This window comes from Oryzias latipes, chromosome 22 (genome assembly GCF_053564925.1).
Source record: "Oryzias latipes strain Hd-rR chromosome 22, Olatipes_Hd-rR_3.1".
Classification (NCBI taxonomy): Eukaryota; Metazoa; Chordata; class Actinopteri; order Beloniformes; family Adrianichthyidae; genus Oryzias; species Oryzias latipes.
The window spans coordinates 25,860,500-25,930,283 of record NC_136258.1 but is presented as its reverse complement, the minus strand read 5'-3'; the positions used below and the strand labels follow the sequence as shown (position 1 = coordinate 25,930,283).

At 42.0% G+C, this 69,784-nt stretch overlaps 4 protein-coding genes and 1 long non-coding RNA gene across 13 annotated transcripts; 3 read left to right on the top strand and 2 right to left on the bottom strand.

Moving 5' to 3' along the window:
• Positions 1-8,218: 8,218 nt before the first annotated feature.
• Positions 8,219-11,216, top strand: crip1 (cysteine-rich protein 1). The gene is made up of 5 exons (XM_004082157.5): positions 8,219-8,412; positions 10,393-10,487; positions 10,559-10,616; positions 10,714-10,758; positions 10,866-11,216. Exons 1-4 carry the CDS (start codon positions 8,373-8,375, stop codon positions 10,752-10,754), a joined length of 234 nt encoding a protein of 77 aa, XP_004082205.1. The 5' UTR covers positions 8,219-8,372; the 3' UTR covers positions 10,755-10,758; positions 10,866-11,216.
• Positions 11,217-22,611: 11,395 nt separating this feature from the next.
• mideasb (mitotic deacetylase associated SANT domain protein b) lies at positions 22,612-51,707 on the bottom strand. 5 transcript variants are annotated; one of them, XM_078941094.1, is made up of 13 exons: positions 51,571-51,707; positions 46,059-47,686; positions 43,200-43,472; positions 42,405-42,735; positions 42,255-42,321; positions 39,053-39,195; positions 38,843-38,946; positions 33,682-33,757; positions 33,223-33,311; positions 29,099-29,242; positions 28,793-28,915; positions 25,996-26,186; positions 22,612-25,039 (listed from the first exon to the last, which is right to left on the bottom strand). In XM_078941094.1, the coding sequence occupies exons 2-13, from the start codon at positions 47,670-47,672 to the stop codon at positions 24,820-24,822; spliced, it is 3,375 nt and encodes a 1,124-aa protein (XP_078797220.1). In that variant the 5' UTR covers positions 47,673-47,686; positions 51,571-51,707; the 3' UTR covers positions 22,612-24,819. The 5 variants fall into 5 exon arrangements, with proteins under 5 accessions (XP_078797220.1, XP_078797219.1, XP_011488462.1 ...); XM_078941093.1 differs by lacking the exon at positions 51,571-51,707 and adding an exon at positions 51,003-51,199; XM_011490160.4 differs by lacking the exon at positions 51,571-51,707 and adding an exon at positions 51,003-51,199 and having other exon boundaries at positions 28,793-28,912.
• Positions 31,605-32,011, top strand: LOC144989103 (uncharacterized). The gene is made up of 2 exons (XR_013653251.1): positions 31,605-31,715; positions 31,792-32,011. It is a non-coding gene; the product is annotated as an uncharacterized LOC144989103 (long non-coding RNA).
• ptgr2 (prostaglandin reductase 2) lies at positions 49,623-56,460 on the top strand. 2 transcript variants are annotated; one of them, XM_023951974.2, is made up of 8 exons: positions 51,769-51,908; positions 51,998-52,116; positions 52,260-52,451; positions 52,531-52,701; positions 52,839-53,048; positions 54,584-54,793; positions 54,895-54,934; positions 55,022-56,460. In XM_023951974.2, the coding sequence occupies exons 1-8, from the start codon at positions 51,872-51,874 to the stop codon at positions 55,078-55,080; spliced, it is 1,038 nt and encodes a 345-aa protein (XP_023807742.1). In that variant the 5' UTR covers positions 51,769-51,871; the 3' UTR covers positions 55,081-56,460. The 2 variants fall into 2 exon arrangements, with proteins under 2 accessions (XP_078797222.1, XP_023807742.1); XM_078941096.1 differs by lacking the exons at positions 51,769-51,908; positions 51,998-52,116 and adding an exon at positions 49,623-49,810.
• A 59-nt stretch (positions 56,461-56,519) lies between these two features.
• tmem62 (transmembrane protein 62) lies at positions 56,520-67,310 on the bottom strand. 4 transcript variants are annotated; one of them, XM_020713658.3, is made up of 14 exons: positions 67,188-67,310; positions 66,752-66,957; positions 66,415-66,526; positions 66,188-66,325; positions 65,902-65,947; positions 65,611-65,752; positions 64,048-64,172; positions 63,833-63,955; positions 63,607-63,762; positions 62,524-62,683; positions 62,206-62,404; positions 62,029-62,124; positions 61,814-61,932; positions 56,520-58,934 (listed from the first exon to the last, which is right to left on the bottom strand). In XM_020713658.3, exons 2-14 carry the CDS (start codon positions 66,941-66,943, stop codon positions 58,614-58,616), a joined length of 1,929 nt encoding a protein of 642 aa, XP_020569317.1. In that variant the 5' UTR covers positions 66,944-66,957; positions 67,188-67,310; the 3' UTR covers positions 56,520-58,613. The 4 variants fall into 4 exon arrangements, with proteins under 4 accessions (XP_020569317.1, XP_011488464.1, XP_011488463.1 ...); XM_011490162.4 differs by having other exon boundaries at positions 66,752-66,962; positions 67,188-67,307; XM_011490161.4 differs by having other exon boundaries at positions 66,752-66,962; positions 67,088-67,247.
• Between the last annotated feature and the right edge of the window lie 2,474 nt (positions 67,311-69,784).

The window sequence follows — 69,784 nt, the reverse complement described above, 5'->3', positions numbered from 1 at the left end:
CGTTTTCAGGTGGCAGTTGGTCTTTGAAGGAACTTCTTCCACCTCTCGGATTAAGCTTCCCTCCAGCAGCTTTTCTGGAAAAAGGGCAACTGAGATCTCAGATGTCTCCTTTGAGGCTACAGTCAGGCCAGACCTGCATCCTGAGGTCAACCAAAGCCTTCTAGAGGGTCGAGGATGATGAGATCACACCAACGTCTGGAAGTTTCCCCCCTGTCTTCAGCTCAGACTCTTTTTGTTTGTTTGTTTGTTTGTTTGTTTGTTTCATCTCAGACTCTGAGGGCAAGTCCAGGAGATGATATTGAGATTGATCTTGGTGAATTTTGAAGTGATGTAACTTAAGGCCTCAGCTCATCAATCACCATCTGCAGGACAACAGTAGTTCATGACTGATCAAATGTAAGGTGTAAACAATCGCTTAGCAGGGACAAATCCTACAGATTTCTAATTTCTAAATGGATGTGCTGACTTAAAACACTAACATCTTATTGAAATGTTTACATTTCAAAACCCTGCTGTATTTATTGTCAAATAAGCGTTAACATAATAAAAAATAATTCAATTTTATATTTTTTTTACTCCCTCTCCCCACAAACACATACGTATGTCTAAATAAATACATCAAACGCTTATTTAAAAATATTTGGTATGGATTGTACCATTACATGGAAACTATACTTTGACGGGAATCTTTGGGGAAATTTTGCAAAACTGCGCCAAAGACGGACAGAGAAATTCAGAGTTACAGCCGAAGTGAGGCTTATTCAAGATTTATAGGATGAGGAGCAACGTCTGCCTTCTATCTGTGCTTCTAAGACCTTCAGTCTCAACCTTTTCTCAGGAGATAAGCAGCTTCAGGTGACAGAAATCCTTCAGTCAGGAAACCCCAGGAGAAATGTCCATAAATTCCTTTTCTATTAAACCTGCTTGTGTCTTCCTGTCTCTCTGCTCCGTCTGCTGAGGTTTGACCTCCGAGCACAGAGCTTGTTGTGTCTTTAAAAGGAAGTGTCTGAGAAGCGTTCAGCCTCCTCATTTCCTGTTATGGAGGAACTTGCTGTTGCCATGGCAGTGAACACAACTATTCCAGCAAACAGCTCGTTGCTAGGGAAACTCCTCTTTACCACATTGTTTATTTGTTTGACAATTCTATCTTGAAATAGATAGTTGAGCTGATTCCAGATCCCAGTTTCTAATGAAACTTTTATTCCTATAACTCCATCTGCGTCTTTTCATTTGGACAAGTTCCACTTTGGCCTTGTCGCACTGAGAGTTCCCATGCATATCAAAAATGCTCAACCTCGAGTGGCACCGATCACGCGAGTGTGTGCAATTGTGTGTGTGTATGTTTGTGTAGTTTGACCCAAAGCTAAAACGCTCCCAAGATAAACATGGGCTGGGCTTATCTGCCATCGCTGACTCTTTGCAAAGAATGTACAAAATATTTGGGCGACACTGTAAAAAGAAATATTAGAAAGTTTGGGATGTGACTGCAGATTTTAGCGGATCCTAAAATAGATTGGAGGTTTGTTAAACGTGGGAACACTCTATCACATTTGAACATAAAATCATCAAACTGCAGTGGGCTTGATGAGGATCGTTGCAGCTTTCCAGATTTCAGTTATTTTCCTTTTATAACATGGATTTCATTACAATCCGGAGCGATAATCGAAGTTTCTAACAGTCCGGACTGATAAGACTTGAAGAACAAATCGCAGATGTTAAAGAGTTTTTCTCTGTTTGGGTCACAGGAAGAGGGTGAGGTCATGAGAGCATTAAGAGGAACAAAGATTAACTCCAGAAAGCGAGCGAGAAAACGTTTGAGACCAACCAATGAGTTAGAGGAAAAAAGATAAACACATGACTAATTCACTAAAAGTTAACAAGCTTCACAAAATGATGCGTAAGTAAAAGAAAAGAAAAGAAAATACATATTTAAATGTTACAATAAAATATGTAGAAAATTAGTTTAGGAAACTTTTTGGGGAATTCTAAATATTTACATATGAAGTGTTGATTTCAGTGGAGAGATTTCTGCAACTCTGGGTCAATATTTAATGAAGAAGTCGGATAGTAGCATTACGCAACTGGCCAAACATTTACAAAAGGAAAATCAGGTAAAAGGACTAGAAGAAATAAAAGCCATCAAAGGCATAATTGTGTGGTGTGATTAGGGACTCATTAAGTTAATATAAAAACACACGATAATAAAGTTGTAAAACTTTATCTCAGCAGTACACAACTGAAAAGTGCATGAAATCTACTGCTGCAGTGATTGATTGGCTCAAAACTTTCTCTCTTTTTTTGCATTTATCATAATAATTTAGGTAACAACATTTTAATAACCTTCTCTTTGTGTGCCTTTTACTCCCAAAACAATTGATAATTCCTCACACCTGCAGATTGAGGCAAATACCAAAGACGCTTGACAAATTTGGAGCTAAGATGTACGTTAAGTGGTGGTTTTGACATCCCATAGCACAAATTCTTTGATTTTTTTCAAATATGACATTAAATCGACTGATGGAAAAGGAGCGTTTGACAGTATCTAAGCGTGAGAAACTTAAGCTTATCCTTTTGTAACTCAGCTGCTTTGCCAGTCTGTGATTGATGTGGTGGTTTCGCCTCTTCACCATCTCAGACTTCTGCAGCCATTCTCTTCATTCACTGCCTGCCTCTGATCGACCCCATCAATGTTTTCAGTTCACTTAAAGTCAACAGAACTTTTAAAGAACTGTAATCGAGCAGACGTTATTTTGAGTTTGACCGAATTACGACCGAATCTGTGAGAAATTCTGCGTTTCATTCATGAAGCATTCATCTCTTAATCACTCGTTCTCTGGTTTATTTTAGTCATGAATCCAGAGGTAATTCACACAAACAATCCACAAGAGTGCAGGTCTTATAAGCAAAACACACAGCAGCTTAACAAATAGCAGCTGGGAGGTTTTAGCAGGGATCTGTCAGGAACTGGTAGTGGAAGACCCAAAATGCAGGAGACCAGGCTTGGTGACAGAAAATAAAGCATTTAATAAACAAACCGAAGCATGAAAAAACCATGGGGAGCAACAAAAAGGTGGCAAAGCAGAAAAGAGCAGATGACCTGACAAGGATGAACTGAAAATCAGACACCTAAATAGGCCGGGGGCAATTAACTAAAACAGCTGTGGATCATGATGGACGGGGAAACAGTGTGACTGAGGGCTACTGTCAGAACACGACCAAAAACCAAACCACAGAGCCCTTACAGGATCAGGTGGGTTTATTGTTTGAAGCTCAGATCACAGATTGCATGTGTGTTGAAGATGTGATGGAAACATGAAAAAGGACCTCATCCCCGCATCCAAAGAGGGAAAATCCACCTTTTAGCACAAATATCAGAGGGACTGGATCTATTTCTGCTGCACATCAAAACAAGAGAAAACAGAAAATGTAATCATTATTATTATGGATTGATTGATGACAAATGATTTCCTGGATTATGAAACATGAATACCTGTTTTGTTTGTATATATTTACCAAAATAACTATACCATCCCTTATGTTTAGAGGTTTTTGGAGACTAAACATCATAAGGTCTCAGAAATCAATAAGGGACACCAAAATATGATATCACAATGCCAGAAACATCACTATAAAAACGTGTTTGGGTCCAAATCCCAAGCATTTCAGAATGTGGAGGATTTATTGTTTCACATTGGTAAATTTGCTTACACTGTTGTTTTCCCATCATTCATCAACCAGGTCTTTTATAAGCTTCTGCACTGCGTGCACATGGAAATCTTTCACCCTCAGAAGCTCCAACAGTTTACATTTATACTTGTGAATCATGCTTTGCACAATTCAAATGAGACGGACTTCATTCATTTCGAAGGAAAAAACTGATGTCAAGATCAGTGTTTCCAGAGAAGCAGAATAAAGGAACTTCCTGGAATGCAAAATTGTCCTCTGCAGAGGACATTTCTTCACCTGAATAGCTTCCAATCACTGCTTACGCTTGAATTAAATCCTTTTTGTGTCCACAGAGGACATTTGGGGATTTTCAACTATACCAAATGTGAAGAGGTGGGGCTCTGGGAATTGTAGTTTTTAGTGGATTTCAAAGACTTTGGACTGGAAATATATTTATTTTCACGGGTATTCAAAATGAAATGAAGACCAAACACCAAATGTCTGCATCGGTTTTTGCAATAAACAGAACCGATATAAACTGCGCACATTGCTCATTTTTAAGTAAAAACAATTTTGTTACGATTTTTCGGAAGAATTGGAGTTTCGTAGCTTTAAACATTGAAACTATAGAATGTAAAGGAATGTCACGACAGAGTGAATTCCTGATCTGATAAGAAAAACAGATTCCAAGGACGGAGAAAGTTGTCAAAAATGTTGTATCCAGTCCATGAATAGCGTTTTCTGCAGCAAATCAAATAAGATGCTGTTTTAAGAGACAGCTGCTGTTTATCACAGGGCTCCTTTCCTGTTTGTGTGGTGACATCTGTCTGAGAAATTAACCAAGGATTGCTGCTTCCCTCTCTAAGTGCAGGTCTTTGCACTCCATGAGCACATTTCTGTCTTCATGTGGAAGAGGAATCCTCATTTATGTTTTAAATTAAAGGCCCGCACCGATGAAAATTGTGTTTTTAATTTGTTCTTGTGACATTTAAGAAAATTAACCTTAAAATTGCCAACCAGGAGCAGACAAAAAAATACTGTTTAATGCAGAAACTATATCCTAGAAAACAACACAGGATTTTGGATTTTGACTAAAATTAACCACTGGAGACACTTTAAATTGATCGAAAGATGGGACTTAAAAAGGCTAACAGTGATGACTGGACGGCTGCACAGCAAAGGACAAATTGAAAGATTTATGCCAAAAGTCCTGCCAGATTAATCTGAGAAAAAATTAAATTTCTGCCTTTGCATGGAACATAAAAAAGTTTAGCAATGAGCAAATTCTGACAACAGTTGGTTATATTTAATGGTTTCTAACTGGGAAGTTAGTGTATGTTATGACAGTTCTCACATGTTTCCGGTGTCATCAGGAAGTCGTGGGGTTATCTTCTCTGTGTTTTTGCCTGACCCCACTTTTCAGAGACATCCTTGATGATGTGTTTGAGGTCAGATGTTTTTTCAACACTCATGTCAGGATTTGTGCCTGCAATGGACTGGAGAGCCCTCCGGAGTGTGAACCGCCTTTGCCCAAAAGCTGGGATAGGCTCCAGCAACCCCAAACAGGATTAACCGGGTTAAGAAAGTGGTGGATTTGCTCAGAGCGCTTCCAGAAGAGTAAAACCATAAGGAGCCATGTTTCTATGTCGCACGGCAGCTCAGCAGACCTAGAAGATGTTTGTTTGGTAGTCACGGTGATTTCATCGCTTTGATCTTTTGAGGGTTTTCTTGTTGAGATGTCAATCAGTGGTGGTTCAGAACAAACTGAAAACTCTGCAGGTATTTAACATGTAAAGACTTGAAACTACGCAAGAACACACACACAAACCAGGCTCAACACAATCTAAAGTTCAAAAGTCATCCTGCGCTTGGGTGTGATCTGCTTGTACAGTAATGATTAAACTCCCAGAGGGCACAAAGCCGCATGACAGACACCTGACATCATCATCTCCATTATTGTGCAAGGAAAAGCCAACTTACAAAACCAGCTTGTCACAAAAACAAGTGTCAAGAACTGGAGAAATTTCTGCCTGCAGACTCTTGTTGACAGGTTCTTTGATGGGCTGAATTAAAGATCCACCCAAGTAGTCTTTTGATCTATTTTCAAAGCGTTCCAATGGTCAAGATAGTTTCTGCAGAGCGGCAGGAGTTCAGCAGAAATTCACCTCTGAGTTGTGGGCGGGATAGTTGGTGCATAGTAAGCCCATCCCCACTTCCCGTCACCCATCACACCACCAACCTAGAATTATCGGTGTAACAAAAATCCAATGCTGGAGCTCTGCAGCCGTACAGTTTCGAGTCAGCTCAGATGAGGAAAACAAAGACAGACGTGGATCTAGTCGTCTACAAGTGGACTCATCTGAATGGAGCAGAGCAGGAAGCTTGTGGATAATTGTAGTTTCTATGTCACACCTACAAGTTTGTTTTTCATTTGCTCCGGATTCACCATGATTGGAATAAAAAAATATTCAGAAATGCAACTTTGAGCTTAATTTTTTAATATATCATCATCAGAAAAATGACACAAGAACATGTTAAAAACACCAAAAAAAAAACATTTCCATCAAAGTGCATCTTCATAAAGTGTTAATAATTATTCCCTATATGGTCTGTGCAGTGGATTTTTGTCTTCTTATATGTTAAATCTGTGCATATTTGGTGCCAAACTGATGTTAAAACAAAAAGACAATGGTTAGCTTTTTCCTGACTTTAAGCAGCTTTTATTATTTGATTGGTTTTTCTTTTTTTCAAGGGGGATTCTGGTGTAAAAATCAAGTAACAGCTCAGTAATGGCTCCATTTAGGGCTGGTGCGTGGGAAACCAGGATTTACTCCTGTGCCGGTCCCCAGCCTGCATAAAATACTGGTTCATGTCGGGAAGGACATCCAGCGGGAAAATCTCTACCAAACCATCTGTGAAAGCTGATTCGCTGTGGCGATGAGCTGAAAGGTGAACAACATTCTTGTGTAAAAATTGCACTGAAAAATTTATCCAGAGATGACTTTTGGAACATACAGTAAATGGCCAAAAGGAGTTCCTAATGAAAGTTCTCCTGAACCTTTCTGAGACCTGTAGATTTGGAGATGCAGGGTGTGTTTGTTGAAAATGGTGACGTTTTTCAATGGTTTGTGAGGTGATAAAGTGCATTCTGTTTTGTTTTATAACACAATTAACGCTGTTTTTGCCTTTAGTGACTCCAAGTCTTTTCATGCAAAACAAAAGTCTGTGTTCAACCCTTGTTCATTCACCTCGCCTAGATTATTTATCACCTGTTTCCTTGCCAGTCAGAGGTGAATAGATTGGTGGGGCCATTACAGACAGCATAAGCCAGGTCCTTTTACAACCGACAGAATGAAAACAACACAGATATATCCTCCAATTAATCACACAGTCGTTTTTTTCATGTGGCTAAGGCAGCTGCTTTACACTTGTAGTAGATTTTTACAGTAAATTTAACGTGAATGGCGGATCGTAATAGTGCTATTTGCCCAGGCCATTAATAATTCAGTGTTTGCTCTGCAAAGACCTTTTTATTTGTTGAGTAATGTGGGACAAGCACCCAAGTAATTATCTTATTAGCTTTCAAAACCAGGCGTTGACACTCAGCCTTTGATCTATAGCTGCAGTAAGAAAATGTCACGTTTGGAGACTTAAAATGGAAAAAAACTGTATTTTGCCAAAACTTTTTTGTGAAATATTTTTGACAAATGTGCTAATGATCCATGTTCCCAGACCTCCAGTGTTAAAAACAACCAGTCAGCCGCTTCATAATTTGTTTACCTCTTAAGGTGTTGCCCAATTTTGCAGACTAATTTTTCATTAAATTTGGCCAAAATGTGGCGCTCCAGTCATTTCTCAAGATTTAATTTGTCTGTGGAACTGTTTGCTGATGTTATCGCTGTTATTATAGTACTGAGCTATTAAAACAATGGAGTGTTGGGTCAGTGTTTTTCAACCAGTGTTCATCAGCTCTCTGTTCATCCAAACAGGACCAGGTTTCAAAGAATTATGAAAGTTCATAAAATACTTTTTTCTTTGGGTCCTTACTTGTAATTTAATAAGAACAACTGTATATTGCCAAGAAAGACTTTTGGTTGGCGGTGTGCCTATTTTATCAAGGAAAAGGTAGACCTACCTTGGCTCAAAGAAGGTTGAAAAAACATTGTTATGCAATCAGGTGGGGCAGCATAAACTGGGTAAAAGGTTATTTTTCTGCCAAGAAAAATCTTTTGAAACGGGGTGATATGTGCTTCATACCGGGACATTGCTTGTGGGGTACCCCAGGGTCAGTGTTGGGACTTCAATTTGTTTCAAACTAACTATTTATCCTTAAAAAAAGATGTAACTTAAAGCAAAACTGTTTTTTTCCTAAAATATCTAATCATGCTTAAATTAGAACTACAGTGAACACGTATCTAAGCAGAACTATACTCTATAGATCATAATATTTGGGGGGAAACCGTGCGTAAAAGGCGGACTCCTCCGTTCTCGCGCCCTTTGTGGTGTCTGCTGGCTTCACAAACAGCGCTGATGCCTCTCCCACTATAAGAAAAGAAAAAAAAGTTTCGGTAGAGCCGCTTCCTCTGCAGTATAAATGCATCGCGAGCGCGCATCTGCACACTCGTGAGGCGTGGTCAGTCACGGAGGACAGGTGCGCCAAAGCTCTTCTCTCACATCTGCAGGAACATACACACAAACGCAACAAAATGCCCAAGTGCCCGAGCTGCGATAAGGAGGTTTATTTTGGTAAGTTTTCTGCACTTTCCTGTCATTTTTTGCTTTGTCAGAGCCCGCGTGCCTGATGCGCGCGCCAGCATTTCCTGGTTTGTTTGAATTTGCGAGTAAAACGCAGGAAGAAAAAGCTGAAAAAAGTGTGATAACAAGATCATGTTAGGCATTTGTAAACATATAAAACAATGCCTGAAGTTATTTAATATTACAATTTCATGTGTAATTTTGCCGCTGTCAGGTGTGACTTTATGAAAATGTCTAGTAATGCATGTACATTTTTTTTAAAATAATTTAAGAGTAAACCAAGAAACCAGTACTTATAAAACTGTTAAAGTGCATTATGTGCCATACATTTGTAGGTCTTATGGGTAGATTGTAGTATTTTTTCTATACAAACTTTAGTTGTTTCATTAGTTTTTTTTTTTTTTGTTTGTGGTAAAAAAAAAATCAAGAACTTTTTGTCCACTTTTAGCTTCCAGGATATCCAAATTGCAGATCAATTTGATATCCAAATCGATCAAAATCGACATTTACATGCCGATTTTATTATTAAATGCAGAAACAAAGAGACATTAGTCCTTTAAAAATAACTTGATTTGATGTAAATGTATGCACTTCTTGACATCATCCTCTGCACGATCCAAGGACCCAGCAGGAGACTGTTTTGCCTACTTTGTGAGGATTTGTTTTCTGTTTTTTTCCTTCTTCCACATCACTTTTTACTTTTTTATTTTGAGCCAGAGTTGTCAGTCAGATTGATGCAGCATGTAGCTGTAAAACCGTTCTTCCATCAGCTTTTTCCTGGCTCTGGGATTAAAACGAAGTTTCCCAGTTTGCCCTTCCAGAGGAAACTTGCTCTGAACGTCTCAACTCCTTGGCTTCTCTGCCTCCTTTACACCTTCATCCCTCTCACCTCACCCTGCCTCTGTTTGACTCTCAGATGGAAACAATCAGGCTACTGCTGCCTGTCCCAATGATGAAGCTCCAAGTGTGTTTTTCCTGGCAGGAAGCTGCAGACAATCGGTGCATTGTGCAGTATTGCTTAGGCAGGTGTTGTTTTAGTGAAAGAGTCAGCAGAGAATTTGTTTTGCAAACCACATTTATCTGGACAGAAAGGGAATTTGGACTTGATTGCGATTCCGTGTAATGAGACCCTAAAGGCATTTCCCTCCACCAATCCTCTTGTTTGATGCATAGAAACAAAGAAGCAGTTTGCATAGAAACAAAGAAGCAGAAGTTGATGGAGAGATGGCAGATAAGACAATTGCTCTGTCCTGTTACCTTATTATCTTTCTATCTCGGCAATTTACATTTTTATGGCTGCAAATCAAACTTGCAGCCTACAGTCATTGATATTTCCTGCTGAGTTGAGCCTTCTGTTTATCCAGCTTAGCAGTTTGTTTCTTAAAGCTAAGTTCCGTCATTTTTATGGGTCGAACTTTAACTTGAAACTTCACCATCAGGCCAGGACCAAGCCCTCGGGCGTTTTCTCTCCGTTTCCACTCCCTGTTGTGTAATCTTATGCAACATCTTGTTATTTTTTTTAAGAAGGAAATTTGTCATTTCCTTACATTATATGCAGGTTTGGAGCCTCAACGACTTCCTCTGTTATTCTAGAATCTCCTTTTTCACCATTTTTTTTTACTTTTGAGTCTGACATTTCCCCTGATTTAATCCAGGTGTTAACTGCTCTGCTGACGGCAGTTTGTGCTGATAAAGTTTTTATCGGTTTGAGTCAAGAGGAGGAGATCAGATTCTTTTGGGACCTTTTTTTTTCTTTTCTCAAACTACAGATTCCACACCCAGCTGTGTTCTCAATTTAATTTGCAATGAGAGCATCTTTGTGGCTTTGCGCAGGCATTAGGCTGGAAATTCCTGTCGTAATGAACTGGTGGAGACTGCTCCCACCCCCCTCTCCAGACAACATTTTCCATGTTTTTTGACTCGCCCTAAAGTCTGTGATTGTTTATTTCTGTCTGTTTGGTTGTTTCCTAGCCGAGAGAGTGTCTTCCTTGGGAAAGGATTGGCACAGGCCCTGCTTAAAATGCGAAAAGTGCCGCAAGACCCTGTCAGCGGGCTCACATGCAGAGGTAACATTTGAAATATTTTTTTAATTAATATAAACTTTAACATTCCTGTAACAAAACTTTGTCTCTTGCAGCATGACGGTAAACCCTACTGTAATAACCCCTGCTATAGTGCTATGTTTGGACCTAAAGGTAAGACCAATCCCCTGGAAAACAAATCCATCAGTCAACTATCCAAACAGTTTTGTTTCAGTCGTGAAAGCTCATTTGTGCAACCCCTGTCTTACAGGCTTTGGACGTGGTGGAGCTGAAAGCCACAGCTATAAATAGACAGGTATTGTCTGTCCGGTCGCATGTCAAAATACAGGCTCATTACATTTGCGTGTGCTGTGTCTGCAAGCAAATCCGTCTGGTCTCATCTGACACGTCTTTTCTCTACAGCAAAGATGTTGTCGGGAAGTCAAAAGAAGAGGCAGAAACCTGCAAACAAACTGCTCCTGTCCAGAGAGCTGTTTGTGTGCATGTGCTCTCATTTTATCAGTTTGGACCCTGGTTTATGATTTTTATATTCACTTAATTCCAAAAGCAGTCTTTGTCTTCTAGCTATTCAAATTAAACTCTTTTAAAAAATGTTGTCAGCTTTATTGCTGTCTCTCTGCAAAGTCCCTTCAGAATGTGTAGAACATTGAAACACAATGTTGTAAAAGTTGAAATAAACTTGTTTGTTTTTGCTTTAACATGCTTTTCAAGGAGTCAAAGATGTTTGAAAATTAAAAATAGTCTTCAGTCAAATTCTTTGTTTTTATTAGAATAGTCCACGCCAAGACTCTTCAGGGCTCATCAAAAGACAAATACTTTGGAAAGAAAAAATATGTTCGACGTTTTTTACCCTACATGTTTCTAAAAACCTGCCCCATGTGGGGCTTCTTGGAACCCACCTCCAGCAGATCCCAGTAGCACAAATGGACTTTAAAGGAGCTCCATGTGTCTTAAAAGCAAGCAGGCAGAGCTGAGACTTTTTTTTCTTAGCCTGTTTTAAGGATTTTTTTTCCTGTCCTAATATCGTTATTTAGAAATATGAAGGCAGGAAACGGCGATCAACAGGATTTGATGAGGTGCAGCGAGCACGCATCTATTTCTGGAGCTATAAAAACAAGCCTTTCCACTGAAAAAAGAAGCATTTCTGGAATGTTTTTCTGTCAAAAAAACACGAAAGGTTCAGCATTAGTGGAAACTAGGGCCTAAAAAACAATACATATCCATGTGATATGATAGGTTTAGTATTTTTGCTCCACCAATACTTTCCTTCCTGTTTTTGTAAGTTTGACGGCAAACAATTCTCTTTTATGTGGAATTGATGATAAATCTCCCAAGAAAAATACAAAACAAGGCACTTGCTTTTAATTCTGTGTTTCTTTAACATGTCTTTGTAGCCCCGCCCCTCTGTCTGCCGCTGATCCACCGTGGCTATCGGCACATTCTCGGGGTGTTGCCGCAGATCAACCAGATGCTTCCTATTTCCCTCTTTCGCCATGCATGGCCACGTTCACACAGGCTCTGCCATCTCTGCACTGCCGTTGCTATAGCAACAGACACAAACAAGCACCAAACAGAAAGCCAACGTGTCCGGCTGTCACCCTTTCATTCTGTGCAACAAAGGCGGTTACTGTGACAGAAAAAAAAAAAAAGAAATTCACCTCTAAGATCACAGACACCCAGATGAAAATAAATCCCCACTTTTTTCTCAAAATCAAGCGTGAAATGCAGCCGTCCAGAGGCTGGATTGAAGCCAGAGGACTAGTCCTGTCTAAAAAAAGGCTCCTAAAGTGTATGAAAGCAGAAACTTTCCCTCCGTTAGGACATGCTGATGTGCTCAAAACTCTTCCTCTAGAGATTTTTCTGATGCAAACATGTCTCCTGAGGCCATGCGGACAGGAAATACCATGCGTTCATAACCATGAATTTCTATTGCACCAGCAGCATCAGTCAGTTTCGAGGCCTTGCTGCTGAACCTGATCATTCATGTTAGCTCACAAAACAAACACAAAAACATCTTCCTTACACACTACTAAAACTGCACAGGAGAAGCAGGTAGAGTTTGTTTTCTCTTAAAGAGAAATGAGGACCTCGTGATCTGATGTTTTTTCTTGTTTTAAAGTGAACATCACCTCCTGACAGGAGCAAAGCTTCATGCAGGCAGGAAGCACTTCCAATGTACCTAAAGCAAGCTTTGCTTCGTCAAAGATCCACCATGTCAGCTGTAATCAGAAACCCTCAGTCTTTAAGTCGTAAATGAGAACCAGTTAGAGGCTGGAAAATAACAGTCTCACCGCCAGCATGACTTATTACACACGGCTGAGTGTGAAGAAGAAGGTGTTAAGTTGTAAAAAGGATTGAAGTTTACTTATCCACATGTGTTAAAAACAGGCAAAGGCATCAAAGGAGTCATGGTTTCAAAGTTGTTTCTGTCTTTGGTGACTCCTACTGGTGCAAAGGAAGATGAACGCACGTAAATGAAAAAGACCTCAAACAAAATTCTAGACAGCCAGTTCGGCTTTGACCTCTAAAAATTAGTATTTTTTGTCATTTTTTAGCCTCCTCTCTGTCCACAGGGGGAGGATACGTTTCTCTGTTTGCTGCACTTATAGCAGGATTTTCTGAGGATAATCAATAAACTCTCCATTTTGGTCCTTAATAAATAATCTGCACTTGATCCAACAAAGACCGGGTTATAGCAACTATGCAAAAAATCTAATTAAATTAAATACTATTAAAAGAAACACCACAAAAGGGGTGAGATCACATAAAATTTGCAGCAAATCAAATGCTCAATGATTTTAATTGATAATACATTTCATGTATTTAATGTGATGTGTGTGTGTGTACTATACGCATTACTGCAAAACGACCAATTAGGATTATTTTCTTTACTTTACTTCCTTTTTTTCTTTTTTTACTTTATTTTCTTATCAATATATTACTTTAAACTTTAAATGGGTTTAAAGTAATTTGAAGCATTTTTGTGATTTTTTTATGGTTCATATTTTTTTTAATTTTTGAAATAAATAAATCAAATCACAGAAACGTAGCTGTCAAACACAGCGGTGGAGGGATAGTAGTTTGGACTTGTATAACAGCAACAGAACTTGGAAGTCCGGGGTTAAAATTAACACAAATATTTTTCTCTGTCCTGATGTGCTGATAGCAAATAAAAGTATAAAACAAATACTCATGTATTATATTTGCAGGGATTACACTGTACAATGTCACTATCCCCAAAATATAGTTTCTCCACTTCTGTACAAAACCTCATAGTGAATCTATTTGTGCTTTATCATGATGTGTATGCGTGTGAGTGTGCGGATGGGGGGGGGGGCATTGTATCTGTTTTATACTCTTTGTATTTGTGTAATGGTCTTTTGTCCTTTGGTTTTTAATATCGGAAAGTGTGTTTGCAAATTAAGTTTGATTTGATTTGATTTGATTTGTGGCTGGAACTTTATATACAGAACATATTTCTTCCAAACATTTTCCTTCATTAAAGTTGTGTAGAGAGCTGGTTTTGAGTTAAGTCAAAGTGTTAAAGGTTTAACTTTGTGCCATTTGTTTGAAGCCAGAAAGGATGCACAACAGATACAAAGCCATGTGAGGTGAAGTTTTTTCTGAAGTTCAGCAGGAGTTCATGCACTGATACCAGTTCAGTGTAACACCAAATCTGCTGCTGATTTGCATTTCTCTCTTGTGTTTTTTCTGTCTCAACCCAGCGCAGTTCAGCCCGTTTACAACCTTAATCAAAGACGGGAAGATAAACAGCAGCTTTTTAACACGTTCACTTATGAAATTGTGCGATTGCATATTAATACCAACAATAATTAAAATAAAAATAACCTTTGTTGGAAAAATCGAGAAAACTCTTCTTAAGTTGGGTCATCATTACATGTTATTTTTTTAACTAAAAGAAAAGCTTCTAATCCAAAACATGTCAAACTAGTTTAGGAAGCATGGCACTGGAAGAATAATGATAAGCTTTGTTTGCAAAGTTTTTTAAGTATTGTTTTACAACCACAATCTTCTCGAAAACATGCAAAAACAGGCTCATGTTGGTGCAAAACAACAGCAGCAAATCCACCATGATTGATGAGAAACTACTAGAGGAGCCATGCAACAGGAAAAGCCAAATTTCGGATGTGAAATGAAGCCATGTTTGGAGAAAGAGGTTCTAAAAAAACCAGATAAAAAGACGACAAGACACAAAACAATGAATCACCAAGCTCCTGAATGATGGGAGGACAAAGCCTCAGCCACAGTTTTCAGTCAAAAAAAGTTCAATGAGAAACCAGAAGTTCAAATTATAAGGGTTCCTGATAAAATCAGCATTTTTTAGCCTGAAATATCATAGTAGGAAATCTGATATAGAGGCCAGGTGGATAAACAACCCACTTTTTTGGGCGAATGAGTCAGCGGAGAGGTGTCTTGTCAGGATTCTCATGTCTTCAAACTTCAGACAGTCTTTTATGGAAACCAACTAAAAGAATTCAATCACTTTCTCTGGGGTTTCAGAAAGATCCCAACCTGCATAAGCAAGAAAAACCACAACGTTTTCAATAAGAAAGAAAGAACAAACCAGCAAAAATATAATGAAAAGAAGCATTCCCTCATCTTCTTCCGTTTATTCCTTTTCGGGGTCACGGGCTGCAGGAGCCTATCCCGGCCAAAGGTCCTCCATTGCTGTTCTGGTTCAAGTCCCCCAGCCAGGACTTGAACGGGGGGCTTCTTGCTGTGAGGTAAGAGCGCTAACCACTGTGCCAACGTGCAGCCTGAAAAGAATAAAGCAGATATTTGTTGAACAAAATGGCATTTCCTGAGGCATTGGGTCCCATTTATATAGTCTTTGTTATGTCTCAGCCTGGATTTGAACTCGCAATCTTCCAGTCACAGGGCAGACACTCTACCACAAGACCACCGAGATGTTACTGTCCCAATGGTCTACTCCAACCAAAATTGTGTTTTGGTGTTTTCTTGTGACACATATAACGATTAAAGTCAGATTAAAATTGCACTTCTGAATATTTCTTTATTCACTTTGTTGTTAACCATGCGAGTATTTTTGTGACATAGAAAATACGCTGGATGTTCTCCGCTCCATTCTAAAGCTTCCACTTGCAGACGACTGGATCCATGTACGAGCTTTTCCTTGTCCAAGTTGGCGTCTGGCTTCAAACTGTACGGCTGGATAGCTCCACTATTGCTCACCGTTTTTGTTGCACCGGTAATGTTAGGTTGGGGTCGTGAGGGGCTGTAAGCCAGAGGGAGAGTGTGTAAACAGATGGGTGATAGAAAGGGGGCGGGGCTGCTTTGTGCTAACGGTCCCGCCCACGACTTAAAGGTGAATTTTTAATGTACACCTGCTGCTCTGCAGAAACTATGTCCTAGAAAAGGAAACTGTTTTTGACGATAGCTAAAAACGACAATGATAATTAAAAGACCTCTGGGAACGCTTTACAAATAGATTAAAAAGTGATCGGAGTGAGACTTTAATGCTTGAACTGAAGCATAAATGAAGCCATAAGCTTCACACTCACTCAAACCATCAGTCTTCAAACGGGAATAAAGAGCAGAGACAAGAGTTATGGCTGTAAAATTAGTTGAGCTCAATTATATCTGCCAAAATCTTACAGTAAAAATGCTTCAGGATCTAGTAACTCAGCTACGAGAGAGGAGCTCTTCACATCTCGTCCTTTCCCATCATAACTATAGCTTCACAAATGGGAGTAAATCAGTGGGACACGCTTTGCAAGCCTCATCCTGAGTTATGGGAACTCCCCAGGGAGGATCTGCATTGCCAAACCTGCAGGAGCGTCCGTGCAGCTTTGTGTCCCCTATGATGTCCGTCTTCCTGTCAGGACTAAACATTAAATTGTCTCTCAGCTGCAGTCTCTTCCATGAGTCCTTCCCTTCATCCCTCCATGCTTCCACTGCTTCCTTTCCATCCATCTTCTTTCTCATCACAGTTGCCACAACAGGGCTGGAGTGGATCAGTGAGGTTGGATGAGGCTGTTTCCACTGTGACTCTCCGTCTGAGCTCATGTGTATAAATAGAGCCATTGGCAGTGGAACTGTTAATGAGGATCCAGCGTGTGTTGAAACGACCAGCTTCTGCAGCCTGCTCCATGTTTGCATCAATGATGGAGGATTTCAACCATAGGAAAGTCCCTCAGCAGGGCCCGGTCAGACTCTGAGACTGCTCTTCAAAACATTTTAGCACATAATTAACATTTACCCCAAAAGAGGTAAAAGCATTTTTTCACGGTTTTCTTAAGTCTGCCTGTCAGTTACAGCCCATAATTGAAATCAGATGAGTGGATCTGAAGCCGGGCCGGGGGCGGCAGGTTAAAACCTCACATTTCAGTTGTTGGCACGGCAGGCTTTACTGCAAATGATTCTTAAGTTCAAATTGTTTGAAAAACTGACACGATTGTGAGAAAAGTAAAACAGATCACTTCTTTTTGGTCGTTTTATGAGACTTTTTTCCATTTTCATTCATTCATTTATGGGTTCATGTGTCTCACTGCTGAGATGGGATTCCCGTTCACATTACCTGTTGCGCTTTTTAAAGCTTTGTCAAAATTTCAGTTGGGAAGATCTGCCTCACTTCCGTTTACGCTGGGTGACTTTGCACGCCACTCATCAATTGAGCCTTCCCTTCACTCTTAAAACCCTTGTGCTATCTTGTGGGGTCCAGATGACCCCACCCTTACATTGACGTGTTCTCTCTACCATGACAAAGGTGGATAAAGGTGGAGCAGCAGGAGCAGTGCTTTGCCATGGACCCTTAACCACCATCAGCTTCTAAGGCTCTGGGGGTTTCTTCAACTGTGGTCCAAGCTTCTCCCACGTCATCGGCTAAGCTGTGGACTGACTTCATCCACACCTTTTGTGTTTCAATAAGAAATCTTTAAGATCTCTGCACTAAAAAAGCCTTGATCCTAGGATGACAAGAGGTGGACGAGGAGCAAAGCAGAAAGTAAAGACAAAGAATTTCAGGAAATGGATATCAGGAATGTGAGATAACCTGCAAAAACATCACCTATCTGCACAAACTTTTTATGATTTCTCATGCAAGCTTTTTAACCAACAAAATGCCACACCTATTACACCATATTGGTCCAATTTCTTGAATAATGTTATGCCAACTATGGGAAGTTTAAAATTAGAAATCAATTTGCTTCCGGAACACTTAGCAATTATTTTAAATTCCTTAAAAACCAAGTCCTGGTTTAACCACTTGAAACTTTGAGTTCTTGTTGGTGATCCAAGCTGCTGCTTCCAATTCTGTTTTTGCATGAGAAGGCAATAGCTGAAAGGCTAAACCAGACTGTTGTCCGAAAAACGTGTTAAAAAACGATCAGGAAAAGGCTGCAGGCACCTCAGAAAGACATTTGTTGACGTTTCATCTCTTCTTTTCACCAGCTTCAAAGTCAAACTGATGGAAAAATTCAGTTTAATCATCTGTAAAAGTTCAGAAAACAGCGTCGTGACCCGTCGGTCGCTGTTTGCAAGCATTCATCTTTGGCTCCGTTCACAAAAATCTCATGAATGCAGGCTGAGGATGATCACAGAACACCTCCTGTTGGGGCACACCCACATTCCAGCTCTGGCATAAGAATAGGAATTGGCCACAGTGGCCATGTTTCCCTGGACACATGTTATTTTTATTTTTACATAATTTATGATTTCTCTCTGTCTCTGTGATGGATCTTTGCAACACAGAATCATTCATCAGGCGTCTGTGAAATATTAAAGATGAGCTTCAATTTTTATAAAAAACCAAAACAACCTAGAGATGGAGCGGGATTTTTCATATGTCTTTTGATCCGTCTTCCATTTCTAATTCTCTGCAGATGAAGGATGACCACATAAAGTTTCTGTTCTCTTCCCTCCTGTTTTCTTTGTCCTCCTCCTCCTCCTCCTCCTCCTCCTCTTCTTCCTCCCACGAGCTGGAACAGACAGAGGAGGCGAGAACACATCTGAGCTGCATGCTGCTCTGCTTTGCCTTTCCCAGACTGCCCTGCTGCTCGCTGTAGTGCTAACAGGAACAGGGATAGTTTAATTTGCATTGCTGGATCCATGGCTGCACAAACGATTTCACATGCTGCACACCATAATAAAAAATCTCACATAAAACTAAGCAGAGAGTCCATGTTTTTAGGATTTAGTAAAAATGACTATAATGGCTTACTTTTGTGTGCATCCTACACTGGTGTCTATTTATTCTGCAACAGTTTTAAATCCTATAAAAGTTTATTTCCTGTCAAATTAACTTGACTATAATAAATAGCAACGTTTCACTTGATCTACCTGGTAGTTTGTGTCTTTATTACGTATGAAATTTAGAATATTTTGGAGTAATTTGTTTAATCACATTTTTTTTAAATGTTTCCTGCAACTTCATCAACTTTAAAGCTTAGTTTGAGGTCAAATTAGACAAACATATTTGGTCAGATTTAGAGTTTTTCCAGTGAGGATGTTTTAATGATTGCTGAAATGTGCTAATAAACTTTCATTTGGGCATCAAATCTTTGCATGGGGCTCATAGAGGAGAAGTATGAAGGTAAATGAGCACCTTTACAAGCTCTCAAGCAGAGCAAAGGAAATCCCGGTTGGACATCAGATTAAGGTTGGTTATCGCCTTGGGCCAAGAGTTACTAGGGCTCCAAATAAACATTCTATATACACCACTTTGACACTAAACAGATAACTGGTTGGCTGATTAACAAAAAACTGGAAAACACCTATAAAAACGAATATTCATCCGTCTGAAAAAGTGTTTAAGCTTTATGGAACTTAACCGTGGAGAACCCACAGGCTCTCATTTTTTTGATTGATTTACTTTTTCCCCCCTTTTTTTGGCTGCTGTTAATTACTGCTTCCCAAAATGAACCAAAAAAAATTCCAAATTTGTTAAATTGGCTTCAAAAGCTATGAAGAAAATTGTTGTTGGGTTTTTCAGGGTTAAAAAAAACATGTGAAGTTTCACAAGCTACAATAAACCCCATCTTGAAGACCGGAAACCCAAATATTAATAACTGTTCAACTGTTTACAAAGAAATTAACGTATAGTTTTTCTTTAATTATTATTTTTCTTAACAAATTAAGACAGGGAGAAAACAGGGAACCTGCGCTTTTATCATGTATGGGGCAACCAAAGTGCTTCATGAAACAATACAAACAAAATCAATAATACCACTTTATATATTTTTGTTTCTTTTTTCATTGTTTTACTTTGTACTTTCCTGCAGGAATTACTGTAACAAGGCCGCCTCCTTGTGGACGACAGATGATTTACAAGTGTCAGGTCGTTGCTTCTCATCTGCTCTCTTTTTGGTTTCCTCCTCCATCCTCTGCATCCTCCTCACTCAAACCAATCCCTCTCATGTCCTCCTTCTCCACATGCATGAACCTCTTCTTTTCCTGATAGTTTCATCCTCAGCATCCTTTTACTGACATCCGATTTTCTTGTCTCAATGTGTCTAAACCATCTTAGCCCTTGTGCTATCTTAGATGACCCCACCCTTACATTGATGTGTTCTCCCTACCATGACAAAGGTGGATAAAGGTGGAAAGATTTCATGTTATCCACAGACACCAGTGAAGATCACAAATCATTGAAGAAAAAAGGTTCAGAGCACTGTCTAGTGGGTCTAGATGACCCAACTCCCAACGTTAAAGTGCCTAGGATAGCACAACTGCTTCCCTCCATTTATCTTCAAAACATCTGTCATAATCTGTTACTCTGATGGATTCATTCCTGATCCTGTCCATCCCGGTCTCTCCCAAAGAGAACCTCCAGCTCTCCCTCATGTCTCTTTCTCAGAGTCTCTAAACCAACAACATGGCTATTCTCAACAGTTTTATTTCATTCTTACTGACACTTTTACTGACATCACACCTGAAACCTTCCTCCACTCGTCCCAATCTTCTTGCACACGTCTTTTCACCTCTTTCCAACCCCCTCTGTTGATCCTCCACTTTCTTCCCTGTAACCTCACCATTCCATTTCAGTTGCTCTCATTTACACAAGCATACTCCGTCTTGCTGCACATCTCCACCTCCCCCTCGCTAGATGTTTCTCCACCTGTTCCCTGGTCTCACTGCAGATCACAATGTCATCTGCAAAGAATATGGTTCACAGAGATTCCTGTCTAAACTCATCTGTTGGTCTGCAGACAACAAGGAGCTCAAAGCTTATTGTTGGTGTGGTCCCAGCTCCACCTTGAACTCCTCTGTCACACCTACTGCACATTTCACCACTGTCTCCCAGCCCTCGTGCATGTCCTGAACAACTCCAACGTTCTTCTCTGCCACTCCAGAGTTCCTCATCAAACCACAGCTTGAGGGATTTCCTGACAGCAACCGTACACTATAAACTAATTTTAATGACAACCTGACCACTTTTGAAGTGTTACATAATTCTTTTTAAAGATCAGCTCAGCCAAGACATTAAACGATTATGTTCTTGAAGCAATTGGACTATAAAGTTTGATCTGGAAGGAGGTCCTGCCAGAAGTCGCTCCAACGCATCGTGAGGGGCACCTGAGAGGATCATCGGTGCCCCTCTTCCCTCCCTCCAGGACATCCACACAGCACCCGTCTCACCCGAAAAGCCCTCTGCATTGCAGACGACTCGGCCCATCCATCCCACAGCTTCTTCAGTCTGCTGCAGTCCGGGACGAGACTACGTAGTCTTCAGGCCAGGACCAGCAGACTCAGAGACAGTTTTCTCCACCAGGCTGTCAGGAAGCTGAACTCTCTCCCAGCCCTGCCCCCCCTCCCCTCTTGTTGCCCCGTTCCCCCCCTGCTCTGCTGAACTCTGACACACACACACACGTCATCTACCTCATCAGCACTGAACTGCACCTTCCACCAGTCCACTGGTGCTGTAAAAAATGAAGAACTATACTACAGTCACTTTATTTTTCTCTATTTATAGTCACCTTATTTGTTCGTCTTATTCTATTTTATTCTGTAATTTGAAGCTAGATTCCCCGTTAAGACTGGAGTTTGAAGAAAAAAGGAATTTCAATTTCTATGTATGTGAAAAAATTATAGATTAACAATGAAGTTTACTTTGACTTTGAGGTCTTTGGTCATCTGAGTATTTTATTCAGTTCTCACTGCTGGATGTTCTGACCGTTTCAAAATTGAAACTAAAAAGTTAAATAAGTAGATGTCATGTGAGGAGATGCAAACAATCTAATCTATCTGAACGATGAGTTATGTCCTATTATTTGCCTTGTTGTGGCTTAGAGTCGAGGGCACTAAAGGTTTGTCAGTTGTACATGGCTTTCTTGTACAGGAGTTTCTTCAGCATGTTTATTCTGGACGTATTTTTCATTTAAGTTTTGAATATGGTTCAGAGCGAAAGGAGGAAGACTGGTAACCCCCAAAACACGTGACCAAACCTCCAGACATCCAAGGAAACATTTTGTTCCCCTTGGAGGACATTGTTCCTCTCTCAGCTTCTCTTTGAAATAAAAAAATGTGACTCCAATAAAACAGCAACGCTAACAACTATTGATGCTTTCAGTAGAGTTAACTTTGTTTTTACTTAATGTAGAAACAAAAAAGCATTTAAAAATAATATAGTCTGAAAATAATTCTTTTTCTCACACTTATTTTATAGCACACGGGCTGTTGTCCCTGTAACACCTTCCCTCCAGAAACGCCGACGAAACCGCTAAAAGAACCGCGCGACATAGTTCCGGTCTGACGTTGCGTTTGGATGAACTGGGAATTTACAGTACTTTACATCAAACTGTTGAAAATTAAAATATTTTGACACTTGAAATAACGTTATTTTACACCAAAGCTACCCAACAATTTTATCCTTTTCAGTGTAAAGGTTTTGTACATTTTTGTAGAAATTAAATTACCCAATTTTAAGAATTGATTTAATTTAATTTGGCAAGAGCTAAAAAAAAAAGATTAAAAATAAAAATGCAAATTTTTTGACACAACCATAGGCTATTTAAGGTTACTGTTACATTTCGCTGGTTCTAAATATTTTACAATGTAAATTAAGTTGTAAGAAATAATGCTTATTTTTTTTTTTTTATAAAACATTTGCTAGTTTCCTTCAGAATTTATGACATTAACATATAAAAAATAAAGCTCTTTAATAGTCAAGTGGATGTTTAAAACCTTTAATATACAGTGCTTCATAAAATCATTACTAAAAAACACAGGCGTAAAAATCAAATCAAAACAGATACGTAATAAAAAGCACTTGAAATCCCTTCTGTTTTCATCGTTAGTGTAAACCCTATAGGAAAATAGCATAGAAATTATGCAAACATAGAATTGCTTTCATATACACGTCTCATTTTTAGCTAAATAAACCTTTTGTCCCCTTTAATTTCCCTTAATTAACTGGATGAAATAAAGAAAGTCTACAGCCAATCGTTTGTGGTGGTTTCTATGCTTGATAGAAACCTTTTTTTGTGTGTGAACCCCTTAGAAAAAGAGCTTCAAGACAAAGAAAAAGGAAATATAAATAACTTATCAAACATGTGAACAGTCAATTTTTACCTGTCACCAAGCAAACATTTTATTTTCCAGCACTCATACACACCTTTAAGACGATAACTCACTCGTTCACACGCAACAGACTCTGCATAGACCCAGGGTAAACTCACGGAGCCTTTACTCGCCGACCCCCACTAGGTTTTGTCCTTTATAAGAAAACAACCCTTTAACCCATCTGTTGCCACGGCAACAGACACCGGCTCCAGGCTTAAGGGCTTAACGTGGAGATATGTTTTGATTAACGAATCTGGGGAGAAAAAAAAAAAAAAGTTTCAGTGCTCCAAGTGAACGCCGTCCGTTCAGATCTGCTCAGAAAACCCAGAATTTCATGTTTTTGGCGCAGGTGCGTTTTGAAAAATCCAACTGCAGACAAACGAATTTCAGTCTGAACCGTTTCAGAGAACGGACACTAGCATTGGCAGCATATGTCCCAGAGAAGTGAGATCTCAGAGTAGAACTTTTTGTGTGATAAGCAGCAGAAAATGTTGAGTTTTAGTTGGAAAAAAAAACACAGACGTGAAATGTCTTTAAGGGAGCAAAGTTTTATCCGTTAATAGGCAACAGTCTGAGGGAGGTGCAGAAGCAAAATAACTGAGGTAGGAAAAACCATTTTCACTTTCAGCCGCTTCAGACTTCCTCCATGAAGGTTTGTGAGGACACTTTTTGCAGAATTGCAGCAAATTGTGCGTAATCTTTGAGAGGAAAGAATTCAAAGAAACAAAAAAATAAAAACTTGTTTTCAAGTAGGTGAACTCTGAAAGGAGTCTGCAGCTGGATGGTTGTGTACGTATGCCGACACAAATGACGCCTCGCCGTCGCTCACGGGACTTAAAGGCTTCCACAACAGCTGATTGACAGCTGGGGGGGGGTTGAAGGACCAGGCCAATCATAAACGGGTGTGTGTGGGGGGGGAAATCCAACTTGTTCTATTGCACATATTCTGCTTTTTCTTCATTCTGGCCGCCTCCAAAAATATTATCAACAACAATAACAATATTAACTGTCACAGTTCTAAACAGGCAGCATCTAGCATTAACTCTGTTTTTAAATTAAACAAAAAAGCATAAAATAAAATTGCAGCCAAAACCAGGATATAATAATATTAATAAAACCACCAACAGGAATATTCACTAATGAACAATAACCAGATAGAACCACACAAAAGACAGAGTAACAAATGTTTGTGTGTGTCTTTACATATATATGTATGTTCAGTTTAACAAAAGGAAAACACCAAGTGTGTAAAATTGATTGTCATTCCGAGATAAAAAAAAACACCAAAACATCCAAGGCATAAACAGGAAGGATGAGGAACTGTGATGGGAGCTCATGTGAGGGGGGGTTCACAGAAGTAAAGCCCAAATAAACATTTCATGCGTCAGAAAAAAAGCTCCTTTGGCAGCGGGCGGCTTGTTTGCTGTCGTCCGTTTGTCTCGGAGCGCAGAACGCAGCAGCAGCAGCGTGGCCTTATGGTCACCGCCGCCGCATCCGTCTGCGTTTGACAGCTGGGACAAAAAAGAGACGCGTGGCTCGTCCGAGACTTCACACAAAAAAACTCAGAGAGCTCAAAGTGCTGAGGAAAGAGGCGCGCGGCAGCCGGAGGAAGCGGCATGGCTTTTGTTTCAGTGAGCCCTGTGACCGAGAGAGGAAACCAGAACAGCTTTTCAGGCAGAGTAAAGGGGACGTCTGCGAAAAGTTCAACGATTACAAAAATGGAAACTCCCACAGTCCAAAAGCTTCCGGGGGGTAAAAGAGTTTGTGTTGCCCAGGGAAACGGGCGTTCCACTGGAGAGATTTCTGCACAAACCCGTCAGTGTCTACGACCTTCCTCCAAGTGCCAGTCCTCCTCGTCCTCGCCGCCTGAAAAGTCCTCATTGGTCCTGCTCAGCTGCTTTCCGTTCTGGTGCCCCGCAGCCAGGAAGGCCGCCGCCCGCTCCTCGGCTTCTTTCTGCCGCAGAGCCGCCGCCTTCTTCTCCTGCTCGGCGTGGCTCTTCATGTGGGCGCTGCGGCTCTTCACCTTGTAGAAAACCCTGCAGAGCGGAGGAGGAGTCCGTCAATCCTTCAGATCAGCAGGATCTGTCGTAGTTTGGATCGTTTTTTTACTCAATTATATTTAACCAAATGTCTCCAATTTTTGTCTGTCAAAATACAATACTTCATAAAATTATTTTCAAAACTTAATTAAATAAAATCAAATAACTTTGCAGGATAAATCTAAAACCGTAACATATAAAAGGACAAAAGAATTTAAATAACATAAAAGTAAAAAATACTATTATAATACATAACGATTCTGCAACACTACTAAAAAATTAAATGGAAGAAAATTTAAGAATGTTGACTTTTGCTATATAGCTGCTAAAACTGCAGAGTTAAAGGCTGAATTTGTCTGAATTAATAAAAAATAAAGTAAATACTAGGATTTACCTTTTTTTATGATATAAAATGTTGTTTACCTGCTAAATGCAGAACAGTGGACAATATTTCATCTATATGTTGTGATTTTCAACAGACATTGAACTTCTAAGTACTAAAAAATGTTTTAAATTGGAAAAATAAAAACTTCCGGGAAGTCCGGAAACCGCTGAGTAAACCTGAAACTGGCCTGATTTAAGTCGTCAAAGTGATGAAGGAGTTAAAATGTGCTGAAAAAGCGTGAAAATCTCGGCTTGGCGTGTTAACTCAGCTTTCACACCTTTTCCTGAAACTGGATTCCGTCTAAAGAAAAGCGCAGCATGCGGCTCATTTCAAGTCACCAGGCTGACTTTCATTGATGAGCGCCGCGCTCTGCCTCATCCGACTTCCTGTTGCTAGGACACAGTTGGCAGGACGAGCCGTTTTTCAGCTGAAACCATGACAGAAGGCTTTCTCTATCAGACGCTCGTCTGTTTACTGATTTATATTCCAAGTGGGCTTTCGTGCCTCAACTTTCAGGTGACGGCGGAAAAAGCTGCTGCGTAAACGGCGTTGTGTTGGAGGGACTGACCTGCCGCACTTCTTGCAGGGGAATTCCCCCTCCTGACCGGCGAGCACTTGGTTGCCCGCAGAGGGGCTGGAGCGTCGCGGCGTGACGTCATAACGCGGCTTGGCGTTGAGGGGAGATGGATGGATGACCCTGGACAGCGGCTGGTCTCTGGCCACATGCTCCTGGCTCTTCATGATGAAGACCAAACCAGACTGCACACAAACAAGCAGAGGTGTGAAGACTTTTGAGGCAAAACCCTGTAGGGGGCGTGCAGACGAGCGCCCGTTAGCGTGCACCTCTGCACACAACGCATGAGCAGCAATAACCAATGGACTCTTTGTGGAGTCATGCTGACGGACATCCTGGAGCCGATCATAATGGAAGGCGTTTCCTCTGACAGTCCAGAAGGGGGCAGCAAACCGAGCACATGTGTGCCACGTCTGGAGTTCAAAAGGACAAGTGTGAAGAAACCAAGAACGGTTTCCCAACCAGGAGGCTGAACAACAACAACAACACAGCCTCTCATGGCCTGATATTCAGCTTGAAAAGTAAAAAAGGTTAAAAAAAAAGCACACAACAATGTTTCAGTTCTCAACTTCTGAGGCAAACATAAAGAATCAAATGTAAAGTATTAGTAAACGGAGGCAAGATCACTTTGTTGGTTTGCAAATGGGTCACTTAACAATGAAAAACAGATTAAACAGACTAAATGAGGTGGTCGGGGCTTCACAAAAGTAATAAATCTACTTTAGTGGAACAAAGGTGCATCTTTTCACCCATTTGCCTGGTCGTCCTGTGAATCCAGTGTTACAGAGCGGCACCGACACTTGGTTGTTAGGGGCCAACGGAACCCAACGGCTTTGAAAAAAGCGTCTGCATGAATATGAAACAGCAGGACGAAGCAGTCAAGCTGTTTTTATCCCATTTCTGTCGCTACTGAACATTTTTAACCAACGATAAGGACACAAGCAGCTGCAGGGAACACAATGCAAACACTGCAGCCGTGCATGCAGAGCCATACACAGCCATGCAGAGCCATGCAGACCCATGCAGGCCATGCACAGCCATGCAGAGCCATGCAGGCCATGCACAGCCATGCACAGCCATGCAGAGCCATGCAGAGCCATGCAGAGCCATACAGAGCCATGCAGAGCCATGTAGAGCCATGTAGAGCCATGCAGAGCCATGCAGAGCCATGCAGGCCATGCAGAGCCATACACAGCCATGCAGAGCCATGCAGACCCATGCAGGCCATGCACAGCCATGCAGAGCCATGCAGGCCATGCAGAGCCATGCAGGCCATGCACAGCCATGCACAGCCATGCAGAGCCATGCAGAGCCATGCAGAGCCATACAGAGCCATGCAGAGCCATGCAGGCCATGCACAGCCATGCAGAGCCATGCAGGCCATGCAGAGCCATGCAGAGCCATGCAGAGCCATGCAGAGCCATGCAGAGCCATACAGAGCCATGCAGAGCCATCCAGAGTCTTGCAGAGCCATGTAAACGCTTCGGTTTGGACTTCCTAGATGAATCCCTGTTGTGTTTTAAGAGTCATTTTCATCACTTGGTTATTTCTAGTAAGTTCCAGGTCCAGGGCCTGGACAGTGTTCCCTCATTATTCGAAAGAGTTAGGTTCTAAAAATAATAATCCGCATAGTAGGATTACGGCTGTAAAACTCTTCACTACACACTTTTTCAGACAGACGTTTCACAAAGATTTAAATAGATTTGCCAAACTGAGAGTGCATTCAGTACAGGAGACACGGCACAGAGGAAATTGATTGACAACACAACGTACTGCTAAAAAAAAATAAAAAATAAAATTGTATGCAAAACTGCACAGGAAAAAAAAAATCAGCATGACCAGGAAAGGCACACCACAATATAGCAAGGGAACACTGTATTCCAGACGGCAATATGTCAAACTCTTTCTCATCTGTTCTACATCAGGGGTCTGCAACCTGAGGCCCCGGAGCCTCATGCAGCTCCGGCTTCGTCTCTCTAATGTGGCTCTTTGGTTTTGAAAAAAATAAATAAAATAAAAATAATTTGAATAAATAATCGGTAAGGATTAGGGTTCAATTTGGCTAATTACTTTTAGTCAATCAAGTTTTTTCCTTTCTGTTTATACTTTTATCATGTCAGGTAACTGAGCAAAAGGATGGTAAATGTTTGCATCTACTGTCCATTTTCCCATTTTTCATTCAAGTCAACCTGCTGAAGCGGGAGGATCTTCTTTGACACTGGGTGTCTTTTATTTTGAAAGGAATCCTGATAATATTAATAATGACAAAAGTGAAAGAAGCTGTCATACATAGAAAAGTATAACCCCGTTATCATTCAATTACTGTAAATATTTGAAACAGGCATTTTTTTAAACAGAAAACGGCCACAAAAACGTTTATTTATGTAAACATAAAGTGGGATTTTACGTCTCTCGCTGGGTTTTGGTCTTTAAGAAACTGTCCTGAATGGCTCTTCTAGCGTTAAAGATTGCAGATCTTTAATTGGCCTTTACTTGGACAGATATTTTCTTCCTTTATTTCTTAACTCAAAATTTTTTGGCCTCGTTTCACCAGTTTATCTAGGATTTTGTGTAGAATTTTCCGATTATTCCAGGCTGGTTTGGAAAGTTTAACTAACTGAAAATTATAATTATTAAGCTTCCTTCCTTTTTTTTATTTGAATGTATTTTTATTCTGACCATTCAAATGTGAAAAAACACCAGAGAAAAAGAAAAAAAAAAAGAAAAGAAATGGCAGTATTCTAATAACCAGAAAAATCTTTTTGTTCCTCCACGACTCTTGAGGACTCACGTTCTCTGCAGGCTGCAGCGAGTGGGTCACCCCGGTGGGACAGACGTCCAGCTTCCTGTCAGGCGAACCTTCCCACTTCCTGCTGTCCTCCTCCGGCTGCGGCTCCAGTCTGTGAGGGCCCTGCTGACCCACAAGCACAGTTCCTGAGACGCATTTCTCTGGAAGAGAAGGCTCCCTGATTATTTAAACAACAAAATGTGACTTTTTCCTTCTTCCTGGTGATTTTTTTTGTTAAAGTGGAAAGTGACTCTAGCCTTTTGTTTTCTTGAGAAAACATGGATGTTTGGAATATTCGCTGGGTCTGACCTTGAGGTCCAGCTCCTCAGCAGTGGTCCGGCTCTCCGGGGGCTCGGACACGCCGTAAACCAGCGTCCCGCTGCGACCGATCTTCACCTGTTTCTTAAAGGAGTAGTAGAACTCCACGCACTGCGCTACCGTCTTGGTGGTTACCTGCAAACCAGGTGTTCACTTTAACTTTTTGGACAGATAAGATAAACTAAACACCATAAACAGAAATATGACAATAAATGACAATATGCAAAGTTTGAAAAGGGTTTAGGATGAACAATTTATCAAGTCCAGGCCCCTTTTTTCATTAAATCCCAATTAAATTTATACAAAAAGTATTTTTACAAGAAATAAACACTTAAACAGTTAATTCAAAATGTTTTTTAAAAAGTACCTTTTAATGAATCTTGTTGGTTTATTCTGTCTTTTATTCTGAATGTTTCTCTGGATATCTGGAAACATATCTGGAAACATAGCCTATTAAATTATAAAAAAGCTCTGCGTAGAGCTAGAAGCCAGTACTATTCAACCTTAATATCAGAGAATGGAAACAATCCAAGATTTCTTTTTAGCACTATAGCTAAATTAACTCGCAGTCAGAGCTCAGTAGAACCACATGTTCCTGTTTCTCTCAGCTCTGATGATTTTCTTACATTTTTCGATAGTAAAATCTCAAATATTAGACATAAGTTAAATCAAGTTATTCCTACTATCAGCCCAGAACAGGCTGAAGCGGTAGAAATGGAGGCATCCATAGAAACCTCTGTAACATTAGACTGCTTCACTGCTGTGGATCAAGCGGAAATAACATCAATTATTACGTCCTCCAAATCCTCAACGTGTCTGTTAGACCCAATTCCCACTAGACTTTTTAAAGAAACTTTTCCCCTAATTAATGATCCCATATTAACAATGATAAATGCCTCTCTGGAAACGGGTTACGTGCCACAGTCTTTTAAATATGCAGTTGTTAAACCTCTTCTGAAAAAGCCCAGTTTGGATCCTAGCATCTTGGCCAACTATAGACCGATATCAAACCTGCCCTTTATTTCTAAAATCCTAGAAAGAGTTGTAGTTAAGCAGCTTTACTGCCACCTACAGGACAACAGCCACTTTGAAGACTTTCAGTCGGGGTTTAGACCTCACCACAGTACGGAAACTGCACTAGTTAGAGTCTCTAATGACTTGTTATTGGCCTCAGAAAAGGGACTACTTTCTATTCTGGTCCTGTTGGACCTCAGTGCTGCCTTTGACACTATCGACCACGGTATTTTACTCCATAGATTAGAGCAGGACATAGGGATCAGAGGATCTGCTCTCCAGTGGTTTAAATCCTATCTGTCTGATAGGTATCAGTTCGTTAATGTAAATGGCCATTCCTCTCAGTGCACTCGAGTCAACTATGGAGTCCCACAGGGCTCAGTCTTGGGACCGATCCTGTTTACGCTTTATATGTTACCCCTAGGAAACATAATCAGGAAACACAGCATTAATTTTCATTGTTATGCCGACGATACGCAGTTGTATTTGGTAAATGGCGTATACTTATATAGCGCCTTTCTTCCTACAAGGACAAAGCGCTTTACAGTCACAGACCCATTCACCCAGTCACACACACATTCACACACACAGTCACACACTGGTGGTCGCTCCGCTGCCAAACACAGGCGCCCGCCTACCACCAGAGGCAAGGTGGGGTTCAGTGTCTTGCCCAAGGACACTTCGACTCATGGGCGTGCAAGGCGGGAATCGAACCTGCAACCTTACGATCATGGGACGACCGCCCTACCGCTGCACCACGGCCGCCCTGATTTATCCATGAAGCCTGACCAGAATGACCAGATAGAGAAACTGAACGCCTGCATCAGTGACATCAAGACCTGGATGACAATTAATTACCTCCTCTTGAACCCAGAAAAAACTGAGGTCATTATACTTGGTCCTAAAAACCTCAGAGATGCTCTGTCTGCTCAGATAGTCTCCCTGGATGGTATAAGTATAGCCCCCAATTCCACAGTTAGAAACCTTGGGGTTTTACTTGACCAGGATTTATCATTTAAGGCTCATATATCTCAGGCGTGTAGAACTGCCTTTTTTCACCTGCGGAATATTGCTAAGATCAGAAATATACTTTCTAAGAGTGATGCTGAAAAACTCATCCATGCATTTGTTACGTCGAGGCTGGATTACTGTAACTCCTTGTTAGCAGCGTGTCCTAAGAGTTCCTTAAGAAGTCTCCAGCTTGTTCAGAACGCAGCTGCTAGATTGTTAGCTGGAACCAGCAGAAGAGATCACATCACTCCTGTGTTAGTTTCGCTCCATTGGCTCCCAGTTGATTCTAGAATTAAGTTCAAGATCCTCCTGTTAACCTATAAGGCCTTACATGGAATGGCCCCGTCCTATATTAAGGACCTCATAGTCCCTTACCATCCAATGAGAACACTTCGCTCGCAAAATGCAGGACTGCTTGTGGTTCCTAGAATTAGTAAAAGTACGGTTGGAGGTAGAGCGTTTAGCCACCAAGCCCCTGTCTTATGGAATAAACTCCCAGCTCATATAAGAGAGGCCGACTCAGTTTCTACATTCAAAGCTAGACTGAAAACATTCCTCTTTGGACAGGCTTATTGTCAGACTAGTTAGTATTCAGAGATTATTTAACTTAATTTTAGTTTGTTTAAATTAAACTTAATAATAACTATTTCTTTTAAAAGGCTGCTAGAAGTTGAAGCTGGGGTAACTATGGTACACTGGGGTTCTGTCCTCTTTCCTTTTTTACTTCTACCCTTCCTCTCCTCTATTCTTGATCATAATTTATCATTTAGTTCTCCATGCCTCTGTTTGGTGCAGTGCGATTCATGTATTGTCCCTCTTTTCCTCTCCCGTCCTGGGGAGTGGGAGTGCTTCCAGACTCCAGTTGGCTCATCCGTGCTCCAGTTCCTGACCGTTTACCTCGCCTTCGCTCCTGCTCCTACACCTGGCTGTGGATCCTGCCTCTGGCTCATCTCTGGCTCGTCTCTGCTCTGTACCTGACCGAGTACCTCGTCTCTGCTCCTGCTCCTACACCTGGCTGTGGTTCCTGTCTCCGGCTCGACTCGCGCCTTTGACTGTCCCGATAACCACGGCTGGATGAAGCTCGTCTGCTGGACTTTTATATATGTAGTTGTAGATTTAGATAAGTTAATTCTTCTCTAAGATTTCTGGTAAATCGCCTGTCCGTCCTGGGGGAGGATCCCTCCTTCATGTGGGCACCCCTGAGGTTTCTTCGTTTTTTCCGGAATCCGTTTTTTTTGGGAGTTTTTCCTTACCGCGAAGGGGGGTCTAAGGGCAGGGATGCCAGTATAGCTTAGTCAGTTTGTTAGTTCATTTTAGTATTTTTCTATTGAACTCTTTGTATTCGTGATCCTTTTGATTTCATGTTTTACTTCGAAGCCCATCGAGACGACTGTTGTTGTGATTTTGGGCTATACAAATAAAATTGAATTGAATTGAATTGAATTAATAGATTAACATCTGAATCTTTCCTGCAGTTATTCCACATCTGATGTCCTTTTTGTGGAAATATAGGGGAGTTTAGCATTTGTGGCTTTCACAAACGTATTTGAGCCTCTCAGACTATTTATGGTTTGGATTTGGAAATGGTTGAATTCAAGCAATCCAAACAAAAATAACAACAAACTAATCAAACAGCAGAAATCAGAAATTCATCTATACACAGAGAAATCAAACTTAGGATAATTAGTCGTGACATTACAGGACTTGATGACACATGAAATTTTGATCAGTTATTTATCTTAAGAAAATCAATAATTACCAAAATGAATTACAAAAGCAAACAAACTATGATTTTTTTTCTCTCTTTAAAGAATCTTTATTTAAATTTGTTAAGCAGTGAGATAGTCGGCTCTAAAGAAGTTGATCTTATTTTATTAGCAGAAAAAACTTTACTGCAGATGAGAATAAGTTATTAGATATGTCCTGTAGAAACGAATTATTCCAATTTCCCAGAAAATTAGCAATAAAACAAACAAACAACTATGGGATCTACAAAGACAGCCGTGCAGCACCTGCATTTTGCTTCTCTCCACCTATAGAAACTAAAATTTCTATTTGCTGTGGAAGGTCTCCTCCTCTGCCACTCGTACCTGTTTCTGCACCATGAAGAAGTCCTTCTTGTATGTGCCGATGCCTTTGTTGAACTGGCGCCTCTCAGCTGCCGTCCAGCTGTCTGATCCTGCAGAGGCATGAGTGCAGACTTACAGACTCGCGCGTCACGAAAGAGAGAATCCTTTTGTGGCAAAAAAAAAAAAAAAAAAAAAAAAAAAGCAGAAACTTGCCGAGCCTCTCCAACCCATAAAAACTTTTAGTAGATGAGTCCCACCCCCTGTCCTTTAAACCACACGCACTGCATAAACAATGGGTCTCCTGTCTTCTCCCTGGGATTAGGCACATGCTGTAACCCCCCCACCCCACCTTCAAACTGACCCAGACAAGCCTCCAGTCATCCAGGACGCCAGGCTCGCACCACTGCTGCTGCAGCTGCTGCTTTGAGGAACGACTCGGACTTTCTAAACCTCACGCAGAACATGTGAGGCGCCACTTACCCGAGTAATGGTACCTGGACAGGTGATGCGACCTGGGGAAGATTGGATTCTTCAGCAACAGCATGGACAAAGCCGCCTGAAAAGAAGAAAAAAAAAATACAAAGGTCCTGTTTTATTTGACCCTTAAAGCAGCAGCAGCTGCACATAAACAGAATCAAGTCCTTCAAACTGCTCCAGTTCTGCTTTCTACCCTTAAAAAACCGAGCCAAACAATGACTCATGCACATTCTGGTGAGATAATCGCCCGTCTCTCATTCCTTCTCTTCAATACGAATAGAATCGCTCGGCAAAAGTCGGAGTGAGAGTTAACTTGTGCTCTTTGAGAGGAGCCATCCAACTGTGCATGAATTATGCCGTTTGAGCCGGACTGCTGCAGAGAGTGGGCGCTTTGACAGCCCCCACCAAACCGTCTTGTGGTTTCCTAGACGACGCTGGACCAGTCCTGGTCGCCGGGGCCTCAAATCTTCACCAGCAGGACCCTCAAAGCTTCCTAAATGCTGCCGTCTAATTCCTTATGGAGTTTGGATGAAGCTCAAACCAAGGAAAATAAAAACAAAGCTTGCAAACACATGCACATCATTTATGTTGTTTTGAGGTTTCTATGACAAAATTATTGATTAGTAAAATGAAAAAAATCTTGCAACTTTGTGCAATCTTTAAAGACCCACTCCAATGAAAATGGTGTTTTTAACATGTTTTTGGGACATTTTTCTGAGGATGGAGGACATAATTAAAGAAAATTAAGATCAAAACTGCGTTTCTGATTATTTCTTCATTCAAATGGTTGTGAATCAGGAGCAAATAAAAAAACACAGTTTGAAAAAGCTTGCAGCTGCTGCTACAATCAGTGGGCCACAAGCTTCCTGCTGCGCTCCATTCTGATGCATCCACTTCCAGACAACTACATCCCTGCACGTCTCTGTTTTCCTCGTCCAAGCTGCAACTAAACTGTACGGCTAGATGGCAGAAATGTTGCTCGCCATTTTTGTTGAACCGGTAATGTTAGGGCGGGGCTGTCAGCTAGCGGGAGAGAGTGTAAACAAAGCGATGATGGGAAATGAGGGCAGGCTTAATTCCGCTCCAACAGTCCTGCCTACAACTCTGAGGCTAATTTCTTATGAATTCCAGCCGCTCTGCAGAAACTATGTCCTAGAAATCAACCGTTTTTTAGGTTTTGGCCAAAAACGGCATCATCATGATTAAAAGACCGCTGGGAACGCTTTGAGAATGGATCAGAAGATGATCGGAGCGGGACGTTAAAGCTCAGCATGAATGATTGAAGAAAATCTGAAATGCAAAATGTAATCAAAATCCTCATGACAGTGTTTTCATTTTCAGACGTTCTCGTGCTGGTCACTTATTCAGCTTTAATGCAAATTAAATATATATATATATATATATATATATATATATATATATATATATATATATATATATATATATATATATATATATGTATAAATCACACAAGAGACATGAGGTGAACTCAAAATCAAATGTTTTGAATTTGGACTTTAAAACCATCTGTTTACAGTTTGCATCTATACCTAAAAATCTGTCCACATACGCTAGAAGACGCATTACTTTTACACAATAATCTATTTTTACTTTAGAGTAAACTCATGAGAGTTTCTGCTTCTATCTTTGATTTTTATCTATCCTGATGGTCATGATGGTTGCAGCTTCTTTGTTTGTTCTTTGTGTTTGCTGCACTTTTTGCATAATTGTCCTTTTAATACTTTCTGTACATAATCACTAAAACCACTAAAAAATAACTGATTTTGATCGATGCCCATGAAATTCTCATCAGATCCATAAATACTGAGATTTATTAAACGGTTATAAGGTTTTTTTCAGTTTCTTCCATTTAAACAACCCGCTTATTTAGGTTTTTTAGGATAATCCTGTAGCTGTCTGAACCTGTTAAAGCCGACAAAAGTAGGATCCCACTTTAGAAGTCTGTTGGGATGTGGGAGAGTAGCTGAATCCACAGTTATATTCTTTATATAAGCCTCCAAAGTGTTGCAATAACACTCAAAAAAAGTAGCCTAATTCATTGCTATTCATCTTAAAAAATGAAATGAAAAGCTTTGAGCTTTAAAAAAAATCCCAATCAGACTACATTTATGTGTGTGTGTGTGTGTGTATATATATATATATACACACATTTATGATGATATTGTCATAATTAACTAAAGGTGATCTTGTGGCTGATAAAAAAAGCCAGAGGTTTTCCATGCGCTGTGGCCGTGCATGCAGCAGCTTCTCACTGCTGAAAACCTAAACTGTAACTGTTACAGACACAGTCATCTCAGACCCGCCGCAGTTTCAGAACAGAGCGCAGTGAAATTCTGCAGATCAGTCATTTCCGCTCAGAAATCAGCCAGAGATCAACAGAAAAGAAAACAAAAAAACGTTTCTGCACACAAGAAATGACTCAATACTTTTACTGTTTTTCACTACCATACAAACTGTCCATCACACTTTATTTCTTATTAATACCTATCTTATTAATAGCTTTTGTTCACAAGCTGATAATAACAAAGTTTTGATCAATTTACATAATTTATTTTGCTTAAATGCATTCATTTAACCAGAATTTCAACTAAAACATATTGCATTTATCACCCAAAAGTGAAAGAAAAAGAGAAATTCTCAGATATATGTGATTTTTTTCCAAAGGTTTTTATATTATAACTGAAAAACTTTGGCTTTCATAGTAGGGGAAAAAAACCTTTATTATTGTGAATCTACAGTATATCTCCTCCAGACTGGACTACTGCGATGCTCTCCTTGTTGAGATTCCTGGCAGGAGCCTGGAAAAGCTCCAGCACATTTAAAACTGCGCTGCCATGGTCCTGACCACATCACTCCTGTTCTTCAGTCACTTCACTGCCCATCCGTTACAGAATTCATTACAAAACTCTGTCTCCTCACCTACCAATGCATCCATGGAACTGCCCCTGCCTACCTTAGTGAGCTCCCTTCCCCGCACGCCACTTCATGCCTCCTGCGCTCAAACGTCACTCATTGCCTTCACCAACCACGGACCAGGCTGACCACAGTGGGGGACAGAGCCTTTCAGGCTGCTGCTCCTCGACTCTGGAACAACCTCCCCGAATCCCTCAGAGCCCCACAAAGCCTCGACAGCTTTACAAAAGGCTCAAAGACATTCCTTTTTGTCATTCTTATTTGTTAACTGTTTTTATTGCTGTTCTATAATGTAGCACGTTGAGATTTTTTTCAAAATGTAAAGCGCATTTCTTTCTAAATAAAATGTATTATTATTTTTATTATTATCATATAGAAAACTCATTTCTTTATTTGACTAGTTCTGATTAGATTAGCTTTCAGATGTAACCTTTTCATCTTAATTAATGAAATGTGAATTTGTATTTTTTAGATTTTACAAGTCAGAATCTGTCCGTCTATCATCTATATTCCCACATACTCATGAGGGAGGCGTTATGTCTGGTACCACAACAGCTTTTTCTTTCATGCATCTTAATAGCTGCCAAAATCTGCCGGCAGGATAAAAGTTGGGCGGGGCAGAGGCCCAGCAGTGTTTGTCCCACCCTTAAGCTGCCCTTGAGCAAGGCTCAGCTGCTCCAGTGAAGGGGTACAACGGCCCTAGATGATTCTGTAGCAGCTGTACGTTATGAATATGAAACCAGTTGGAAACCGCCCCTAAGATTGCTCCCTGAGAGATACCCCCCCCCACAGGGTAAAAAAAAAAGACAGGTTTCAGCTGTCAATCAGGAGAAGTGTGGATGTAAGGGACTTTTTGTTGTAAACAGACAAAATAAAAGTCCCTTTTCACAGGTCAGACCTGTAGACCAGTGTTTTTCAACCTTTTCTGAGCCACGGCACACTTTAACCTTAAAAAAAATCCCGCGGCACACCAGGATCCAAAAATTTAAAAAAAATCAAAAAAAACGGAGAAGCTCAGTCTGTATTGATCTACAGCCCCTCCACAATCTCACATGCATTTTTGAGATAATTGTGGCAGAAAAAGCTTGAAACTGCAGCTGTTTTTTTCTAAAAGATGCAATAAAAGTTAAGTTAGAAGATGTAAAAACAGTTTGATGTGTGTTCATTGATTTCAAGACGTTTAACAACAGATCTCCTTGAGCGCTGTCACTCTCACAACCCAATGCATCATGGGAGATGTAGTGCATTAAACGGCCGGCGGAGATCGCGTCTCTGAGCTTCCTTGTTTTGTTCACTTGTTCCACGGTCTGACATCGGATTCTGTGGAAAGCTGCACCGATAAAGACGAGCTTTAGCTGGTATTTTTGTTAGAACTGAGCGAGTTTACGAGCTAAATCGGGACAAGGAAGTGAAGACTTTAACCACTTCTGATTGGTCAGACCGATGACATGTGATTAAGCTCCCCAAGAATGATTGGTGGAGACAGTTAAAAGGACGGGACTTTTCCAAAATACAGCCGGAGTTGCAGCTGAATCGCGGTACTGTCATTCTTATCAAAATGTCTTTAATGAAATAAAATAAACGCAAAGAAAAAGTATTTTACGATCTTTTATATTCCTAACTCCTCAGTGTTTTATCAGGGCCTGTTTGGATGAACACAGAGCTGAAATCCTGGAGATGGGAAATGTTTAATTTTTCAGTTAATGAGGGCAATTTCCCACGGCACACTTGACCATCTCCCACGGCACAATAGTGTGCCGCGGCACACTGGTTGAAAAACACTGCTGTAGACTGTAAAAACAAAGACGAACCCAAAAAAAGTTTCTCACCTGGCGAAATGAGGCAAAACCCCTCGCCGTTTTTTCCTGACACGAGCGCCGCCATGTTGAAACCAGTCGACAGTGATTGGTCCGAGTCGCTCCGAGTCATCGTATCTATGGCGATGGTGACAGTAACTGCCATAGATACGATGACTCAGTGCGACTCGGGCCAATCGCTGTCGACTGGTTTCAACATGGCGGCGCCCGGTACACAAAGGTACTTCCTATTTGGGAGCACGAGAAGGGAGGGGTTGAGCTGTCCATTGTTTTTACAGTCAATGGTCAGAACTTTAGAAAAAATTATCTTCTGGATCAGGAAGGTGGGCGTCCAGGGACAAAAGGAAAATCTGAACATGTTGGGAGTCTTTGTGGGAATACCTGCACAATATGGATTGTTCTGTCCAACTCACCATTATGTCCCCTTCACACTGGTGCAGACAATGGTGAGCTAACTCCTGGTTGGTGCCCCCCCCAAACAAAACACTGGAGCAGGCCAGGTGCATGAGGTCTTCCACTGTCGGATAGGATTGGTAGAGTGATGAGATCAGGAAATTTCAGGACTATGCTGGAGATCTCCCAGTTTCTGATAATGGTTCAGTCCAAGTCGGTGTTTTTCAGACCTTTCTGCTTGAAGTCGGGTTTCTCCTCCAAAGCACTCAGTGGAGCCCAAACCAGCTCGGCCCGATGCTGATCCAGCTCGGCGTCGGATCTCAGTCTCAGCTCTGGAATCTCTGCCTGGTACCGAGATCCGATATTGATCCGTCTGGAAGGAACAGCCGTGTTAGGAAAGACACGAAAGGCCTGTTCTGCTTTGATCCTCTTCAGAGCAGAAACTCAGAGACCGTTCGATACGACTGATGCTGCCGCATTTCACAGTCGCCGAGTCAAAAGTGTGGCGCCATTTAACAGCGTCCACTCAATAAATGGCTGAACTGTAAATAAAGAATACACTTTCAATTGCAGTCAGGTGGAAAAAAGGCGTTAATGTCCATTTTCCTCTCAGAGATTAAAGACCATCTCCAATGAAAACGATGTTTTGATGTTTATAACATGTTCTTGTGGCATTTTTCTCATGTTGGAGGATATATATTAAAAATTTAAGCTCAAAATTGCATTTCTGAGTATTTCTTTATTCAAATCTTTGTGAATCAGGATGAAAAAAATGCTGTTTGAAAATTTTTATTTTTTGTGAGGTAGAAAATATGCTGGGTGGGTCACAAGCTCCCTGATCTGCTTAAATCAGAGCTCTCAGTTATGGATGACGGGAAGGGGGGGCGGGGTTGCTCCATGACACCCACAACTCAGAGGTAAATTTATAATGAATTCCTGCCACTCTGCAGAAACTATTTCCTAGAAAACATCAGGGTTTTAGAGCATAATCGTCATTAAAAGACCACTGGGAACGCTTTGGAATTGGTCAGAAGATGATCAGAGTGGGACTTTAAGGGGTAAACTTCAACCAAGAAACCAAGAAAATGCAAGGATCCCTCCCTCCTCTTCCCATCCGTCTTTGCAGCTCAGTTTCTGGGATTTCTGGCAGCTTTTCTGCAGAAAGGTGGGCTGCTTCTGCAACCGAACTGAGAGCAGAATTTATGGGAAGGCTCTCTGGCGGGTGGGCAGCTGGCCTCCGTAAACCAACACCCCTCTCTCCCACTCCTGCAGGTCTCTGCGGTGATGCAACTCCAAACACACACCCAGCGCCGCTCAACACGCCAAACACATCCAGCTGTCAGAGAGTGTTTACATGCAAGGCTCGTTTTTGAGCATTGTTCCTAACTTTACGGATGTTTTCTGAGCTAAATTATAAGAAGTCACCTTTCAAACATTGAGTTACTTCATTACTTCCATCCACACTTTTATTCTAAATCCCACTCCCATCATCTTTTGATTTATTTTCAAAGCATTCCCAATGGTCTTTTAATTAATCTAGGACATAATTTCTGCAGAGCAGCAGTAAATCATGAAATTTGTCTTTGAATTGTGGGCAAGGAGCAACCCCATCCCCCTTTCCCCTCCCCGTTGCAGAAAGTTTAGAGCAGGGAGCTGCTGGTCTGCCCATCGTAACAAATATGGTCCTTTTCCACAATTTGGACAAAGAAATACTCAGAAAAGCTCAATTTACTTTATATAGGTCCTCCATTATTAGAAAAATGCTACAAGAACACCATTTTTATAAGAGTGGTTCTTTGAATCAGTTCTTTTTCAAACAGATACAAAAGCCAAGTCAACAAATACTCTTTTGGCAGCAGGTTTGCTCTATAATGAGCCAAGTATGGTCTTTTTAATATCTAATTATCCCAAATTTTAAACATCTCTGTACGGATGTATAACTGCTGACTGTATTGTTTTGTGCATTAACCTTTGCTTTGATTGCAAATCAAATCAAGTATGTGAAGGTGGGCCGCCGCTCGGCAAACATCATTCAATGTGAGGTCTTCACCCGTGTGCTCAAATCTTTAGTTTGCCACTTTAGACCGTAAACTCAGAGAAAAATGCCCTTGCAGATCAGGCTCCTCCTCCAAGCCTCTGCTGAGGACCCCAAGCAAGCTGTAGCTTCTCACACATCCTGAATACCTATCATGACGGGCATGTGACTGAAGCAGCAGCCAGACCCGTGACCTCCACAACATGTGCTCCGAGTGGGATCTAACCAAAATAAAGGAGGGTCTAACCCACATTTTAGAGAACCCGTGGAGCTGTACAGCAGATTCAGGCTTTAGACTCTTGCAGATCTGGTTTGAACTGCATGTTTTTGAGGCCATCGCAGCCGTTTGATTTTGATAGCTGACCCTGTTATGAGGCTGCAGATTAATCAGATAGCTGACTTAGTACACTGGAGTCTTCCTGTGACACTAAGGAAAGCACTCAAGAAAAACCTATGTGTCAGACATTATTGCAGGGTTTAACAAAAAATACTAAAGGTGATAAAAACTGGCATCAAAACGGTTTTCCACTTCAGTGCATAGATTTAAAAATCCATGAGGGTTATACTGAGGCTTTAACGTTTACAAAAGCTGTCCTTTAATCAAACATTTGATCTCAAAACATTTCATAAAAGGGACTGTTGGGCTTATTTGTTCCCTTTTTGCCTGAAACGAGAGAAGTCACAACCAAGACGACAACTACTAGGGAGCTGACAAACGGCCTGAGAAGCAGCTCCACAGGAAACCCGAGTCAGGTGACTTTCGAACACCTGCGTCAAGCATCTACCGCTCCTCCAACATGCCTTACTTATTAACCGAATGAGACCTCCTGTCTTCTACTTTTCCAATAAAACTCCTGAAAATTAAAACTGTAAAAGCTTTTTTTTTTTTTTTTTAGCCTCCTTTCTATTGTTCTTCTGAAACAGTGAAAACCACTAAATCCCCATTTAATTTGTTTTTAAAGGACGCCATCTGAGCATGGGGATTGCTGCTGTTACTATGGTAATCAAGCGGCACATTTTCAGCGAGAAAACATGTAAAGCAGCGATGGTGACATTCTGTTTCGACATCAGGTTGCGTGTTTGATTCCAAGCCCCAAATGCAAGTTGTGACTCAAAAGACAAAGATGTACAGCGGCACCAAAAAACAAAGTTCTAGATGTAAAGAACTGGGTTTACTTTGGGTCTCTGAATGTAAATGAGGACTGGACTAGTAATAGCTATGGGATTTTGGCTTCTTGGAGCCAGCAGCCACTTCCTGTTTGGAAGGCCAGGTGGGAGGGGGTCACTCAGTCCAGTTCTCATATACAGTCAACTGCCGCAGCAGAGCTTACAGCAGTGTCTTGGATAATTGGTTAATTAGTTAATGTTAAAATGACCGGAGTGATGGAGGAACTTACGGCTCGATGCTGACAGGCGTGGCCTCGCTCATAGCAGACAGCACCGGCGGTGTGATGTCACAGCTGCCTATAAATCATAGCACCAAAGGCACAGATGTAAAGATACGACAAGTGATCACAACTGCTGACACCTCTTTCTGTTTTACTCACTGGTACGCAGCAAACTGCGTGTGGCGGACTTCGGGGTTGCAGGCGGCGGCAGGCCGCCGCTGCTTGCTGCCACGGATGACAGGAACGTGGAAAAGTAGAGGCCCGAGCCTTCGCGGACAGGGCTAAGGATCGGCGGCGGCGTGTAGGGCGGCATCGTGACTGGGTTATCGGTGAGGCGGACCGGAGAGCGCAGGTGACTTTGGTACGAGGTGATGCTGGAATAGACGGGCGGAGCGATGAGTTTGGGCGGCGGGATGAAGAGCGGGTCGGGCCGGGGCCGCCGCTTTGACTTTTTGCCGTCGTCGTCCTTTTCTCCCTCCAAACCGTCATTCTGGGACACAAAAGCATTGAAATAAAACTTCTGTTTTCCCTTTTTCCAAACCGTGTGGAACAAAACTAAATGCTTGGACACAGAAGTTTGATCTAGAGCAGGACAGAACCCAAACACTCATCTGTATGGAACATAATGTACACTTTCGACGCTCCAAATCCTAGTAATCTGACTGATCTGGGACAGGGCAACCAGTTCAACTATCCCCCCACATATGACGGAGGCAAAGGCAGAAAAGTGAGCACAACTGAAATGGGGGTAGGGAGGATGAGGATGGTGGGGGGAAGGGAGAGTGGTGGGCGTTGAGGATTTACAGCTCCAGTGAAACCAGAGGAGATGACGGGGTATTGGCCCATCACGCTTGTTTTTTTAAATCAATGGTGGATGATTTTGACAAATATTGTTCCATAAAATGTTCAATAAAAGTGAAACTTTAGGAGGAAAGAAAGTTAACGTGTTCCCACCGGCTCTGAGCCTTCAGATAAGGAATTCCTGAGGGAGCGTCTCCGAGTGACGATCACAGACGGCTTGTGATCCCGCCGGCCCAGCTCCTGTGGATTGGCAGGCCCGTGGGTCCAGCTGGGAGCCAGAGCTGCCTCGTCGTGTCCAGGAGATGACGGTTCCTGCTTCAGGACCGGAACAGAAACGGGGATGACGAGCGGCAGAAGGTTGTCGTCTCGTGGGCACTTTGTGTTCATGCCCTCCGTGTTGGTGGGACTCCACGGTCTGTGGGATTCCTTCAAAAACACAAGAAGCAGAACTTCAGCCAGGCTCAGTGGGGCGACACCGCTTTCCCTTTTGACATCACAAAGAATAAAGGTCAGGGGAAAAACACCGCACAGGAGTTACAGGGAACAGCCAGAGGTTTCCGCATTGAAGCATATTTGAAATCCAAAGCCGCCGGAGCCAGGCCAGTATACCGAGTTTCCACTAGGTGGCAACAAAAGCAAATCAAGGCTCATTTATTCATAAGGAAATTATCCAATTTTTTACACTAAAAAACAAGCAATCTCTGTTGATAAATTATTTTGAATTAAAATGACACAACGCTAAAAAAAAAGCTGGTTTCAAACGAGCCAAAAAGAATAAAAACCGGTAAGTAACATGACTACACGAAACCGAGAAAATAACAAATACAAACAAGACTTGAAGATTGAAGCTGGAGGCAACTTTTAAAACAAGCTGGTTTGATTATTTCAATGTAAAAAATTTTTTTTATAATTTTTTACAACCAATTATTTATTTATTTTGTAAAGAGGCTCACATTTTGTATTTCTAAGTATTTAGTAACTGTTTTAAGAAAACCCCCCAACATGTTATCGTAATCTATATTGTGTGTTCACCTTTTACTATTAGATATCTGCTGTGCTGTGCTGGTTTGTGTTGTGTTCTTTTCTTGAAAAGTTAATAAAGTATAATTACAAAAAAACAAAACCTTTTTGGGGCTAAAATGTGACGTAAAAATCAACAAATACAAAGCCAAGATACTAGTTTAGAATGGGCCACATACAAACTAACTGCTACCAATGTGGTGGAAACAAAAAAGACGCAAAAGTTCCTCATAAAATAAAGGCACATCAGTCCACAAATGTATATTTTTCTTTTTTTCTATGTATTAAACTCTAAAGACCAAAACATATAAGGAGCATTTGATATAAATGGAAAGTTATGCACAAGAAATAAAAGCATCGTCTGCACCAACTGGATGATTGCAGGGAGTACCTTATCACACAGCTAACAAAGTGCCTTAAACTCAACATTAAAGACCAACTCTAAACTTGTCGTTCTCTAGGACATAGTTTCTGCAGAGCGGCACGGAGCAACAACCCCGCCCCTTTCCCCTTCATCTCTTCACATTAACTTGGTGCTCTCTACTTACGCGCTCTGCTGATAGCTTACAGCCCCCAACCCCACAACAAAACTGGCGAGCAATATTGTCACTGTCCAGCCGTGCGGTTCAGCTCGGACGAGGAAAACAACGACGCGTACGTGGATCAGTTTGTCTTCAAGTGGATGCATCAGGATGGAGCACAACAGAAAAAAGTTATTTTTCAAACGGCATTGTCCCCTCCTGTTCACAACGATTTGAATAAAGAAATACACAGAAATGAGATTTTAGCTTAATTTCCTGTAAATATGTCTTCCATCAACAGAATAAATGCCACAAGCAGATGTTAAAAATACAAAAGCATGATGTTCATCAAAGGGGGTCTTTAACTTAGACTGGTGCTGGTCTCACTGGGATAAAGCAACCTAAACCAGCAGAAAAAGAGCCTGAAAAGCCCAAATATCTCATCCCAGAGTAGAAAAGCTATTTTGTCCAAACAGATGATCTTTGCATCTTTTACTGAGGGGATAAGCCCCACCCCATCTGCATTCTTTTCATTTTTCCTTTAAGGAAATGTGACGCGCGGCGGCGCAGCGATCGGCCCCCGGATGGACCGCGCTTCTGAAGCCCCAGCGTGGCGAGGCAGGCGCTGATGGGCGGAGAGACACGCGGCGCTGTGGCTGGATAACCGCTGGTGGAAAACTCCAGCCGTTACACCGCTGGTGGAGAGATATTCTGCTGAGCGCTGCAAGGCAACCCAGCGCCCCCCCCCCCCCCCCCTCTCTCTCTCTGTACAGAGGCACGGGGGAGGGAGGGCGAGCATGCCCCCCCCCCCACACACACACACACCCACCCCCACCCGTCATGTAACCACACAGCCTGTACGATCTGCTTCTTCAATTCAGGGCACTAAACGCTGCTTAGCAACAGAACTTGATGCAGAATCTCACAGAGGGATTTGGAGGGGTGCGGAAAGGGTTAATCCATCACGTTTTGTTTTTTTCACTCCGTAAAGAATATGTTCCCCCCCCCATGGCAACAACTTCAGTGTAAACTCTTGCTTTAGCTCCAGATTTTCTCCTCCAGGCTGATCTGAGCAGCCAAGTTTGTTGTGTACACTTCACTGGTTGCTGATTACACACACAGCCTCTTCCAGAAACACGTTAATCACAAACAACACAATCTTTGGCACACTTTTTTTTTCTCTCTCTCTCTCTGGCAGTCACTTTAAGCCATTTGTTCCATTTTTTGTTCCTGAGCTGGGAGTTGAAATCTCAGCTCAATTATCCCCCAGGATAGTGTAGGAAAAACGGGCTTCTCTGCTGTTGTCAAAATTTCACAATTCTGGTTTTTAAAACTCGCCGCTTCGAGGTTTGAGTTGCAGCAGCACAGAGTTTCAGAACGTCCCGTACTTTTTTCTGAACGTTAATGTCTGTGGTTCTCCTGTTTGATGGAAAACAGCTGAGGAACAGGCAGGACATACGAGTTTCTTTACCTTCTCGAGTGAGGGAGGCTTCCTGTCCAGCGCCTCCTGGGCCAGCATCTCCAGGTTGACCTCCTGAGACATGCGGCGCTTCCTGCGCGTGCTCTGGATGACTCCCGTGGGTGCAGCCTGCAGGGCCCCGTTTTCGGACTTGATCTGCTCAGAGGAGACCGGGAGAAAAGGGTTGTCGGACGGCTCCCCCCCTTCCTTGGACAGTCGCCGGGATCTGCGGGGCTGCGATTGGGACTGGAGCTGCGTCTGAGGGTGTGAGGGCAGGTCGGGCTGCAGGGGGTGCTGTGGCGGGTGGGAGGGCTGCTGGGGTTCCGGGGTGATGTCCTGGATGATGGGCTCCTGTGCCTTTGGTGCAGCGGGAGCGGAGGACTCTTGGGAGTGAACCACAACAGGCTGCAGTTCAGGGGGCGCATTTTGTGCACCAGAGTAAAAGTCAAGCACATGGGGGTTTTGTTGTTGCAACTGCTGATGCTGCATTTGCTGCTGAATCTGGAGCTGTTGCCGCTGCTGGATCTTTTGTTGCTGCTGCTCGTGCTGTAATTGTTGCTGCTGCAGCTGCTGCTGCATGATTTGTTGTTGTTGCATTTGTTGGTGGTGCTGAATTTGCTGCTGGATTACGTGATGCTGCTGCTGCCGCTGCATCTGCTTTTGCTTCTGCAGCTGCTCCAAGCGATGCGAGGGCACGGCGTTCTGGCCCGAGTAGTTCGGCGGGTTGGGAAGAGCGGCCCGGGTCCCCTGAAAGGTCTGATAGTACGGCGGTAGGTGCTGCTTGGGCTGACCGAAGGCCAGCTGGAAAGGCTGCAGAACGCTGCTCCCTCCGGGGTGGGGCGGACCCTGCTGCTGGGTGTTGAGCACTCCCGGTTTCAGCGTCTCCTGAAAAGCCTGCTGCTCCCACTCCATACCCCGAGGCTTGGCCGCATCTCGGTACACATCTGCTGCAGGCTTCTCTGACGCTCGGTTCGATGCCGGTAAGCCAGAAGTCTCGTGCATCGATTTGACAAAAGCATTTTGAGTTCTTGCTTCTGTTACGTTCAGTCCTCCCAGATAGTTTGCGAAGCTTTGCCCCCAGTTGGGCATGCTGGCCCAAGTGGTGGCCCTCTGCTGCTGGGACAGGGAGGGCTGCTGCTGACTGGGCTCCTGGTGGGCCCATTTCATGGGTACAGTCTGCTGATAGTGGCCCCTGCTCTGGTCGCCCTTATCCGGGCTGAAGATGACAGAGTTGAGGAACACGTGAGGACCCTCTGGATTGGAGGTCACAGTGCTCGCCGCCTCGCTCTGTCCGGGATCCGAGGAGGTGCCGCTCGGGACATAAAAGACTCCGTCGGGATGCTGAGACGTCTCCTTCATGGCTACGGTTTGATCGCTGAAAAACGTGATGCGCTTGCCTGTTCTTTTACCGTTGGGTTTCTGCTGGGCCGGCACACTCATGGTGAGCATGAACAGGCCGAAGTGGAGCGATCCGAGCGCCTGTGTCGTCTTCGGACTCCGACAAGCCAGATTAAAACGAAAACAGAAGTCCGAGTCTGCGTGAACCGAGGCCGCTCGTTCGAGACAAAATCCCCCTGAAGCTCTCTGGGACCCACTGGGCGGGGTCTGAAGGTGGGCTTTTCTCATTCATGGGCAACAACCTGCAAAGACATGAGATGAAAGTCAAACATTGAGCAATCAGACCCAAAGGAGTCCCAACAGGGGGGCTTATTTGCATCCCTGCCTGAGCCGTGTCAAAACCTGCCGTTTGTTTTTGCAACAATAGACCCCCACTGAAAGGTATCAGGTGTGAGAACAGTGCAGTTGGGGGGGGGGGTTCGCCACATGACACACGGATTATGTCCACACAGAGCATGAGCGGGTCTGCATGTATATAGAAAAGTCACAATCGTGTTGAAAACGGTTGTTACGGCGACAAACATACAGGCTCACCAGCAACTTTATCGTCCTCATCACCCCCCCCCCCCACACACACACACATAGAGCTCACATGAGCTGCAGCAGAGAGGAAGCTTTTGCTTCCAGCACAGCGACCCACTCACGCTGCCAGCAGAAAGTGATAGAAACCGCTCTCCTTACAACCATGTGACTCATCAGAACTGAGAGCAACGATGAAGAAGGGAGAAGAAAAAAGAAAAAAGAGAGAAGCATGCGCCCTTTGAACCACGGCTGCAGTCTCAAAAAGGAAGGGCAACTGAAAGTGAGCAAACATGAGTCACGGTGCACCGATCTGTGCAAAGGGGGGGCAAGTTGGCAGGGGGAGAAGTCCCGGCAAGCCTCAAAGGCCTCGGAAGCTGTGGAGCAAATTATAAAAAAGCAAAAGATGCTCAGGTTCAGGGTTTGTGCAGAAGCACCAGAGGGAGCATCCAGGCTCCTGTGGGGATCAAAGCAACAAGGTCCTTGGACCTGCTGGACTCAAGTGGCAGACATTGATTCACTTGACAACATTGTTGGATACATGAAAACACGGAAAAGCATCTCAGCTGGTGCAGGAAGTGACCCGTAATTGTGTCACCCTTTTACTCTGGTGGCATGGAGAAACGCGCTTCTTAAAATAGCGGCTGCAGCTGTTCAGCTCCTGCACGCGCAGAGCAGCCGGGAATGACCGCTGTGTGCGTCGTCACGTGACGCTCCTCACAGAAATCATCTTCCTTCCAACGTTGTTTTCTGCAGAGCTCGTTTTTTGGTGCAGATGTTGCGGTTCTTAAGGCGAGCTGCGGGGAGACGGCGGCGCGTCCAGGTGCGGCCTCGCACAAACCTGCACGTTAAATTGGCTTAAATGTCAAGCTCCGTTGGTCGGCCTCGTCATCGCCGGTGCAGCTTTGGAAAGCGGCGCGTGCAAGCAGCCGCCGCGGCCTGCAGAAATGAAGCATCCACGGGGATGCACTCAAGATGCCCCCGTCCCTCCCCTCAGCATCACTTTCCAGTCAGATCAGCGCGATTTACGAGAAGCCCTTTGTTGCAGAAAACGGATTATCCGACCGCTCACTAATGCCGCTGCACCGAACCGGAGCCGCCTGCCTGTGTCGGGGCTCAGGGGCGCAGCCGGGAGCCTCGGTCCTGTCCGTGCAGTTCTGCTGCAAACCCGCCGTAATGACACATGAACGCACCGCAAGAGCGGAGGTAAACAAAACTTTGTCAGCGAGCTGCGCAGGAAAACAAGCTGACGCAGCCGTACACGGCCACGGCGGACACTTACTGTCACGAAGGCTTCCGCGGACGGCGGCTCAGTTTCGAGGGATCGCACACTTTCTCCGGGTGTGCGGCCAGCGGCGGCGGCGGCGGCAGGCCAGTGAGAATGACTGCACACATCCCCGAGGTTGACTCATGCTACGCTGCTGACCTCACGCTCCGGTCTCTCCCCCCTCCTCCTTCAGGGAAGTCAAGAAGCAGGAGGGGTCGGTGCGTAAACACGGTCCCGTCCGAGGGAAAAAAAAAAAAAGAGGGCGCTCGCGCGCACACGCGGGCTGCACGTTGCTGCAGAAAAACACGGGAATCACGCTGCGCGCGGCCTGCTGCTCCGCTCAGCACCGACTCTCTGCTCCTACGCCTGTCTTGTGACACCCCCCCCCCTTCTGCCGCCAGTTTGAATGGCCACACCCACTTCCTTGCCCATATATGGTCTTCCTCTGACACCACAAGGCGCTGTAATTTACGGAGCAAGATCCCTCTCAGTCCATGCGGGAAATTCCAACGCGCAAGGGGAGGACCGCGGGGATTAGGAGACAGGACGCACCCGGCAACGCGCGCGCACTCCTCCACAGGCACGTAATACAGACATGTTTTTAGAAAGAAAAGGAAAACACAAGGCTAAAGAATGTCCAAACACGTGGAACAAATACGAAGGATGCTCTTTTCAACCATTTTTGCACAATTCCCTTGTATCACATTTTTGACTGCTATCTTGCAGACAATTGCGCGATTCTTGCTGAGACTCCACTCAAGTGTCCTTGAACGTTCAATATTATAGTCTGGAAAGCCAGGATTTATACAAAGCATCCTGGGAAGAAAAAAGCCAAGGTCACAGACAACATTTTATACGTCAGACAGTAAGAAGCAGAACCTCTTCTAGTCTGCAGAAAACCAGGATTTTATATGAGCAATGCAGCTGAATTCTGCAACGGTTCTACTGCAAGAATAAAGACTTAGTAACAAATTTCTTTGCAAACCATGAACTGTAAACTGAGCACAATAGGCTGAGAAATCTCCAAAAATCTATTAAATGTTCCATTTAATCAAGTTTAAAGTCATCATGACCAGTTATTTGACATCAATTGAGAAATTAATGCATCAAAACCAAGTGGGATTTCTCTTTTCGGCAGGGAAAATACACACTAGACTAGTGTATTTACAAAAAGGGACAAAAAAAAGGCTAAATGTCATTTCATGTTCATAAAAGTAACCAATTCAAAGCAAACTCAGAAATTATTCAAAGTGTGGCATCTTTGCAAAGGTGAGTATTAAAAATTAATAAGTGATTTAGAAGCACATGCTCATATATAAACAAAATGTGTTGTTTGATTACAAAATGTATGACTTTAGGAATTTCTAGTCTTTGGACAATAACTAGAATAATGCATTAAAATATTAAATATTATAACAATTATGCTAATAATTACAAGAACAAACCTATTTTTTTAATCCCTCTTTGACATTTAATCATTTAATTAGTAGGTTAAGAGGCACAGTAAATGTCGATGGATTCAACTGATGAGTGCAGGCCTGATGCTTCATCACAGTGGGTCCGTTTTAGGAGCCATGCACTTTTCAAATGCATCTGCAGACAAAATGCTTTCGACTAATAGACTGTTTATCCCCTGAAAAAATACAGATGACAATTTTTTATAAATCTGCACAACTGATTTTCAGGAGCATGTTCTATTTTCAGTTTGTTTGAAGGGGAAACAGGATAACCACATTTCAAAAATTCTGTGATAAACTCCGTCCGTTACTTACATGGAAGTTGCCCCCCCCCTCACGACCCTTCATTTCGTAGCTTTCATCCTTGGCAGCGACGAGCAGTCTGAGACAGAATTAACTGTTTGATTGTGTTTCTTCTTTTTTTCTTCTTCTTCTTCTAATTCCTCTGAAAGAAACGTCACTTCCTGACACCTTTCAGTTTTAAACGTTTAAGCTAGCTATCTGTGCAGATTCTGTTTTTTCCCCCAAATACTTATTAAAACTTGTTTTGAAATTATTTAAATTCGTGCATCAATACGGAGAATGCGTTCACATGATAGTTTTGAATTGGACTCAGATGCAAAGCAAAAAAAAAAAAAAACCGTTTTCTTAACAGCTCAACGCTCCACGGTAGACGATCTTTGGCTGGAGGGGATAATAACCCTACTTACACCCGGAAATGATGCTAACTAAAACATTTGTTAACTGAATATTGTTAAAAATGGACAAGGCACGGTTTTTGTGTTAGTATTACAGAAATATTAATAATTATAGCAACACAATTGTTGTGATAATAATTTGTTAAAATGAAAATAAAAAAAATCCACTTAGAAAATCTGAATACCGTGACTTTAAGTGAAAGCGGAAGTTGTAGTCAGGGAACTCTCTTGCTGTACCATCATGAATGTTAGCTAAGGCTCGGCGTCCTTTTGCTTTATAACAAACTACAGACTAGAACTTGCTTTGGTATTAACAAAATCATAATAAGATTTTGTAAACACATAATAAATATTTTTTTCAGTTTTTTAGTTCTTTAAATAGCACACGTCTTCTAAACAGCTTGACCCAGTTTAGCCAAAATCATCTCGACATTTGTTGCCAGGTTTGGTAGAATCCTTAATTCGGGCCTTAACCCATTTGAAAAGATGCAAGTGCAGAGAGTCGTTCTGAACTCACGACCAGGTAATAAGTAATTTCTTTTCTTTTTTTCAGTCACATGTTTCCAAAATACGTGGCTAACGTTTGCGAATACTTGGCGTTTATACAAACAGGAACAAATGGGGTGCCAGTTCCTGAAAATTTCCGCCTGGAGGAGATAACTTTAGTGCCTGACCTTAAAGATGGAGAGGTTCTTGTTCGCACGCTTTACCTCTCAGTAGACCCTTACATGGTAATCCTATATGAACAATTAGGCACAAAGTTTCTATCATAATAATATACAATTTGCTTGGAAATGTCTATTTTTTTAAATCATTTGTAACAAATGCCAACTCCTCAACCTCAATACATTCAAATATTATTTTTTCCTGTTAGAGATGCAGAATGAATGAAGATTCTGGCGCCGAGTATCTGACCTCATGGCAGCTGTCTGAATGTTTGGATGGCGGAGGCGTTGGCGTGGTACAGACCAGCCGTTGCAGGACTTTCACCGAGGGAGACGTGGTCACCTCGTTCAACTGGCCGTGGCAGACTCAAGCTATTGTGAAGGGAAATGCCTTAAAGAAGGTATAATATGTCCAAGTAGGAACATTTTCATGTATCCTGATATGTGTTTGCTAAAAAGATAATAAGATGGTTGTTGCAGGTTGACCCCCAGTTGGCAGATGGACACCTATCCTACTTTTTGGGTGCAGTTGGCCTGACAGGACTCACTGCTCTGCTGGGCATCAGGGAGAAAGGTAACGTGACTAAAGGGGCCGACCAAACCATGGTGGTCAGCGGCGCAGCTGGCGCCTGCGGCTCCCTCGCTGGACAGGTAAACACAGCGAGCAACAGATTTATCTTCACCAAAGCTTGAATGGAAGAAGAAACAATAATGTGTTAGTCGGCTACATAATAAAATTAGGGAGTTGGAGGACGCTGAATCATCTGTTCCTGACTCATTTCCTGCAGATCGGCAGGCTGGACGGCTGTGCGAGAGTGGTCGGGATCTGCGGTTCTGATGAGAAGTGCAAAACTTTGAAAGAAGATTTGGGCTTTTCTGCCGCCGTCAACTACCGGCGGGAGGATGTGGCTGTCCGGCTGAAGGAGAGCTGTCCGGATGGCGTCGATGTTTACTTTGATAATGTTGGAGGTCCCATAAGTGATGCTGTTATATCACAGGTACTGCAAGAATTTCTTATTCCCCATAAAACTCAGTTTGATAGTTCTTCCTTCTCACATGTGGCCATGAGTCAGAGGAAGTCACTTTATTAAGAATTATGTGCACATTCCCAAACATTTTCATGCTCATCAAAGCGCAGGTTATTGAGTAAGCAAGCTTTACTAAGTCATGGGAGGATCTGTATGGGGTTATTCATGCTGTAGTGTTGATTATGTGATTGAAGGCTTGAGATTAAAAAGTTAAAGGGAAAACTAGCCCTTTTGCTCAGTTTTGCAGTGCATTTTTGAAATGTCAATCTTTATTTATATCTCAGGGAGAGTGCACATTAAAGCATCACTGCAATGAGCCAGAATTAGAACCTTTTTTTTAGTTTGCAGAAAACCCAGGATGTTATATGAGCAATGCAACTGAATTCTGCAATGAGCCTGAAGTAGCCCAGTGGCAATTTCTCATCTGTTGTCCCCAGACAGATTTTAAAACTGCCTTCCTAAAGACGACAATTACAAGCTACAAATTAAAATTTCACGATCTGACGCTCTCCTCTTTGATTCTCCTCTTCCGTCTGTTTGTTTTATGAAAAACTGTGTTCATCACATCAAAACAGACTTAGAGGTGGAAATTATCTAAACTTGCTGTAAGATGGCACAATATATCTTTTCATGTTTCAGAAGATCAATGTTCTTTGGTGCATTGCCCCTTGTCTTTACTAAACAAACTTCCTTTTATTTAATCAGTTATTCAGCATTTTTCTTTGGGAATTTTTTGGAAAAGTATATACTTGAATTATAGTAAGAAGTTTTTAGAGTTTATTTATAAAAAAAAAAAAAAAAGGGGGGGACAATGCACAAAAGAGCATTGATAACATGAAATGGGAATGGATGCGTTGTGCTCATTTCTGCCTGCAGTCCCAACGAAAGTAAGAACAAATAGAAGCAAAACAAAGCGGGATGATGTGATGAGCATTGGTAAAATAAATAAAGAAGATTAACATAGAGGAGAGCACCAGATCAAGTAAATTTACAGCAAAACTGAGCACAGCAGCACGATTTCTTATTTCCGTCAAGGTCTCAATCACAATCATTTAAATGCACGTTTTTGTGCAAAAAAAAGTGATTTTAATGGAAGTCCTTGAGCCAAAAAAATCTACAATTGAATATTTCTTTGCTGCAAATCTTTAAATAGAGATTGATAATATTTAAATCTTTATTATTTAACTGCAGTTTAGGAAAACTTAGTTTTTTATGTAAAAAAAAAGTCCAAAGGGAGCAAATGACCAAAAATCTACAATCCGTTTGAATTTTAAAGGTTGACTGCACAATAAAAGCTCTATTAAGCCGTCTTGTAACAAATTGTAATAATAAAAATTGTGACTGTGTTTGTACTGTGAAGCATGTTTATATCTTTGTCACTCTGAAAGATGCTTAAAAATGACTAGATCTTTAAAAACCTGTTAGTTTGGGTGTTTTTGTTGTTGTTGTCCGATGCTTAATTTAACTTTTTTTTTTCTTTTTCTTGAAATGTTCCTTTATATCAGATGAACCATTGTGGCCACGTGGTCCTTTGTGGCCAGATCTCTCAGTACAACAAAGACGTGCCGTATCCGCCGCCCCTCAGCGAGCAGACTGAGGAAATCCTGCAGAGCAGGAGCATCACTCGAGAGCGATTCGTGGTGCTCAGCTACATGAGCAAAGCGGAAGCTGGCCTGTGTGAGCTCAGCCAGTGGATCAAATCAGGCCAAATCAAGGTGCAGAGGAAATGCTGATCATGTGTGGTTGACTGTGTGGGCGTGCAAATGCTCGAGTCTTCTTTCCCAGGGTAATTGTAGTTCTGCTCTCGTGTCTGCAGGTCCTGGAAACTGTGGTGAGCGGCATAGAAAACATAGGAGGTGTGTCGCTGTTTCTCTGGAAGCTTTTTTTTTTTTCTTTTCTTTACCGCACGATTGGAATTTGATCGTTTTTTCCTTTTCTCTCAGGTGCGTTTTGCTCCATGATGGCGGGGGGAAATATCGGCAAACAAATTGTAAAGATATGAGGATCTCAGCAGATGAACCACCGTTCTGCCTTTTTATCACTACAGTACCACTAAATGAAGGACTGACTAAAAATATTGGATTTATCAGCAAATGCGCCTTGATAATTGATTGATTTTGTGTTTGTGGTTTTCATAGATTTACATGCAGGCTTCTTAAAGAAGGAGCTGCTTTGATGTTTTGCTGCCAAAATGTTCTAAGTCTGTAACAAAAGTCACCTGATGCTGAGTCTAAGGTGTGAGGAGGAGCTGAATGATGGAGTCTTATGTGCCACAGTGTGATTGACTGTATTTCCAAAAGGTAGGAAGAACAAATAAGGATACTTTGGTGATGTGTTTGAAGTCTCACTCCGATCATCTTTTGATTTATTTTAAAACCTTCCCAGTGATCTTTTAATAACAATTATGCCACCTGTGTAGTTTTCTAGGTCATAGTTTCTGCAGAGCGGTATTAGTTTGTAAGAAATGCATCTCTGAGTTGTGGGTGGGACCGTTGGCGTGGAGCAATCCCGCCCCCTTTCCCCTCCTGGTCTCTGAAAGCTTGAGCCCCACCCAGCATGTTTTTAACGTTGCAAATACAATTTTTTTTTTTTTTTTTTTTAAGCATTATTGTTTCATCTGTTCCTGATTCTCAACAATTTGAACAAAGAATTACTCAGAAATGCCATTTTAAGCTTAACTTTCTAAATATTTATCATCAGACAAATTCCACAAAAACACGTTAAAAACACAATTTACATCAGAGTGGGCCTGAGCCTTTTGGTGATTCTGATATTAGGAAAATATTGTTTTTAGTCTAGTTAGTTATCAGCAGCCGCGGGCCCCTCCCACATCCCATAATTATTTGACTAGCTGCGGTAACAATAGCATATGGTTGTTCCTGCAAAAAAATGCGCATTTGCCCTAAATTCTTGTTGGTAAATCAGCTGATTTCAAAAAGCGTACTACAAAAGAAAAAATGCTCATTTTATGGTGTGGATTAGCAGAACGGATTGGATGAAGGTTTTAATCAAAGCAAAAGTTTACATGTATACAAAAAAACCTGCAAGACGTCACTAATGGAGCCTTACAAGGCCAGAAATGATCAATTAAAACAAAAAATGTCACTTTTGCATGGGCGCTATGCAGAATGGAATGGGAATTTTTTGAACGAAACTGTAAATAGAAATATGCAACATCATCAGGTGTTCCAAGTAACTGAATCATTGGTTAGCCCCTTCACGCAGCACCCACCTCTTTTGCAACATATTTAATTTAGGACTCCACTTTACTCTCACCTTGAACAGCAGAAACACCAAATATTTTTTTCATATACTTGTAAGTCAATTCAGGCATGAAAGAGACTTAATAAAGAGCAATCCCGTTGTGTAAAGTACCAGTTAATGTTGGTGTGAGACTTTTTTCTGTGTCCTTCATCGTCCCAAAGAGCGACAACCACAGGGTTTACTGTAATCAACATCTTTATTCCACAGCAATAGAAACCATTATTAAAATACAGTTTTGATTGATTTCCAAATTTAGATTCACAATTATAAATGTGAAATTTGGTGGATGATGTAAAACCCTCCTGTCTGAATGTTGGAAGTGACGGTCATAAAACTATATATATATATTTTTTTTTGTTAATTCATTTGAACAACCAGTGCAAAGTACAGAATACTCATTTACAAAGTCAACCCTGTCTGGACAATGTTTTGTATTTCACTGATGACGAGGAATAAAATAAAAATCATGCAATATTTTCAGGTGGAACTGACTTTCTAAAATACAGTTTCCACCCATACTGGCTCCGTCTGAACAATTTCATGAACGAGAATTCAAAATATTCAAGGTAAAAATGTGCAGTTTTATGCCACAGTAACAGATTCTGTTTGGCGTGATAATCCACTGTTGGATAGAGAGCTGTAATTTGAGTTTTAAACTGTATGTTTTAGTGAAGCTCTGAGCAGTTATTTTCCATTCATGCTGGAGAGAATAGAAATATTTAATGCAATTCCATTTAAAACATTTATCCATCAAGAAGCTGATCATCGTTTGTCTTTTCACAGCGGTCTCAGTGAAATCAAGGCAATCGTGACCACATTCTAGAAAAGACTGAATTACAGTGCAAACAGACGGTTTACTGCTTCCACACCTTCACAAAACGAGGAAACCACGTTGGCAACAAATCGGACGACTTTTCACTGAAATCAAACCCCCAACACGAAGGAACACTTGTGTTTTTCAAAGGAAACGCAACCAAACCCCGCCTGCAGTGCAAATACGTCACCTAAAGGGAAAAGAAACACAACCATTAGGAATAAATAAAACACAGTTGACGTGGTTTATCACATTTTCCCCACTTCGATTACAAGACAATTAGGAACAAAAACCCCACGGGGATCGGTTTCTGATCAAGTGCTGACATTCCTGAGAAACAAGCAGCTGCTTTCTTCGTAAAGGATGTGGAGGCCGAGCTGCCCTCCGAGTTCAGAATACGCTCGTTTCAGAGAGAAGAGCTGCAGATGTTGGCGCTGGCATCGATTAGAAAAGAAAAGGATCTTTTTCCGCACAGCTACATCCTGCAGCTGTGAGGGATTTAAAAAAAGACAAAAACAGTTTCATCAAAGTATCTAAAGACCCACTCCGATTATTTAACGTGATCTTGTAGCTTTTTTTTGGAAGATTGATGACATATTTGAAGAAAATTCAGCTTAAAATTGCATTTCTGATTATTTCTTTATCCAAAATGTTGTGAATCAGGAGCAGATAAAAAAAAAATAAAAAGGCTCCCTGCCCAGGTCTGCTTTGCAGTGGGTGATGGGAAGAGGGGGCGGGATTGATCCACGCCAACGCTCCTAGCCACAACTCGGAAGCAAATTTCTGATCAAATCCTGCTGCTCTGCAGCAACTATGTCCTGGAAAACCACACAGGTTGTTTGGTTTTAGCTAAAACTGCATCATCGTGATCAAAAGCCCACCGGCTTTGCAAATAGATCCAAAGATGATCGGAGTGGATCTTCAGACAGGTTATCCGACGGTTATATTTCTGGGAACGTAAACACGAGGACATTTTGGCACGCCCAGCCTCGATTATAAAAACAAAAGTTATTTTTCAAAAAGGAAAAAAGCTCAATCTAAGTGGTCGTCCTTTGGCAGTGGTGAAGTGGCGTTTTACCAAGGCAACACTTCCAGAAAAAGTGCTTCATGTCAAACAAATAACTGCAGTTGACGCAGTCACAGCAGCATCACCCCCCCCCCCCCCCCCCCCAACACACACACACACCAATCCCCACAGCGCTAGAATTTCCCATTTTACTCCTAATGCATCCAGGCTGCCATTTACACTGAACACATCTGTATGATGTGCTCCACAAAAACATGCATATAAACAATAAGATCTAGGAAGAGGATGTGAAGGGAGGGAGGAGGAAGAAGTGGGATGGTTGTGGTGGGAGGGGGGGGTCCAGTTCTTCAAAGTGGAGAAACAAGCTGCAGAATGCTTTGTGGAGAGGCCTTCAGGGGGCGATTCTGGCTGTAAGCCGCAGTTTCTGCTGTCAGGAGCGAGAGGCGCTCCTGCTGTTGCCACAAATGAGAGGGGCGGGGCCTGTCCAGGCGCGGTAGACCAATAGCAGGCTGAGCAGCAGGGCCCAGGTGTGTATGGGAGACATCAAAAACGCCAGGAGGCCGTAGGTCTCCAGGAGGAAGTAGCAGGAGTGAGCCTGCCAGGTGAGCAGGAGCAGCACGAACAGGTGGAGCACCAGCGTCCAACAGCGGAGACCCGAACGCTGGAAGTGGGACCGGAAGGTGTTGCCACGGTAACGGTGGTGGAGGCACCAGCACAGGTAAGAGGTGAGGGGCATGTTGAAGGAAAGCACCTGAGAAGTAGACAAGATTTCAGGAGGTTAACTGAGGAGATTTAGGAAAAGCATCAGTAAATAGTTTCAAAATAAAATTAAAATAATTTATTTTGCACACAGCGTTTGGAAGAGTAACCACTGATTTAGATCAGTGGTTCCTGACTTTTTTAGGACACGGACCGGTTAACGACAGGATGGGATCAGTCTGTACGAGGATGACGGCGTTACCTTTTCAAGCTTACGGTTTCCAGAAAATCTGAACCAGAAATAAAGTGCTTTGATTTGAAATGTTGTATAAAAAGACAGTTTGAAGATGTCTAAAGGTATTTTATATGGGTGGCAGTTTAGCTCAGGCAGTAGAGCAGGTCGTCCAACAACCAGGCGGATCGATCCCTGCTCTCCCTAGTCAGCCGTCGCGCCCCCGAGTCTGCAGATCACCGCTCCCCCCAGGGGATGGGCCAAAATGCGCAGAAGAATTTCCCCATTGTGGGATAAATAAAGTATCAACTATTATTTACAGAGAATAAAAATGTAACGAAACAAAGTTGTTGATTTGTATAAGTTCTTTATGATTTGTAAACAAAAAATATGTTTTTATTTTTTAAAAAAAAACGCCATCTCAACTCTGAGAACTCAATTCAAGCTCAGATAATCTTCCAAGGAAAAAAGATGTTCCGATGCATGTTTTATAAAGGCTTCAGTCTAGATTATTTCCTTTATTATACTCAGGACATGAAAAATTGTGTTTTTCTATAAATGTAATTTTTCCTTAAAATAATAAACATGTCTTGACATGACATGATTGGTGTAGGTGATGCATAATGTCCACAACATTGGACACATGGTTAATCTTACTTTTCCACCCATTACACATAAAAATCCAAACAGATATTATCTTTCCTTATATGTTACTGTATATCTTTTTTTTTTAATCTAATAAGGCTCTTTCAGCATAGAAAATTTGACAGGATATGCCAGCAGTCGTCATTATTAGCCATCTTAGATTTTAAGTAAATTTCACTGCAATTACACCGACTGACCACTGAGTTAAACTCAATGGACTGTGGCAGCAGAGAGCACACTAGTGACTGATTTTCTACCAGAGAAACCACTTCATTAAAGAGAGAGGTACTTTTTAGTAGCTGTCCACTGTAGTGACTTCTATGCATCAGAGGGTTAGACCTATTTTGTTTTAAAAAATAAAATAAAAATTTATTCACTGTATATTTCTCGTCAACACAGAGGAATGTTTTCTGTGCTAAAGTTTCCTAACACGTACCTCTTTGATTTAGCTTTGCTGTTGGAAAATTCTTCTTAATTGTCCTCTTAAAGTGTTTCCACAAATCAAAAACAACTTTATTTTGTTGAATTTTCATTCTCTGCAGCAGGTTTTAACTTTCTTTGCTCTCTAGAGTTTGTTTGGATCCACGATGTAGATTTTGCCTCAATTAGCAAATTGAAGAACCGTACGGCAACTTCAGCCTCGTCCACCTTTTAAGGTGTGACGAATAAATAAAGCAGATTAAAATGACACAACTGACATTGTCTGAATACCGTTTGAGCTACTTTATTAGGAAAATTCATTTAACATAAGCGAGTTGCTCGTCGCATATTGTGCAGAAAGCTTAGTAAGTCGTATAAATACATATATCGAGCAAAACTTCAGCTTTTGTCTGTAAATAAAAGATTTATTTTTCTTTGAATATTTGGTTTCCTGTCTGGTTCTTTTCTCCTCCCCCCTAAAAAATTCCAAAGACGTTTTTTTAATTTTCTTTTACTTTCCTAGCTTGGGGCTTTTGCTTTGGCGGTCGGAACAGCTGCTATAAGAAGGTAGCAAACGCATTTAAGACACGTGATCAAGGTGAACGACAGTCCTCCCACTTAAAAAGATCAGAGAGGTCTGTAATTTTCATCATAGGTATACCACAACTATGAAAGACAAAATAAGAAAAAAAAATCTAGAAAATCCCATAGTGTGAATTTTAAAGAATTTATTTGTGGTGGAAAATAAGTATTTGGTCACCTAAAAACCTACAGGTCCTGGAGTGGCCCAGCCAGTCTCCAGATCTCAACCGCATAGAAAATCTTTGGAGGGATTTGAAAGTCTGCGTTTGCCAGCAACAACCCCAAAACATCACTGCTCTAGAGGAGATCTGCATGGAGGAATGGGCCAAAATACCAGCAAAGGTTTGTGAAGAAGATGCTTGACTGACGTCATGGCCAACAAAGGGTACATAAAGTACTGAGTTGAACTTGTGTTATTGACCAAATACTTATTTTCCACTATAATTTGCAAATAAAATCTTTAAAATTGGACAATGTGATCTTCTGGATTTTATTTTCTCTCATTTTAGCTCTCATATTTAAGATGAATTCAATTCAACTTTATTTGTATAGCCCAAATGTACAACAACAGTCGTCTCAATGGGCTTCGCACCGGTAATTGTAAAGTGAATATACAATCAAAAGGATCATGAATTCATAGAATTCAATAGGAGGATACTAAACTTTAACTAAACAGACTAAACTAAACTGACATCCTTGCCATTAGACCCTCTTTCGCAGTAAGGAAAAACTCCTAAAAAAACCTTTGGATTCCAGAAAAGAAACAGGGATGTCCGCATGAAGGAGGGATCCTCACCCAGAACTCTTAGAAAATAATGAACTTTAACTTTAACTTAACTTTAAAATTTCAGGCCTCTCTCATCTTTTTAAGTGGGAGAACTTGTACAATTGTTGGTTGACTAAATACTTTTTTGCCCCACTGTAAGTTATCGTATTTTGTTCTGTGGCCCGGTACCAAGTGACCCACAGATTGGAGTCCACTGGATTCAGACCAGAATAAAGATCAGATGGTCTTTAACGGCAAAGCTGGTCAACAAATGATCCTTTCTTACTTGAATAACTCCAACGATGTAAGTGCGGCTTCCTTCCAGGAAATGTCCATCGATGAACACGCCAAAAGCGAAACAGGCGCCGCTGTGGCCATCAACCAGCTCTCCGAAGAACCATGGACCTGCAGCAGCAGAACACACACCTGATTACACGGACATCCTCCCCAGGGCAAAACCTAAAAAAAGTCTTCAAAGAGGCAAAAGGGCTTTGAACTGACCCAAAGCTGTGCACAGGTTGAACAGCAGCAGAGAGTAGAAGAAGGTATTGATTTTACTGACGAGATGGAGCGACAAACAGATCTGAGAGGGGAGTCCTGTAACAGAAAGCAAAAGATTTACTGAGACCTCACTTTAACCTTTAGTGTGACGTTTGAAGGCGATCGGTAACCACTCACCTCTACCAGCGGGAAATCGCAGGAACCTGAAGGCCAGGAGCACGCAGACGTTCAGCAGGACCGTAAACACGAAGGCAAACCGGCCCACGATGTAGTGGTCTGTGAGGAGGATGAAGGACTGAGGGAAGGAGAAGCTGACGGTCAAACCGTCCTCCAGAGTGAAGAGCTGCTCCAGCTCCGACGAGCGGCCTGCAGAATCCTGACCACGAAAAAAAGTACACAGAAGAACCTCAATGAGATGTGCTGCGTATTTCAGTTCAGCTAAACAAACCGACCAGTTAATCAAGACACATGAAGTATTAAAGCTGTTGTGCTGACCTCCACGGTGACTCTGATGGTGTGCAGTCCAGCTAGGTAAAGAGACGGGTCCCACGGCAGGACATAGAGAGGACCCCCGGCGGAGTTGGCCCTGCCCACAGGCTCTCCATCGATGCTCACGTGCACTGCAGTGATGGAGGCCTCTGAGAAGGCTAAGATCCTACACAGTCAGACATGACAAGTTTCACTGCAGGGGAATCTGTAAACCATGACTTCTTATTTCTCATTTGGATCTGTTTTTCTCCCTCTTTCTTGGAGTCAGGAAGCTGCAGCAGGATAAGAGGCTGGTTGAAGCTAAAGAAGGGAACGTTGGGTAATTCTGGCTCCATGCTGTCCGTTGACTGTACATGGTAAATGGAGCGAGTTTCTATGGGTGATGTCACACTCGCTCAGTCCAGTTCTCATATACATTGTTGTCACAGCATCCTTCAGATTAAAGCAGATACCCAAACAGCATGTTTCCACGGCAACTGGACTCATCTCAAGTGTTTTGATAGTTTGAGTGAAGAGTTTTTACCAGGTTATGACTTCAGAAAGATGCTCTCAAGCTAATAAAATGTATATTTTTACAATTGTATGAAAAGATGCCGGACAGTTACTGACGTAATGCTTTTGTGTGATTGTTAAAAAGATCTATTTAAGTGGCTATAAATGTTTTGGCAATTCGGTGCAAAATAAAAGCTGGCTGTGTTTTATTCATCCATTAAAGTTTATCTCTGAATAAAAAAGGACTGAAGGAATATTAGATTCTTGGATCCCTTTATTTTTTTCTGATGCAGTGCAGCTTCACATCTTGACAAATAAGTCAATTAAAAAATATTTTTGCTATTTCATTTGTCTGCCTGTTGTAGAGGCTGTTCCATCAAAAGCACCAGACGCTATATTTTCTGCGTTAATACATCAAAAGAGGTGTAAAAAAAGATCAAACATAAAATAAAACATTTAAATTGTTACACAACTTGACAGAAATGAATCAGTCCTCTTAATACTCTAATTCTCCGTCGAAAACTGAAAAACATGAATTTTTTCTGACTTGCATCATTTTTTTAACTCCACGTGGAGGAACGATGAAAGAAAACACACCTGATGTGCGTCGATTTCCGCATTCGTCCTAAAGGCTCCAACCCGGGGTGCAGGTACTGAGCATCCTTAGGGTTTGTAATGAGCACTGCGGGCCAGCGCTCAAACCGCAGGTCAGAGAAGCTCAGCAGGTCGTGGTCAAAGGCCAGAACTCTGTACCTGCAGAGCCACACGTTCATTTAGGGCAAAACAGAAAATGCAATCGGACAGCTTTGGCGGCGGCGCTCACCTGCGGTTGTCCATCCAGTCGCCCAGCTCCAGCTCCAGAGTGCCGTGAGGGTGTCGGCTGTGCAGGACGGGCATCATCCCGCCAAGGGTGTGCAGGTGGCCACACAGATATGCAACTGCAGAGCTTTGTTCGGAAGAACCAAGAGCCACAAAATGGACCGTTAGTTTGCAGTTGAAAATGTGGCAATGCAGACTTGAAGAACTGGATCCTCTTACCTCATCAGGTGCCTAACTCCCGGAGACGGGGAGACGATGGTGGAGGTGGTGTAGTGGCCAAACCAGATCGACTGGTTGCTTCTTTGGCTCTCGGCTCTGAACGTGTCCAGCAAGTTCATCTGAGTCTGCCATGTGCAAAAACAGAGAAAGTGGTGTCAAGGTCATCTAAAAAAAAACAGAAGACTCGATGATCGAGAGTCTTCATAGACAAAATTCTAAATCCTCTAATGTTTGAGAAATTAAAATCTTATAATCTTAAAATTAAAATCTTAAAATCCTTTAAGAAAGAGTAATACCTCACTTTAGCGGCTTGAAAGTCCCACTCCGATCATCTTTTGAGCTATTTTAAGCGTTCCCACAGGTGTTTTAAATATTTAAATATAAAATTTGTGCTGTGTTAAGGCAAAAATAACTAGGCCATAGTTTCTGCAGAGCAGCGGGAGTTCATCAGAAATTCACCTCTGACTTGTGGTGGGACCGTTGGCACAGACACTCCCTGTTGCAGAGAGCTCCTTGTTTACTGGCCTCCAGCTTACAGCCCCTCACAACATTATCGGTGCAACAAAAATGGCGAGCAAAATTGGAGCTATCCGACCGAACTCCCTGGCCAACAAAGTCCTTATGATTATTCCTAAATATAATTCTAATGTTTCTAAAATCATTCCAGGTAGATGCCCTCAATCAAACAAACAGGACCTGCCTATTCAAAGCATCCTATAAAAAGCCTCCAGGTGGACTGAATCCAATTCTCCCCCTGATCATTTAACATTGCCAAAACAATGGTGGCTACACTCATTATCATGATTTTATAAGGTCTTTACAGTCTCTAAAGGAAACAAATAATACCATTATTAGTCTTAAAGATAAATCACGGCATTTCATCCAAGTGGCTTCATCACAAAAAGAAATGTATTTGACACTTAAAGCCTTAGGTCACAAGCACGCGTGTTGGGGGTTGACTCAGGTTTATGGGTTGTCCGGAACTGTGGAGGGTCCCAGAGAGGAGCAGCTGCATCTTAAGGGTATCTTACAGTTCCCTTTGGGGCTGGTATGGCCACTTACAGGGAAGACAGGAAAATGGAATGTACCATTGCTGTGTACTTCAGGCCTGGAGGGGCTGGTGTCCTACATGTTTTCCAACCATCCTGCCATTGGAGCTCCTTATTGTCTAAACACACCTGATCCAGGTAATCAGCAGCAGATAAGGCAGGAGTTCTGGAAAGCCAGCAGGAGGCCGGTCCTAGAGGCCCGAGTTTGACACCCCTGCTCCAGTCATTAGTAAAGTGCGTGTACTGAGTGCTCCTGGCGTGCAAAGGTCACATGCGTGGGGTGTGCAGGTGATGTGAAGTCTGATTGTCTAACATCCTCATTTTCTAACAGCTAGGCTGCATGCCTGACGACAAAAGACAGCTGAAATGCCATTGGTTCAATCCATCTTATGAAGAGAAAGAATGTTTTTAGAAAGAATGTTTTTAGAAAGGCATTGATCGCAACTATGGTTCCTGATCTGCAATCTGGTGATCAAGACTCCCTCCAGCCAACCTTTTTCTGATTAACACTCACCTGGTTGAGAATACCGAAGAAGTTAAAGGGTCTCTTGGGACCCGGGGTCAGGGTGGCATCCACACACACAAAGGAATAGTTGCCAAAAGGAGTTTGGTGAATGTAGTGGAAGGAACCCATTTTCTGATTCGCTGAATATTTCCTGCAAATAAAGAACAAAAAACTTTATTGATGCGAACATAATCAGCTATTTAAAATGAATAAATAAATAAATACATAATGGACGAATCAGAAGACAATCATGTCAAATGTCTATTGATTGAAAAAAAAACATTTACACCATATACTAACCTGTAATAATTGTTTATACTGTCCAAGGAAAAAATATTGAAAGCATCTGTCAGACAAAACAAGAAAAAGCAGATTTAGTCCAGGATTTATGTCACTTAAAAAGGCTTTTATGCACAGAAAAGGATGGAAACTGAAAGTTTCAAAAGCAGGAATATCCCATTTCACACAAAGAAGAAGTTAGTGAGATGAGGAAGAACCGAATGGCTTCCTGCCTGATGTGAAATGAACAACAAGAATCTTTGGTGTGAGGGTTTTAAGATCAGCGTCCAGGGATGAGGCCGCCTACCGTGATTCCCGCGAATGTCGATCCACTTGGTGCGCTCCATCACGCGCGACCTCTTCAGCACGCCGTGGTAGGCTTGCCACTCCACCTCATGCTGGTCGGATCCCACGTTGTTCTCCGTTTTAGCGTCTGTCAGATCTCCTGCAACACAAAACACAAACGACTCCCCCCCCATTAGTGATGCATTCATGCAGGAAACCTCTTCAAGGAATCTAGAACGTCGACCCCACCTGTTGCAAGCACTAGAGCTGGTTTGATCGCATTGACGGTGTCTGTGCAAAACTTCTCAAACTCTGGAGTACGTCTGGGGTCGAGGAAGCGACTGATGTGAATGTCGGAAACCTTCAATGACAAGAGGGATGGAGACAGAGGATGAAATGATAACCAAGCATAGAAACATCTGGAGAACAAAATAAGTTTGTCTGCTGATTGATTGCTTTCTGGCTCGAGGGCAGTGACCTCTTCATGTCAATCATTCACAGAGTTTGCTTTGACTCTGCAGAAGCACAGATCTAAACAATCTGTGGGATTAGACCAAACCCCACCAGGCAGAGTGGCACCTCTCACCTGAATAAACCAGAATATGTTGCTCAATTCCCCGTTGGGGTATGGGGGAGTCGATGCTTCCGACCCGCTGACAGCCGGCGGCCGGACGCTCCGCTTGGGATGCCAAGCCGTGTCGTAACTGTCCAGCACCCAGGAGGTGATGCACGCCAGAGCCAGTCCCAGGAGAACCAGCGCGCCGAACAGCCTCAGCATCCTCCTGTAGCCGTCTGTTCTGTCCCGGACAGAGTAATGACTAGCGACGGGTGGGAACAGCTAAGGCGGGCACGACTGACGCTAACATTGACAGCAGATGCTAACGGAATACAGCGCTACATTGCTAGCAGCTAAAGTTCAGACCGTTTCTGGAGCTGCCATCGCGGCCGACGGAGTATGCGTGGAGACGCGGGGTTCATTCGGCGCACCGCGAAGGTAGCGAGTCAGCCAGCTAGCCACCTACCTTCCTGACAGAGCACCGACCAGCTGGAGGCGTGACGTCATCACTCCACCGGAGCATAGCAGAAAAAGAAAGAGCTCTCACTCTGACTTTTTTCCCCTGTCCGGTTAGCTATTAACTGCCTATTTTATTAATTTTAAACCAAAAAAATACATTCTAAACAAAATTGCTAAATGAATAGTCAATTATTATTTTAACACATGCAATACAACACTACACAAACGTTGCAAAACATGTCTATATATGTGACACACATTTACTTAATTACCTACTTTATCCTCTCAACAATTAATTCAACAGTCTTTATTTTTTTTACTTGATTTATTGCTATAAATTTTGTAATGATGAGTATATTTGCCTTAAAGCTAATAAAACTAACAACTAAGGCAGTCACTGTGAGTGACCTGTTCTTGTTGGTCACATGAAATAACGCGATACTAGAACACGAGACTAAAGTTTGAATGAGGTTCTTTCAGAATTTAGGTCCTCAACGATCTCGTTGCTGTTCTATGCCCGATTATTGTAAGTTTGCTGCTGTGACAAGGCATTTTATCTTTACTTACCTGATTCTCAACACGGAATAAGAGTTTCTGAGCAAAGAGTGTTTTTTTCCGTGAAGTCTTTCTCCCAGCCCACACGCACATCCTTAAGAGTTGCGCAATCAGCATTACGAGAAAAGCATCCCACGAGAAATGGTGTCAGATCTTCAAATTTTTCCAGAAAAGGCGACAAGAGAAGAATGCTATTAATAGATAACTAATTAACGGAACGGAAACAACAAATACAGAAGAAATTAAGAGAGGAATATTCCAGTTTTACAGTAGGTTGTACTCTTCTTATTCATCTCAGGACGCTAATAGCTTTTCAATCAAGGATTTGGCTCCCAAAGTGGATAAAAACTTAAAATAAAAAACTACGTGAAGCAGAAATAAATATTCTGATTCTGATCTGAGGGCTTACCAATAACTTTTACGGACATTTTTGGGGACACTTAAAAGAGCAGTCATCCCTCAAAATGTTGTAAACTTAGTTTCTGATCTGTTTCATAATATCCTTTACAGACATCCTGATTAATGGACACAATATATAAAATGCCAAACTCCCAAACCATCAAATGAGAGAATATTTGAATGAAACGTCTTTTCCCTACATTTCAAATCCAAATTATATTTGATTTTGATTTTATTGATTTATTTCAAGCATTGTAGTCAAAGCAATAAAGAATTTACACATATTTATCAAACTCATTACAGAAATGATGAAATGCATAGATTAGAAAGACAGAAATAAAACAAAACAAAATCGTCACTTAAATCACATTTGCTTAATTAAATACAGTGATAATTAACCAAAGTATAAGTAGAGTTGCTTGAAAAGGAGTGGGTAGAAGCAAGCTTATATAATCCCACCCCTACTGAGTTCATTCATTTGATAGTTTTACAGTGTTTTAATAACCCAACATTTTAATTATTTAGAAAAGAAACAAATACAAACTAAATATTTAAAGCTTCCCATACCTCCTAAAGTCAAGGAAGTCCACTTTAAAACCTTTTCAGGTATATACCCTTCCAAGGAATTGTTCAGAAAACGGTCAGGAATTCCTGAAAATTGTTTTTCTTTTTGTAATGAGGATATTGAAACAACTAAGCATCTTTTCTTTGAATGTTTTACTCTAATGCCTTTTGGGACAAAATACATTATAGGCTCTTCCCTATGTTTAGCAGACTTTTTTATTAAAGACATAACTTTTGGGTTTATTTAGTAACCAAAAACACAGAATTAATTATAAATGTTATAATTATTTGGGGTAAATTCTATATACCTAGATGTCGATTCCTTTAAATTAAACCATCTTTTTTTTTACATTTCATTAAGAACTCTGCTCTTTTTTTCTTCCGTAGAATTCATGGAAAATAAACTTGCTGTGCAATTCCAAATATCATATATAAATGAAAGCTTTTTGATAACCCCCTAAATTAATGATCATTACAATGCCCATGTATCCCCTCTTGATTTTAATCTTTTATTTTATTTTTTTTAACTTGTCCTGTCCAACAGCTGGGCAGGCAGAGGAGAGCTGACGGCCTCTTGTGTTGGACATATTATACTTTAACAAGAGGGGTTATTAATCTTCAGATAAACCAAAGGCATGACTGAATAAACCCCTTTTGTAATTGAGAGCCCAACGCAGGGCCCCACCCGAGAAGAGCGCCCACAGCTCCAGACGAGCAGCCCACCACCCCCCAGGAGTTCCGGGCATCCCGGGCATGCCAACTCCAGGTACGAGCCAGGACCCCCCAAGGGAGACCCGCCCCACACTCCAGGCAGCCACCCACCCGGCCCACGGTTGGTCCAGGGAGGAGCAAGGCAGGGGCCAGCCGCCCCCGCCCAGGAGGGGAGCGCCCCGGGGAGTAAGGGGGCCCACCAGGGGTGTTGTTAACTTGGCCCGACCAGGCTCGGCCACAGTTGGAGACTTGGCGGGGCCCAGCACCCAGGGGCAAGGACCCGAACCCACCCCCCAGGGAAACGGACACCCCCGGCTCAGGTGTGAACCCCCCCCCCCCCCCCCCCCCCCCGCGCAGAGAGAGCACCGCCGGGCC

Excerpts from the sequence above, each read along its gene's own strand:
- crip1 (XM_004082157.5), top strand. The coding sequence starts at position 8,373 with ATGCCCAAGTGCCCGAGCTGCGATAAGGAGGTTTATTTTG. Across the intron at positions 10,488-10,558 it reads CAGCGGGCTCACATGCAGAG|CATGACGGTAAACCCTACTG; the intron begins GTAACATTTGAA and ends TGTCTCTTGCAG. Across the intron at positions 10,617-10,713 it reads TGCTATGTTTGGACCTAAAG|GCTTTGGACGTGGTGGAGCT; the intron begins GTAAGACCAATC and ends CCTGTCTTACAG.
- mideasb (XM_078941094.1), bottom strand. The coding sequence starts at position 47,672 with ATGAGAAAAGCCCACCTTCAGACCCCGCCCAGTGGGTCCCAGAGAGCT. Across the intron at positions 42,322-42,404 it reads ACGCAGTTTGCTGCGTACCA|GCAGCTGTGACATCACACCG; the intron begins GTGAGTAAAACA and ends TATGATTTATAG. Across the intron at positions 25,040-25,995 it reads CCCTGCAAGAAGTGCGGCAG|GGTTTTCTACAAGGTGAAGA; the intron begins GTCAGTCCCTCC and ends TCCGCTCTGCAG.
- tmem62 (XM_011490161.4), bottom strand. The coding sequence starts at position 67,143 with ATGAACCCCGCGTCTCCACGCATACTCCGTCGGCCGCGATGGCAGCTC. Across the intron at positions 66,326-66,414 it reads AGCTCTAGTGCTTGCAACAG|GAGATCTGACAGACGCTAAA; the intron begins GTGGGGTCGACG and ends TTTGTGTTGCAG. Across the intron at positions 62,125-62,205 it reads GCGATTTCCCGCTGGTAGAG|GACTCCCCTCTCAGATCTGT; the intron begins GTGAGTGGTTAC and ends TTTCTGTTACAG.
- ptgr2 (XM_023951974.2), top strand. The coding sequence starts at position 51,872 with ATGCAAGTGCAGAGAGTCGTTCTGAACTCACGACCAG. Across the intron at positions 51,909-51,997 it reads CGTTCTGAACTCACGACCAG|GAACAAATGGGGTGCCAGTT; the intron begins GTAATAAGTAAT and ends TTATACAAACAG. Across the intron at positions 52,702-52,838 it reads GCGGCTCCCTCGCTGGACAG|ATCGGCAGGCTGGACGGCTG; the intron begins GTAAACACAGCG and ends CATTTCCTGCAG.